This window comes from Sander vitreus, chromosome 4 (genome assembly GCF_031162955.1).
Source record: "Sander vitreus isolate 19-12246 chromosome 4, sanVit1, whole genome shotgun sequence".
Lineage (NCBI taxonomy): Eukaryota > Metazoa > Chordata > Actinopteri > Perciformes > Percidae > Sander > Sander vitreus.
In genome coordinates, this window is record NC_135858.1 from 6,741,918 (window position 1) to 6,814,006 (window position 72,089).

Genomic DNA, 72,089 nt, shown 5'->3' on the forward strand with positions numbered 1-72,089 from the left:
GTCAGTTTAAAAAATTTTCGCCAGATTTTGAGAGACTCTAGTCACGCTCATTCCGCTCCCCGTTTCCAGGTTAGCACTCTACCAATCAGATGGGTCATTTGAGTCCGACTGCCGGCAGTGTCCGCCCCGCCGATTATACATGTCAAATCGGCCAAAATAAAGGCCGACGGCCCCTCGGACGGACACACCGAACAGACTCGAGTCACTGACCTCGCCAGACTGTCCAACGGCCTATTATCGGCCTTGTGTGTCTCGGGCTTTAGACAACTCCAAATACTCCCAACACATGCTTTATTTAGAAGAGGTAGAAATAGAAAATGAGGCATTGTGGTTTAACGAGTAGTCTGTTTTGGAAATGTGTAGTGACCATAAACAGCTAGCTTAACATTAGCCCCCATGCATGCATGCAACGCTCCAAAAGTCCCGTCCTCACAGTGACGCTACGTGGTTTACACACCCTCCAACTCTAAACAGAATCAGGTAATTACTAAATGTAGGATTACCAGTGGGTAGTTTTAGCAAGCCACCCTGTGTCATGGTGATGGTTATCATGCGTCATTTTGATTGGCCTAACCAATAATTTTTGTCATGTTAACTACATGGTTAAAACTGCACCCGTTCCTTTAAATAGAACAGTCACATGATACAAATTTCAACTGCGGCCACGTGTTAAGGTCACATGTTATGGTCACGCATAAAACGGCCACCATGCTGCAGTAAATAGAACGGTCATATAGGTTGTTTTGGGAGTCATTGACAATAAACCTGTTCTGTCGTTTATGTATGGCAAGCTCCTTGTACGGTTGGTGACATGAGAAGAGGACCAGAGCAGGCTAGCCCCCGCCATCCTTTTTTTGCTGGTAACCCAAGGCATTCAGGTTGTGCTGTGGCTGTTTTCGTAGCTGGTACAACAATAAAGGCTTTGTGAAAATTAAATCACCTAGACGTAACAACAAATCTATTTACTAGTACTACCTGTGCCGTGACACCAGGAGTTGCTTATCACTCCACTTGCCCGTGAGGACTATCTGGCTATACTGCATGTTGTCCTCTTATATTCTCTCTTTCTCTACATCTGTCTTGTGCCCCCCCTCCCTTGGAGGCCACGCATTACGCCACTTAGCAGGCAGCCTGGTATCGACAGAAATGCCCAAACTATTTCTGTTTCCTTTTAGCAAAGCATCTCCACGCTCCTGAACCACCGTTACCCATCCTGTCCCAGTATGATGAGTTGGCCGGGTTTCACGCCTCTCCATTTTATAGTTGATGAATAGCTGCAGCAGATGGTTTCTTATCTTTGAAGATTCCAGTAAGACGAGCGTGATGAATCGCTTCAGGCCTTACGCATCCATTGGCCCTTTTACCATCCACATCACAGACGCCATCACGTTACCCCCTCCAGCACCAACAAAAAGGTGAAATGTGAATAATATGTAGTTGACTCCAATAGTACACCTATGAACCTACTGCTTTAACTTTTCACATACCAGCCCCAAAATCTTCAAACATGTCAGGATTGACACTTTCACTCCATCCCAGCTGTGTAAACGCCAATATAGTTGGTGTTAAAAAACATCTATACAAAAAAAAGACAAGGCTCATCTGGTGCACTCATTATCCTCTTTGCAATGCACTCTCATGACAGACCCACGTCCACTCTTCTCATCAGTCACAACTTCACACAGCAGCACACAGGAGAATGGGTGCGGGGTGAGTATGAAGTGTAGACCAGTTATGGTAGCAAAAGCTGTTAATGCTTTCCTTACTATGTGAATTCCTCGTAGGGCTCTCTGTTTCTCAGATTATAAATCAATCCATACCTGGGGAGAAACATCCCCTTTAGGATGGTGCCATGTGAAATGTCTGAGCCCTCAAGGAAAGAAATCAGTGTCTGAAAAGACTTTGCACACTTTCACTGCTCAGTGCCATACATTTATGACAGATATAACAATACAGTGAATGAATACAGTGATAGAACAAAAATGTGCATGCTCAGTAAGATTAAAAAAAAAACAATGACGGCACCCATTATGTATTATGCGATGATAAATATACTGTTATTTCGCTGTGACAACACAATGTAAATTAATACGAGCTATTATTGTTTAATGCAAAACACTAATGTGAAAAAGCAATTCTTTGCTTTTTTTAATGACATCGGTGAGACGCTGTCAGATGAACTACACTAAAACATTTGCTATCAGTGGGAAGAAACCTTACAAAACAAAAGGTAGAAATTTTATTAAAAAATGTGATTATAGATTACATTTTATTCAAGTTTATCCCATTTTGCTGGAGGAAACTGGTTTATGTTAATTAGGCTACTTTCACAAAGACAGCAACAAACTTCATCCACAATATACAAATATTTCTCATGAATCACCCTTTAACCTGAGCTTGGTATATTGGTCAACATTTTAACCTGGTGTTTGCCTGCTGCATTAGTAGTTATTTCTGTGCCAAGTCATCTAGAGCAGGTCATCTACCAAATAAATCACATTAAAAGACATGTCAACAGTCCCCTCAAAATAGACCGACAGAGTACCTGGTCCACATACCCTATCTGTCCAAGGAACATCAAAATGCAGGGTTGAGCATACTCGGGATAGCTGCAATTGTAGACCTCCTGTCACTTGTAAGCTTGTACTGAAGATATGTACAGGACACAGAAAACCTGAAATAAAATAGTGAAAATGAAATGGAAAGTCAATCTTATTATCAGGCGAGGAGTCCAATACTATCCATAAACTTGGGAATGAGATGTTTATATCAGTGCTATTGTACATCAATCAAACCATGCCAATTGAGAAACTTTATATGTATTTTACACATATTGTTGTGAAATTGATATATGATGTATTGGTAAATGCACATTTGATTAATATATATTTGACCAAGGTATACTTTGCTAAGAGGGTATTCTTTTTAAAGACATTTTACAGCTCCAAACAATTCTTAAGTGCCAAACTAATAAGATTTCAGGACAAAATTTAAAAAATTGGTTGTCCTCCATTACTCAGTTTGAATCACTAATGAAGTCATGTTTTAACAGGGTCTCATTTCTCAGATATTTCCCTTGCTTCTAAAAGCTGGAAGCCTCACCTGAAGGCTACTGAGCTCACTCACACACACATGGTGCAATGTGAAACCTTTGCCTATTCACCAGGAAAGGAACGAGAAACTGTGCCGCTAGAACTGCCTGCAGTGCTGCAGGTGTGAATATCTGTGTCCTCGCTACCGTGATTAATAGCAACGAAATCTGGGACTTCTCCCAACACCAAGCAATCACAATGGCTCTGACAAAGTCTATCAATACCGTCTGTCAGTGCCAGGGGAAAAAAAGTATTCATGCGGCCAGTTGGCTGACAGGACCACTGATTTATCACAGATGTGCATTTCTGAGACAACGGGCGAACATGACTTCAACATTTGGGAAGAATTGTGTGCTATCATGTGGCCATTATAGGGCATGCTCAAATAGTAAAAAGATCAGTCTAGATGCAAAAAACACAGAGGCATGCATGGGTGTGCCTGCACACGCAAGTATACACACCTAGTTAGCACACAATCATGAACACAGATTCTCAGACACACTTGCGCAAAATATCAAATTTTGCATACTCAGACATTGGTGAAAGGAGTACTTGGATCCTATACTTAAGTAAACTTGCATTGCCTTAATATAAAAATACCCCATTACAAGTAAATGTCCCATATTCAGCTTTTTACTTGAGTAAAAGTATCATCAGCAAAATTTTATATTCAAAGGTAAAATCATTCATTATTAGCTCTGTGGTAAATATGGTGCCAATTTGAACTACAGCATACACTGCTGGACAGTGGCAGAAGTGAACTAAATACATTTACTCAAGTACTATACTTAAGTACAATTTTATACATGTACTCGAGTTTGTCCATTTTATGCCACATCTACTCCTTTTGACAGTTGTAGTTTGTAGTTACTTTGCAGATTGAGATTATCAGTACAAAACATGAGAATATAATAAATAATGATGTATGATATAAATGAAAGTACCCAGCAATTACCCAGTATTACCAGCTGCAACATTGGTGATTCTTACACATTAATGCATCGCAACGCACGCACGCACGCACACACCTCTTTTTCTTAATAAAACGCGAACTAAGTACATTCAGAACTTCAGAATGTGGCAAACTGAACACTTGGTGTGCACATCAAATTAATTAGATGTTATATATACGTATATAATACATATATTTCATATTAGATGTTATATATACGTATATAATACATATATTTCATACACATATGAAATATATGTATTATATACGTATATATAACATCTAATTAATTTGATGTGCACACCAAATTATATATATATTTTAGGGCTGTCAATCGATTAAAAAATGTAATCTAATGAATTACATACTCTGTGATTAATTAATCGAAATTAATCGCATACATAATTAACGGTGCCTGAACTGATACTTTTTAAGAAAGTAGGGTACTAAACAACAGTTGGTGGCATTAAAGAACGGCTTGTTTATTGCTAAGGCCATATGGTCAAAATGAAATAATTTAATTTAGTAAATTGCTGTTGAACCATCAGATGGGAAAAGGACATTTACAATAACTGCAAATGCACCACGAGGCTGAAGTTTACCAGTTTCATTGAACGCACCATCTGTGTTGTTTTTCCGACGGCAGCTGCAGATTGTTACATCCCGGTGTTGAATCCTCTACAGTAAAACACAGTCACACTTTACACCGTTTAGCGTTAGCTGTCAGCATTTTAACCGTGTTTAATCCAGCTACTAGCTAGCGGTAGGCTAACGTTAGCTGCTGTCGAGTATAGTGTTAACTAGCGTCATGTGCAGCGGTGTTTGTGTTCAGAGCATCAGAGAGAAGCGCAGACATATCAGTGGCACCAGATTTCGGTAGCCAGGGTTGGCAGGAAGAAGATTTTACAAGTAAATGTTCCAATTAATAATCCAGGCAGAACATTCTCGTCTCCCTCCTTCATTTTACAGTCCAATGAACGGCTCCGGGTCAAACGTCAATATGGAATGGATTAATCAGCGTTATTTTTTTTAACGCGTTATTTGTTCTCAGATTAATTAATCGAAATTAACGCGTTATTTTGACAGCCCTTATATACATATATATACAAAACAGCTGATTAGTGTGGTTAAAATAATTTGTGGAGGCACACCTAACACTAGTTGCTTGCTCTCTCCTTCACATTTCCTGTGTTCATTGTATTTCCTCTCTGACTCTTTCTTTTACATGTAAATCTTGAGTCTTACTAACAAACACTTTAAACTGAATTGTTATAGCATTCACACCAATTATGTTATTATGGCTTGTTATAATGCGATTACAGAGCTTGATCCCAGTGATTTGTCTCTTTAAGAAGCAGTGAGAGTGAGAGGAGGTGGTGCGGTTTCACACCCCGGAGTGGGAAACATAGGCGGGGCCAGCAACCGCTGACTGACAGCCGCTCAAAGGCTCTCCAACTCCGCGTTGCACGGAGAACCCGTACCGACCAATGAGGTTATGATTTGACCCGCCCATCAAATCGTATCAGCCAATCGCGGCGAGCCATTAGGAGGACCCTGGACTCGCTGTTGTGCCTTCCAACGTGGGACTACTGGACGATCACCCAGAAAAAAAGGAAAAGTAACGCAAGAAAGGAAAAAACTCATGGTGGTGGTACACAGTCGGAAGGAGGGGGGACATTATTTTACTATTAATTGGATCGTCGAGATTTTGTGACCACAGACTGCACCTGATAAGCTGTCGGTTGAGCTATTCTGGAACGGACTGTGTGTATTTAAAAGTTGGATTTATTCGACTAACGTGAACATTACAGCGGCGAAGTGCTGGTGAGATTTGGACGTTATGCAGCGCACGGCTTGAGAGACCAACGCTGGAGTGTCCGGCACTATTGCTGCGGGTCTTAACTTATTTGCTACATCTTCAACTGTGTAGTGGACATTTTTATAACACCGTCAGAAGTCACCGTGCAACGGACGGTTTTGCTAAGTTTCAAACATTTTGGCAGCTGCTCCGTTGATCAACAGTTAATTTGAGAGCGATCCCAGGCGCACTGTGTCCTTTAACATTTTGATGTTGCATGTTTTCAAACATGTCTCCAAAACAGTTATCCTATCGAGAAAATTGTTGTTTTAGCCCTTTATGAACCCACTATTTCAACTTTAAGTTCAGGGCGATATACAAGTTCGCTGTAACATCCTTTTGCTGGTTTATCTGTGAATCACCTTCGATTTTTAGCCCGCGTCGGACACCAGTGGAGAAAGTTGGACTGGAACTTGTCTCCTAGCTACATGACTGTGACTGGGATGGAAAACGTTTTACCGCACCACAGTTGTTTATGCTAGCCTCTGTAGTACAAGAAGACAATTAATGTGCTATAAAAGGCATTCAGTCTCTCCAAAGCTACATTAATATTCCAGTTTGTGGGTACGAGAGAGCTCAGCGGCCGCGCTATTAATACTGGATACAAAATGGCGGCGTCCCTGGGACGTTTTGGATATCTTTCTTGTTGTGTTTTTTATTTAATTTTGTCGGTCGAACTATTTATCAGTTATGGATTGAGTTCAGACTTGCCGTGTGCCCAGAACTGTACCTGCAACGGTGATTCAGTGGACTGTAGTAACCTGGAGCTGACAGCTACGCCTCTGGACCTTCCAGTCCGGACTGTTTCCTTGTAAGTAAAGCGCTCAGTTGCCCTAACCTATTTATTGACCAGTCCTTAACGGGGTAACTATGTTTGTAAAGAAAACGAAAGTGCGTAATAGCATCGAAAATGTGTGTCAACGGTATAATGAATTAGCCGTTCGGCAGTGGACCCCTGTTGATACGGCTTTCTCTCAAAAGTATCTCGTCTGAGAAGATTTTAGCTAGTGTTTATGATTTCAGTTGCATAATTGGCTATCAAGTGTAACAGGGAGAGTGAGGCCAGCTCTCATGTGTATTACTGCTTCATAACAGCAACTTTGAGTACGTTTTACAAGTAAAATGAAACTTAAATCAACTTTCCAGTGGGGACACCCTGTTACCGTATTAAGGTCCCTGCACCCCTTCCTGGAAACTAATGGAACAACAAACCACCTGCACTGTTTGCTACATCACGTTGTAACGTGATTAGGGTTGTTTATGCAATGCATTTAAGTTTTCACATCATCTTCAACAGGCGAAATGGTTCCTTAATACATTATTCTAGTATACATTGTCTATGTCAACTTCTGTGATGACACTTTGCTTTTTTTTTTTTTTTAAACTTAGACTATCCGGCGTGTATTCTCATGCATTTACAGCAATGTTAATGCTAGTAGACATAATGGTGTAAAATGCCTTGTGTTCATGGGGCACATGGACATGTAGATAATAAAACAAAAATACCTCTGTATTGGGTCATTGGGCAAAATGATGCCGTTAGTTTGAAAACTCTTCTTGATGTGTCAGACTTTAATTGCCCCTTAAACAGTTCTCTTTTAAAATTCCTAATATAATTAATTTATTATATTAATGTGAAGTTACTTTACCTTAAAATTAGATTAATTTACAGACACATTAAAGGCCATGACTCATTGTCTTTTGCAGTCAGTAGATTTTGATATAATTCCTAGTTGGTAGATGATACTAGACGTGCATTTTAATGTGTCAAAATGTATTCACGTTTCCAGTGTTAGATTGAACACACGGTCCCCTCAGGGTGAGTAAACAAATAGACCCAAACATATCATGACAAATAAACCTCTTCTTCATTCAGTCAGATTTATGACAGGTATTGCCATAATTCCCGTTTCTGTGTTTCTAGCCATAGTTCACGAATTACATTTCTTGTAAATTAAGCATTGATTCCTCAGGATAAGACTGGCAACAGTTGAAATGCCATGTGCCAAGCTCATTTAGGAAATGAGCCAATTTGGGATATTTCTTTTATAGGAAATCCTCCAATGTCTGGGAAACTTCAGCACTTATCAAGCTGAATGACACAATTTATTTACAGACAACACAACTCTGTCCTCCCAATCAACATTTTGGCTCTCCCCTCAATGTAACCAATGTGAACCCTAAGTAAATCCTTAGTGACCATTGTGCATCATGTTACAACATCTGTGTGTGTGTGTGTGTGTGTGTGTGTGTATGTATGTGTGTATGTGTGTATGTGTGTGTGTGTGTGTGTGTTGCTGGGAACGTGGAGTTAAAGACCAAAGACTTCTCTGGCTCCCAGGTTCCAATGTTAGGCAGTTTATCTTCCCCTGGGAAGTAGGGAATGCAACTTTTAAAAAGTACTCTAAAAACATGAATAATGGCACTTGTGCCCGGGTAGCCTCCTTGCCCTGAAGCACCACTTAGCCAAATTCAAGTGCTTTATCATGCAAGTACACAGGCACACACTGCTCCTCCTGTCCTCATGGGGCACACACTGCTCCTCCTGTCCTCATGGACAAAGGACAACTACTTTGGGACAATTGTCCCATCTGAAACAGCTGCTCTAAACCTTTTTGGTCCTGTAAAGATAGGATCCTGTGTGAGCTCTGTCTCGATCCGAGTCTATTTCTGTTATCTCGGCCAAACCTTATCGGTCAAGATTTAAGGAACCGCAATCTTGTTGTTTTCAAAAGGCTTGTTTTATGACTTTATAATCTTTTAAAACACCTAGGTTGCATATTGCCACACTACTTGAGATAGTTGCATGATGTTGGCAGGTAACTCAAAGGGAACCAGCTCTGTTCCTCCGGGGTCTGTAAATGAGCCGGATTAGCAGATGATTACTGTAAACCAAAAAAGACAAGTATGGACAATTTCACTTGTGGCCCAGTGTGATCCCATTATAGGGTACCATACGCCAAGTCCTGTCCGCTTGAGTGAATGAAATTACTTTTTGTGTTGTGGGTTGAAAGTTATTCTAGTTTGTGAGTGCTTCCTTTGCACAAGAATGTGTGCGCTGCCTGTGGGTGTATGTTATTCTCAAATGAAAGGGTAACTAGCACGAAATGACAAGTTGATGTAGCAAGTTATAGTACAGTGCAAGAATCATAGCTTTATCCTGTCAACAGAGCAGTTTCAGTTTGCACAATGCTGTTTGCCCCAGGGAGGGAGCAGCAGCACCAGCAGTGGCGATAGGGAGGACAGTATTGGTGTGTGTCAGTAAGCACAAGTGACCTAGGCCAGCTTTCCTTCCTCTCTCTTCTACATAATGCCAATATAAGGCTCAAAAGAAAAATCTCAGTAACCTTAAACACCTGTAGGATTTGACTGGTAAACACGCATCTAAAACACGCGTGACTGCAGTTGTTAATCAACAAGAAACCCCCCGATTAGTTTTACATACTTACAGTCTATGTTCTGCTTTGCTGTCCGTAGAATTATGGTAGTTTAAGGAGAAAAGATAAATCCAGTTAAAAAAAAAAAATGATTTCCCACCCTTTTGTGTGGGTGAAGAAGGATTGCACTGTCATGTATTTACTGCAATTATCTTTAAACAGGCTCTTAAATTGGGATTACAGTAATGAACACAGCAGTGGTAGGCCTACCTCAGGACCTGCATTTATACAGCAGAGAAATAGTCCTCGTATCTCAGCATGTAGGAGCATTGCACAGCATTTAGGACTTTTGTGCAGGTGGAAAATGATTTTGCTCAAATATTCTGTGGAAATGGAAATATCAGAACAGAACAATACTTGGCACATCTATTAACATGAGACAGGTGTGTATGAGAGGGACAAGTAGGTTAAAAGTTGCAAAGTTACGTCTGTGATATAGCGGCTTTAAGCTTCTGCAGTCATTCATGTTTGTCAAACATATCCTTTACTGTTTTACATCAGTGCTTCTAACATTTAACAAACTGACCACCAGTCTCAGATGTCTGTCCATTGTTTGTGATTGATGAATAGCCTAATAACATTCAAAGCAAGTTTGCTCTCAAACAGTCACATATTCCCTTTTAGGAGTGGTGCCTTATCTTATTTGCAGCCAGGGTAATGTGTATAAGAAGCATTTTGCCCACAGTGCCACTGGCGTAATGGGATTTTGCAAGTAAATAAAAGCATGAACATTACTAATTTTGCTGGTGGAGATTACTGTGGTTGGATAGAGATAAAGCAGATACACAGGGTCTGTTTGCCAGTGTGTTTCCATTTTCTCTCATGCGAGATTGTAAAATCCTTTTTGTTTTTGATTGTTACAGGGTTGTTTTTATGGGGTTTGTCTTTATTTTCATTCATTAAAGTAGAGTCCTTGCATCACCAGCTTGCAGCCACTCTGGTGAAAAGCAAGAAGAAGGCTGATCTTGAATGGTCCACTTTGTAATCCAGCATTTCACAAGTGGTTTCCCAACGTGCTGCCCATAATGCATGGTGTACACCGAGCGTTCTTCCGCGACTCAACCCCAAGCTGTAGCCTTAAACCTCACAGTACAGCCTTATTGGTAAAAACAACCCCCAACAGTTGGTTTTGCCTTCTGCCCTTAGGAAATGGGTTTGTGTTGGTGGTTTCCTGACAGGGGCTGGGAACTCAGCTGGCTGGTTGTGGACCGGTCGGCAGAGGGGGGTGCTACAGATCACCTGGCCTGGGGAAATATGAGGGGAGGTGGGTGGACATTTTCCACCCACTGCATGGAACTGTTTTGTCAATGTCACCGTCTGCTGCTGCTGCCTTTGAGCTGGTTCCACTAGTTGGTGAAAGTCCTGTCAGTGGTCAAAAACCTCAACCACTGTCACACATGTTGCAACACACTGAGAAAACCCAAAGGAAATGAAATATTACAGGACTGTCTGCTTGAATGTCACATATTATCAGACACAACTCCTTTATTTTTTTAAGGTACTGTTTTACTTGATTACTATTAATAAACATGCAAAATTAATTTGCCACAGTAGGAATATGCTTGCCCTTGGTACAGTATTTATATAATGGCCATTTCTACTGTTTGTACACTTGAACTTGATAGAAGGCCTAATGTATGAACACTAAACTGAGTGCAGAAATACTTCAGGTGAACATTTCAGCAGTTGGGGCAGAGATGCAGCAGCACTCTGCAGGGCCGAGCCCCTTGTGGCTTCTAGGGCATTGCTCGCTACGCAGCCTTGTAATCCTGTGGTATTGGGAGTAATTATACCAACTTTGTTTATTGTCACTGTTTTCCTAGCCTTGTGACTCGCATGTCCTCTTGTGCATTTTTCAAAGTCAAACTCGAGCACTTGGAAGGGTTTAGGATGATATTATCATTGGCACAGATTTTTATCAACTGCTTTTTACTTTTTCCTCCTTTATCAGTGTGTTTGGTGTTAAGCTGGATAGTAAAAGTACAGGGAGTTGTTATATGGAAGTTTAAAGCTAGCGGCAGTCTAATTTTTTTTATTGTAAATGATCCTCCAACCGATTGAGATGATTCATGCACAACATTAGCTGTGAACAAATTAGGAAGGAACAGCTATCGTTGAGCCCCTACTCTAGTAACAGCAGATACAGTCTGACATTAACATGAAGATATGGAGTGAGCTCATGGCCTCGCACTGGCTTTAATGACAATCAAACAGCTGCTGCCACAAGTCATTCTACAGGAATCCAGTCAGCAGAATAGATGGCCCTTTTGTGAAGACACTTTAGGGCGCCAAGTTTTTTTTTTTCCACCTTTTCCTCTCCCCCGAAGTCGGTGTCTACAAAGTGGGCTTGATCGATGAATCATCTGTGGATTCTCTACATCTGGTAAGCGTTTGGAAATCTGGAGAAGATGTTAGAAAAAAAAGCGTGACTTGGACAGAGAGGGAGAGGTACTGTGCAAGCTTCTCCCCAGAAAACAGGCAGTCCTTCGAAAAAAGAGTGGAGCTTTGAGTGCTAAGTTGGGCCAAACATTTTTTAGTCTCTGTACTTTCTGATACTGTAGAAAGGAAAGGAGCATCAGAGCTCCACTGTCTAGACACCCACATGTAGCCTACTTAGAATCCACTATTTAGATACTTATTTCACCACTGGCTGGAGTGTAATTATTGCTGAATTTTGCTCTGCTAGTATAATAAACAATAAGAAGGGAACAAATTGATTAATGATTCTGTCTTTTTCTTTGCTTTGAAGTTGAGAACATAAGGTCAGCTGTCTGCACAGTACTAAAACAATAGCCCCACTAAAGAGAAGTATTTATGTTATCCTTTTAGATTAATTAGGGACACTCATTTCCTTTTACTCATAATGAAGTAACAAATTACATTGTTATCATGCCAGAATCCAGTTTTAAATGCAGGTGTGTGTGTGTGGGTGTGTAGACAATGTGTGCACATGCATGTATGCAGAGTGGACAGCATAAGTGTTGCTGTGCTTCTCATCTGGAGTGTCCAGGTTGGCATCGTTGGGCCCGGCCGTGGGTTCATGCAGTGGCTTGGGCTTGAGCAGACCCTTTTCCCAACCTCCTCCCTGTTTGTTTGGAGTGCCTCGCTCCTTCCACTGCATCAGCCCCAAACCAGCAGCGTGAAGAATGGCGGTGCACATGGCCCCAAGATGTGGCCCGCCTTCCTGCCTCGGAAAACTTCAGAAACTGAGTCACACTCCTAGCCTCACTGATTTCAAAGGCTGGGGCAACTCCTTTGTTGAATTGTGTGTGTGTGTGTGTGTGTGTGTGTGTGTGTGTGTGTGTGGGGGGGCTCACATTTATCATTTTTTATTATTGCAAATCTTGTTTGTCAGCTTATGCTTTTAACCTTGTCAAAGTTGATAAGATATTGTTCTGCCGGTTTCCTTCCTTTGTTTGAATGGTGTTTAAAATGCTGGCCTGGAGCTGGTGTTGGCTTTGCTTACACTCTCACTGCAGTTGCCCGGCTATAAACTGGCCCTTAATCACAGGAAGAGTGCCGTGTGTGTATGTGTGTGTGTGTGTGTCTGGCCCGCTGACACTCAGGTTATTATTTGACTAGTTTTATGATGCTCTGAAATCGACCACATTAAAGGGCCTTTGTCTCCCAGCTAGTCTACAGAAGGCTCATCACTGACATCACTTCACACTTTCAGCGATCAAAGTTCACACTGTTTTTATCTATGGTAGAAATGGTAAAGATAATGATGATGTATCTATGTATGTGCAAATCCCTGCACCCCCACCACCACCATATCTCCTCTCTCCCACACACACACACTGTGTGCTGACTTACAAGCATAGTGTCATATGCTATGACATCACTCCTGTACTCCCAGCTTTCCTTTACTCCCACAGCACCCATAACAGCTATTTTTTAAAGCTTTTTAATGAGTTTTATATGTCAGATCAGCTACATGGTCCAGCAATGACGGTCTACTGCAGGCGCTGAGCCCTATTTTTCTTCCTCAGACAGTTTGCTGAGTCAGGCGAGCCTTTTATGAGTCGTCTTTTGAATCCCTTCCAGGCAGGCTCAGATTAGAGCTAATGATTCAGATTGCTTATGTATCCTTCCGGTAGTTCGCTGATTGTTGATTGATTTTTGTTAAGCCTATAAAAAGATAAATGCCCTTCAAAAGTTACTAGGGTCACACAAGTAGTAGCATTTGTTAGACTGACTTTAGCATTTGTCTTTTTTTGTGGTATTATTGTGCTGCAGCCTTGCATTTAACATTTCTGCTGTGCTCCACAGAGACGCTTTTTCTTCTTGATATTTTACAGTCTTTCGGTGTTTGTGGTTATTGTGTGTGTGTGTGTGTGGGGGGGGGGTTCGGGTTGTGGTGGCTGGGTGGGGTTGGAAGGTGGGAGTGTAACTGCACCTATTTATTTTAGACCAGCCCTCTTTCCAGCTGCCCTCTTGTTTCCTGTCACTCCACTTCTGCTGACACAAAAGAGGTTATGGTCACTCAGTGATGGCCAGCAGGAACACAGTTGAAATGATGGCTAGTGCGGTTTAGAACAGACAGTAGGCTAAATGTTATTTCATGGGGCCTGTTTTTTTTTTTCAATGTGAATATTTGTAATATAAGCAGTTTTTACTTGAATATGATGACTTCTGAAGAACTTTGTGCTGAATGGAGGCTGGAGTGTGCCACCAGAATAGTCATAGAATGTCTCTGTGGCTAGTAATGATTTTTTGAATGATTGATGATAAATGGCTTGTAAAACAACTGTTAGTGCAAGAGTAATAACATTATCGTTAATTTTTGATTATTCTGTTTAATTGTCTTTTTAGACCGTGAATAATCTAATCTAAGATTTTAAAATGAATATACAAAATTCTCACATGGCTGCAGTGCACCAGTCAGAACAGCTTGTATTCAGTGAGAAAGTAAGTATTTGGCTCAACACGCAGCCTTGAATTATCACACACTTTCTTTGGTTAAGTACCTGGCAAAGAGATCTTTTGATTTTGATCCTGCTGACTAATGTCAAACAGTCCTGCCCCTTTGTACAAACTAGTTGTACCATACAATGGAATGCTGTGTTTGAAGCGTTTAGCCAAACTGCTTTGTGGTGTTTGCTGTGGCTAATCACAGCGACTGTTCCCATCTTAACTATATCCTTTTCTGGCTGGTTTAATCATAAAGGTTGTTGTGCCATCGCTGGTTTGTTCTCTGCACCTACTGTCGAGTTTGACAAGTTATTTGAAAGATTCTCATTCTTCTCAGTATGTTTGTTTCTGCTGATGCTGGTCACAACATCTTTCAAAGTCAAAAACTCTAATGACTTCAAGGCTTCTTCCAGAAACAGCATGATTGTAAGAGGTTACTTTCTGGAAAGCATTAACCACACATAGCACTGAAGTCCCTCCCCCAAACCCTCCTTCCATGGGGGGGGGGGGGGGAGGAAGGGAAACCGGCGTTATCACCAGCTTCATACAGTAGGTGTGAAAATCCTGTGATACTTATCTTATCTGATAGGCAAGAAAACATATCTGGCGGAGAATGAGAGGGAGAGAAAAAGGCTCTGTTGCGTAAACACCACGTGTACCAAAACTAAAGAGAGATGCTTGCATGCTCATACAAAGGACCAGTTTTGTTTGTTGCTGTGGCCTTTAGCACCAGTACGGCAGGTTTGGCTCTCAGACGTGACTTGCTTTCTTTCCTTAGTCATCCCTTTGTTCTGTTTTCCCTATTTCCTCCACCTTAAAATGCTAAAAAAGAAAGAAGCTATTTGAAGGTGGTGTCCTGGATACATCTTTATTTGCCTGTAATGCAAGGTTCACTACTAGTAAACTCTCTTGACCGGTTTTGTGCCAGAAGCAGGTTGATAAAAACTACTGATTGCTCTTCCAGATGACAGCGCTCTCCCAAGTTAATCTTGTCTGAGCTGTGTGTGTGTGTGTGTGTGTGTGTGTGTGTGTGAGAATATACGTATCTCCAGGCAGAGGCGGCCCATAGGAAAGCTGTGTGATTTTTCACTTACAAGGTAATTGCCTCCTGTTGCAGGGGACGACAATTTAGTGATCTGGGCCGTGATGGGAGGTGCCTCAGTAAATGATCATAACATAGACGCACATGCACACCTTCCTGTCAGGGCTGTGTCTGGAGGGCAGACACATGCTCTGCTATTATCCCGTCACACACACACACACACACACGCACGGGGCGGGAGAAAGATTCCGGGAGGGAGACTGTCATTATCTGCAATCAAGCACAGAAGACAAGAAAGGGAAATCTGTCAAGTGAGATTGAGATTGATAGGCATAAATAGTATTAAGAAGTGGAGTGTGTATGATGTTAGACAATCAGTCTTTGCTGTAGTGTTGACCCAGCCTCCTCACATTTGCTTTCTTAATATCCATTCCTACTTTGTCTAAACTAAACAGCGTCTGCCACAGAGTTCAGCCCCTAAACCCCCCACAACGGTCTTTTAAGGCCAATGGTGGGACAAGAGGGTGAGGAATGTGTTGCATCAGGTGAAAGTGTCCCCAGTGTCTGGGAACAAGCAGCCATCTCTCGGCAGGCTTGTGAAACATTCCTGGGCTGTCTCTCACGTCTGGACAGAGGGATAGAGGGACGGAGGGGTGGGAGGCAGACGGCACAGAGCTGTGGGCTCTCTTTGTCTGGTCTGGCCTGGCCTAACCCCACCACAAAAACACAAACGGTACTCTCACTGCAGCCTCCTCTCTGCCAACAGGCAGGCTGCATGCCAGCCAGGCAGAAGGTGCATGTGACAGAGATAGCACTTCTTTATGCGTGAAATGAAGTTGATTCATATGGCGTCGAAAGCTCAATCTGAAATGCAGATGTGTGTTAGTTGCACACACATAATCCCTCCTTCTCACTCACTCTCTGTCGGTGGTAATGCTATATCACTAGACAAATCACTCTGTAATAACCCTCTGTAAAAGTCAAGTGCCTGCCAGCTATTAAATACAGCCTAAAGTGCAAATTGACTGTTGCAGATGAATGGCCTGTGGGTTTTGTTTGGAAAGTGAGCCAGGAGAGTAAGACACACTCTGTATCGATAGTATTGATCTGGCCCTCCTTGAAGGCCATCTGAATGGATGTACTGCAATGTTTTCAGGCATACTTAATATTGACGGATGAAGCTGTTGGGAGAAATAATTGTTGTGATTGATCAGGATCGTTATTTGAACTACTGAAAATTGCCTATGACAATAAAGCTATGAAAAATATTGTTGCACTGCTGATATTTAGATTTTTTATTTTTCTCCCTTGTGTGCTGTTAGACATATAAGGATTCAAACTACTTTTTTAAAAATGTACATCTTCTTTTCTTTTTCCAGGAATCTTGGCCACAACAAGTTCACCGACATCAATGTTGAAGCTTTTGAGAACCTTCCCAACTTGAAAGAGCTGTAAGTAGTCACTGACAGATAGAGTTGGGTTGATTTTTGGTTTTACCGGTGTACAAGCTTAAACAAGTGTGAAACCAGCAAATTAAAAAGTAGACTATGTCAGCACAGTACTGTTACCTTCAGTGTAATGAAGCTTCATTTCCTCTAACTGGAAGCTTAGCTCACTAAACTTTTTAAGAAGCTTGTTGAAAATATGATTTATATTGAGGCAGTCGACAGTGACTACCTGAACACTTTCTAATGGACTTCCCTAGATGTGTGTATGGCCCTGTTAAGAGTCTCTTTTTTTCTTTGTTGTGCGTGTTTAAAATGTTAAACTCTAGATAATTTTGTATTTAATTTTAATCCATAAGTGTCAGTTGCAATACATTTGTATTAATGACTAAATTCTGACTAACGTCCATGGTTGCCACTCTACTTCCTAGTAGCATCCTCGTATGCGTTTCTTTGAACTAAGTCCAATTGTGAATAAAGTGGTGGTTTTCTATATTAAGCCTCCCCTCCACCACCCGATACTGTGGCCAACGCTGGCCTTGTAAATATTTTATATGGTGAGGAGAGGGCTTGGCTCTGTGTCACTCAGCGCCAGTACACAAGACACATACACACACATACACAAGCTAACTGTTGATACACACAGTGGTGACATCTTTGGCAGGCTGGCCGGCCAGTCATACGCTCCTCGACATCTGTTTTACTCCCATGTTATTTTTGGTTTTTAAAGGATGACTTGCTACCTGCTCTGCGGCAGACGTGACAAGTCGTGTTTGAAATCTTTTGATTTATATTAAGTTTGATTGACTTTAAGCCTCATGTGATGGAGCATGTGACACAGCCCAGACGACACTGTGGCATCTCAGCTAGCATGTACATTTTGTATAGAAATTACAGGTACAACTTCAAAGATATTGGGTGTAGATTTAGTTTGGTGCAGCTATTTTTAAACTTACATTGAAGATTTAAAATAAGAATTAAAATTTTTGTTTATTTTTACCAGTAAGACTGGTGCTCCTAATTCTTTCACTTTGGAAGTGTCTACTACTTGGTAAAATGCCTCTGTTAAATCCTCTAATCTCATAACAAAATATTCTCGTCTTTCTTCAGGGCACAGTTTTGTTCTCTAACCCACTAACTACTATGTGTGTTTTGTCATTTTCAGGCGGCTGGACCACAATGAGCTGACCTCCATACCAGATTTAGGACAGGCTGCTTCCAAGATTGTATCTCTCTACCTGTGAGTACTGCCCCATTCACTGCTTAAATATAGTGCCAGAATGATCTGGCTCTCCATTAACTGTATTCTGAGGTCATTGGCCTCTTTGAAATGCTCCTGAAATAGTCTCCTGACATCTGTGGAGGATGCATATGCCTTTGCATCTCAGAAGTAATACTGCGTTTATGTGACGTTGGCGATGAAATCTATTGCGTTAAACTATATTTAAAAAAAAAACCTCTCCACTTGAGCTCTTTTTGCGTAAATGTGGAGCTCTGTCTTGAGCAATTAGTATGTGGTCAAGTAACTGACTAGTCTTATTGGCTGGCCATGTGGTCCTGTCTACAGTGAGTGGTGCTGGCTGCTTGGGAGTGTCAGCTCGTATATAGTTCCAACTTGGTTGCTCCGAGTTGTGAAACTGTGCCGGTGGGAACTGCCTGCACAGGCATCCAACTGGAGATTTACTGCCCTATTTGGGTAGGGCGCGTGTGCGCTTGTGTATATCTCGGTAGTCCATCAACAGTCTCATTTTTACACTGTTGAGGGAAACTCATGGCAAGAGAAATGTAGTTTGGTAACTTTATTCAAGTTGTCAGTAAATGCAACCTCTGAGGGAAATACACAGAAATGTATCATGTGAAATATTATGATTATGGTGGTGCGCCGCTGCAGAATGAATATAGGGGAAACACTGCAGGTGAAGTTCATATATAAACTAATAATAAAGTACTGCTACTTAAATGGTTAACACCATACTTACACCAGCCAGGCCTCACTATTTGTACGCTTTTATTGAAGTCTTCTTATCTCAGCGCCAACAATTGTTTGTGTTACTATGATGCTCAACAATATCTAAAGGTATGCGAGGCACACAAAACAAACAGTACCTTATTACTAAGGTTACACCAAAATCAGCCTAAGATGAAAAAAAATCAAAGACTAAAGCTGTTATGAAAGCTTATTAAAATTCTTATAACAAGATAGATGGCAGTGCTTCTTGGTTTCAGCTTCTATACAAACACACACACACACACACACACACACAATCGTGACAGTGTTCCGCCCGTATCATCTGTTGGGCGGACTGTTGTTTTCCAGCGTGCCATAGTTTGTTCCCCTTGTGTGACCAGGGAACATTCTTACATCTCATTCAAGCTGAAACAAGAAAGTCAATCCCCCCTAAGCTAGTCTAGAGCTAACCGTTAGCTTCACTTTGTGTATATGCTTTCACACCGTGCTAGCATTCCGGCTGACGGCCTGGTGGTAAAGTATGCAGCTGTGGATCCTGTAATATTGGTCATGATCATATCATGTTCGGTGCTGATCTTTGTTTGAGTCACACCTCTCCATATGTGTCATCTGCCTGCTTCTCAGAATCACGATGCACTAATGTGGTCAGAAAATTTCTGTAAGCTGTGGACAGTTAGTAAGGGAGAATTTGAGGTTTGATTAAGCAACTCTGACATCTGTCTGTTTCCAAAAGTGTGAACTATTGTTATTGTGTGTTATTAGGTTTTCTATCAGTCTAAATCTGTAGGGTTTAGCACAAACTCCTGTTCAATTTGCTTGTGATACAAAACAGACTGGAGCAAGTTCACCTTTACTTAAACAAACTGTGCAGAGTCGCAGCCCCTGCAAATAATTGGGGTGTCTTTTTTTGGCCTGACTTGAAGCCTGTTGCTAGGGAAAGGCCTGTAGGCCTGATGGGAGTGGAGGCTGGAGGGAGGGTCGGATCTTTACAAAGCCACACAGCTGAAGTGAAGGCCCGCTGAAGCAATTGCAGCTGCAGCTGTCCATCACATGGCTAACAGTAAAATGGGTGACAGTGAGAAGGGGAGGGAGGGAGGAAGGGATGGGGGATGCGAATAGTGTCAGATCAGGCTGACATCACCACATGTTGAAAGAGGAATGGTCAAGGAGAAGTTGTGGCGAACGCAGTAGGAGGGTACAGAGAGGCAAAGCAAGGAAAAAAAAGGGAAGCAAGAGGTGAGCTCTTGCTCATGGGTTATTCCCAAAAGTAAATCCAATGCACTCTGCCTCCCTTGCCAACTATCAAGCACTCTGGAGTGAGAGAGTTTCTGTGTATGTGCCCTGTGTATGGTAGAGGTAACAGTATAGACTGCAGGGCAGTGTTACTGTGCCATTGGTTGAGAACGTCTGGAATGTCATCTGACTACAAGTTTGTGTGAGACAAAGGTTTGGCGCACACACACACACACACACACACACACACACACACACACACACACACACAGAGCAAATGGACTGAGAATCTATCTTCAGCCCTTCATAACAGTAGACTCAAAAAGTCTAAGAGCCCATTTAATGCGATAGGGCTGCTCGATTATGGAATCGATTATGGGGGGGGGGATTATTTGCACTTCATTCTATAAAGCATCATATATCTTACAATTACATTCCAGGAAATATGTTAATGATCTTTCTCTCACAGGAAGAGTCTTTGGATCAGAATAAAATCTTTTGCTAGTGTAAGTCGGTTCAGCTTTCCAGATATCGCACATAACAATTCCAGATACATAACACAATGTGCATCTCACATTTTCACTCACTATGACCACAATAAAGTCGCCGTCAGTGGGCTTATTTGCTAGCTATCCTCCGCTATGGAAAGATCCAGCACATAGATGGTACCTTAGAATAACCGGACGTGAAACCGGTGATTTAACGTCACTGCTCATTTTACATACAGTTCAACACAAAATGTTGAGGGAACATTACTATGTTTTTCTATTTGGTTTTGAGCTGTATTCATCCCCACTAACCTGGAACAGGTTTTAAACATTAAATAAATACAGCGTGTTGAGGGAATACAACGTATCCTTCAGTGGGGAGTCAAAGGTAGAGCGACCACAGGGTTAGCTAACGTTAGCGTCTTGTCTCATCTGGGGTATGATAAACCGTAAATTCATCAAAGTCAGTGCCCATAACGTTATTTTCCAAGCGACTGTAGCTTTCATATTTCACACGGTTTTCATGGTAAATCAGCCGCCGAGGCTTTTGGCGCTGTTTGTCACTCTGCCTGAGGAGAAAATGCTGTACTCACGTCATCATGACTTTGCGAGTGACGACGTCCTGTCACTGTTCCAGGTGCTCACCTTCAAAGGGGAGAGAGGTTGACTGTTCGCTTGAGTTCAGGGGAGCAGACAGCTCTCCAGAGTCGTGTAATTACGACTTCATGACATTTTTTATAAATACTAAAGGAGTGGCGACAATCACTCCTTCAGCGGCGGACCGAATATATATAACGGAAACACTGCATACTTTTTAAAATAATCTTTTTTTCTCAATTACTTTGTTTTTGTTATAGTTAGGAGACAAAATCGTAATCATGATTAACATTTGATTAATTGCACTGCCCAAATATGCGGTTGCTACTGTCTGACTGTCTCGGAGTGTTTGAGTTTGAGGTTTGCGCTGTCTGATGTAACTGACAAAGTGAATTGTGTTTGTAGACACACATTAAATAGCTAATGTAAACAGCACGTTTCCAGGATTTCTGGCTTTCTAAATGTTCAGTTAAGTTCCAGTTCCTGCGGTGTCGGGCAATCTAGGTACTTGAGAAAGTACAAATATTTATAGTATATTTTTGGTATTAAGTTATGCCATTATCCTACCCTGCCACTCGCTGGACAGAATAAAGCAGCATGCCAGTAGTTACACACAGTATTTATCATATTGGGAGGTGGAGAGAGCAATGGTTTGTCAGCAGAAACACAAAAACAGGCAACAGATAAACAGTTTTGGTTGTAAAGACATTTTACATGTAAACATTTATTGGAAATGTGTTACAAACAAACCTTTTTTAGTAATTATATTTAATACTACTTGAAGATTTTATGTCAATTCAGCAGCTGTCAATATTCGTGATGATTAAGATTTTGCCAAGAGAATCATCAGACTGTAATCGTTACCAGCACAAGGCTATTTGGAGTTATCTGATTCAGAATCTTTGAAAGCTGCACTTACAAAGAAGTTGATGACTTACTCCTGTGGGAGTTCAATATACAAAATTATAAATAGGCACAGTAATCTTGAAATAAATAAGGAATGGGTGGACTAAGAAAGGATAGGTGAGTTTTTTTTCCTTTTTTTCTTTCTCTTCTCTTTAATCTCTTGCTTGGTTGAAAAAAGGTGACTTGTCTTTAACCTTTTTTCCGCTTCCTGCAGCTTTCATCCCCTTCCTTTTACTGGCATGTCTGGCAGTTGATAGCTGCCACTTTTATGGAATTCATTAGGCACAGATAAACCTGACTGTATGGTTGTAGTGCTGCGGTTTAAACCTCTCTTTGGTCCAATGACTTTCACTTGATTTAGATGTCCATCAACCAATCACAACAGATGCATCTTATCAAAAACATTGTTTAAATAAAAATAAAAAAGTCACCTGATCACGTAGAAGCTCCTCAGGAACCAACCAAAGACCATATGCCAGGCTCCCACAGTCTCACAATGCTGTTGTCGAGCCCAGTGGCATCCCACAGACTCCCAGAATGTCATAGCAGGATGGTAAAAAAAAAAGAAGCAACAAAAAAAGTTTTAAAAACACAGTGTCAAAGTGACAGCAGAGCAGCACAAACTTTCCCATTGTGCTCATCGGCTGCCCAGTCAACATCAAAGCGGTCCTTTAAAACAGCTTGGGATAGAAATCATATGGCCCGCTGGATGATCTGATTTTAAAATAATTCTCCTTTTGTCCCAACCGCCAGCTTCAAACGTAAGGGACGGGCCAAACAATCGCCCCCAGAGATGACACTGGAAACGGTAGAATGGGCTTGCTAGTGTAAACCGCTGATGCACTTTCCATACATCAAAAGAAATGTCAAAATGAGCCAAGCTCATGATAATCAGATGGTCAATGGGGCAGGGTAATGAGATTTGGAATTAAGTGGAATCAAGGCAAAGGACATCAAAGGGAACAAGAAATGTCACTGGGCGTATGATAATGAGTTTTTATAAACGCTACTATTGTGTGTATGTATGGACTTCAAACACTTAGAGCGTGGGGCTTTATCTGTCTCTCACATGCAGCTGGCCTCTTACTCTGGTGGTGGGGGGAGAGGAGAGGGAATTTGATTTCAGTGCTGGAAGGAGAACAGGGCGAGAGAACGAGTGCGAGAAGTCAACCTCTCCCACCAGTTTGAGACTGATCTGTTTTTCCCATCAAAGGTCACCAGCTGTTGACCCCACCTCACCCCTTCATTCTCCCCCTCCCTTTCGCCTCCCCCATTCTTTTACTCCCTCCTTTGCTCATGCTCACTGTAGCCACTGTCTGTTGCTCCGTCCCATGTGTGTCTGTTATTTGTGTGTGTGTGTGTGTGTGTGTGTGTGTGTGTGTGTGTGTTTGCCCAAGCATGCTTGCATGGCTCATCCTTAACCATTTCTACCACTGTTTATTCAGGTGGGCCACTGTGGTGTGACCCCTCCTCCTTTCAGACACCAATAAATATCTGTGTGTGTGTGTGTGTGTGTGTGTGTGTGTGTGTGTGTGTGTGTGTGTGTGTGTGTGTTTGTGAGTGAGTGAGTGCGTGTGTGCGTGCGCGCATGCATGTGTCCTATCTGCTGGCTGAAGGCTAGAAAGGAAGGAGGGACTGACCTTGTTTTGACGAGTTGGACTGGTGGGACACCTGCTTTCTCGTGATCTTTCTGTCAAACACACTCATATATACACAACTTTAAAAGTTTTAAGCTTTTAAATAACAAGGAAGCTGAGTCTTTTGTCGTTTTTCCCCCCCAAATGCTGTAAAACTCTCCATAGGTCAGTTGAATTGATCTTTCAATATCTACTGCCAACTAAAGTCACTGAGGGACAAATAGTAAATGTTGGACAAGTGATTAACTGCCCAACCTCTGAGAAGACTGGTGTTACAATACCTGCATCTTGTGTAAATTACTTGACTTGGGGTAGTCCGTGCAGATCATCAGATTTGGGCAAAATGGATCCCAAGCTTGTCCGCTCCATGTTGGAAAATGGGGCTTAGTCCTTGGAGTAAAAGACAATTCGGTAGACTCGGTGAGATTTTAGGGTGCAATTGCAGCATTGTTGTATTGTTGCATTTTTCATTTGGTTCAGTTTGCGTTCACACTGCACTTTGTCAAGCGCACCATTGTAAACAAATATCACACGATGGCCGCTGGTCTATCGGACAGAATATCTGAGTGAAACTCGCCGACACCAAATGTATAACGTTTTTTTCTGTCTTTCTTTTTTCTTTAGTGTTTCTAATATTTGAGAAGAAGGCAAACTATGAGTAGCTGACAAGATAGCGATTGAAGGAAAGGGCGGCCCTGATGAGAGATAGATGATGATGTGTTGTCACACATAGTATCAACCTTAAAACATATATAACACAGTTTTTTGGTTCACTTCCTATATTTGGGTCGGATTGCATTCTCACCTAGAGTGAACCAAACTCTGGTGCACTTGGAAGCGAACCGAGAACCCCGTTTTTAAGCGGACCGCACCAGAGTTCGAATGAGCTTTCACACCGCCCCAAACGAACCGGACTTTACGACGAAACGCGCTAGGGTTCGGTTAAAACGGACCAAACAGCTCAGGTGTGAGAGCAACCTAAAATACCCTGGTAAGACTTTAAAAACCTTGCATAAAAAAAGAACACCTCCATAAAATGTAATGTAGCTTCCACTTGAAATAACCCCTAGCGCATGTATCTATAGCTGGTGTCATGAGTGGGTCTGCTTTCTTAGTGCTTTAATAATTTGTTATATACCAAATAAAGGTACTTTATTTTATCTTTCCCTTCCCTTGTCTCACACTCTCGTTATTTTTTTCCGACCAGTCGGGTACATAAATGTGATATCAAATTACATTTTAATTCCCATCCCTAGTTAGCACCCAGGCATGTGTCAAATGTGTCCACCAGCAAAGGCTTTCATGTACGCTCGGATTACACTGGCTTTCAGACTCCTAACTTGCTCACACATATGGACTGGTCTTTGTCTTCTGTGCCTGCTTTGCATATTATATATCTGCTGTATACATGTGTCTGTGTTTTTGTTTGCAGTATAGAAGGGCTGTGTTTTTTTTTTTTGTGTGTGCTTTTGTGCGTGTGTGAGTGTGTGTCTATCACTTTGGCTTTCAAGCAGTGTTTCCCACTGTCCTCTTCTCCTCCACATTCTAGGGCAATGACAGAGCAGTGCCTTTTACGTTCTCGTTTGTTTTTCTTTCTCTTCTTCGCTGTGTGGAATTGTGTTCTGGTCCCCAAAAAACCCCCACCACAGATGTAGAGGAGGACAGGAGACTCCTTAACAGGGCCAAAATAACAGCCAAAAAATGCATAGATAAATAAATAAGAGCTTCTGGCTCTCCCAGGCTAACTAGGTCTGACAAAACAGAGCTGGGGCGTCTTGATGTAACACTGCCTTGTGTGGAGACACCTTTAAACATTGAACTAGAAAGGGTGATATGCTATTTCTCCTCTCTGGGTACAGGTGAAGCAACGGCCATGCTTTTGGATTTTACTGCAAAAGGAGTGTTCATAATTTGTTATGTTGCATCTTTTGAAAATTGTTTAAGTTTTACTTCTCTGTTATCTACTCAGTAGTTCCCACTCCTTTGTCCTTGGGCCAGAACGTCTTGAAAAATCACACAGCCATCTCCCCATTATACCACACACGGAAGTACTCCGAAATCCCCCTTCAAGTGCCTCTGGTTGATCGCCCCAGAACCCATCTATCTAATAGATTATGCGTCTAAGCTCTGCGGAGAAGCACAGGTGTCCTTGGAATTGTTTAAAGAAGGCCAGCCTCTGTTGGGAAGCTCTTAAAGTACACATTTTGTGGTAGATGAAGAGCACTTTGTTCTGTGTGCTCTGCTGTCTTTGTGCCTGAGAGTAGATTGGAGTCTTTTGTGGAGTCTTTTGTGGGTGATGAGAAAAGGACACTGAAGTGGATGAAGAAGGATAATTTATTTCAAGAAGGTGATATGGATACTTCGTAGGGTTGAGATGTAGGTCTGTGAGTAGGATTTTTCAGCCACACCTAATGTCTTTTTATGTGTTTTTTTATTTTCCAGACATCATAATAAACTCCGCAGTATAGACGGCAGGCGGACCAGAGAGCTGGCTTCTGTGGAAACCCTGGACCTGAGCAATAATGGCATCACTGAGCTCCGAGGGCAATGCTTTCCCGCAGGCCTCCAAATCAGAGACTTGTAAGTACAATCTCTGAGTGCTGTGGTCCACAACACACCGATCTTTAAAAAACAGTAGGTACCTAAATAAATGTGCTGTTTCTGTATTCAGGTACCTGAGCAACAACAAGATCAGCATGTTGGAGCTCGGAGCTCTGGACCATCTGGGCTCGACTCTACAGGTCCTGAGACTGAGTCGAAACCGAATCAGCCAGATCCCTGTGAGAGCCTTCCAGCTCCCAAAGCTCACCCAGCTGTGAGTACCACTGGATTTCATCATTTTAACAACATAGCTAGTGTGCTGACAGGGTTGTGTTTTGATTTGTCAGAACAGTTTGACTTGCAAAAACAATATGTTTTTGACCTTCGTGTTTAGGCTGAAAATGAATGAGACATTACAGAAACAAAAAGAGAAATTAAGAGTGAGGAGGAATTGTTGTGTGTGTTCATCGAGCTCTGTGTGTTTAACATTTGGAACGCTATTAGTGTGAGCTATACCTCTAGGGGCGGATAAGGTCTGACTAGGTAAACACCGGAGTCCTATTATCGGTGATTTATTGTCTTCATCCATATCCCCAAAGTGGTTCGTTCATTCCCCACACCGTGCTCCATTATCTTCCAACTGCCCTCATAGCATCTTAACAGTGAAGTCAACCTATTTGTAGCTCAACGCCTCCATTCTGGAGAATGAAGAGACTTGCCTAATGGGAGTCTTCCCCCACTGTGACACTGTACTTACACATGCTAGTGGAGATGCACATTAGACACAAAAGAACCCGTGTGGATGTTTATCTTTACCAACCAAGCCTTCTCTCTCTCTCTCTCTCACACACACACACACACACACACACACACACACACACACACACACACACACACACACACACACACCCTGAATGTACAGATTCACTGTTACATTTACAGATGTCTCAGGCCTCACATGCAAAATAAAAAGCACTGTGGTGTTTAACATCTTATACCTCCCTTTAGTATCACTGTAATTTCGTAGGGTCATAACTTGACCCTTGTTTGCAAGCTAAAGCCTGTGGGTATACTGTGCTGGCGTCGTGCCACAGGTGAAAAGGACACCACTAAGGAATGCCTGTTAAGCTGGGGGTTTGTTAACTACAAAATGCTCCAACTGAAGCGTGCAGGCTACAGGATTCGTTGGTTTTGACTTCAGTGTGATGGATGCTAATAGAATGAGGGCAAAACATTCCTCAGTCAAAAGGGGAAAAAAGTAGATTTCCTGCTTTGAAATGTGGAGAATATTTTGACAGAATTTACAAAGTATGATTACTGCAAGTGCCTCACTGATTTTCTCCCATGATCAGTCGCTACATTTGTTTTGTTTGTCTGTCCACACTGCAGTGAGTTGAACAGGAACCGTATTCGTCAGGTAGAGGGTCTGACCTTCCAGGGTCTGTCCAGTCTGGAGGTACTCAAGCTTCAAAGAAACAGCATCAACAAACTGACTGACGGGGCCTTCTGGGATCTGGCCAAGATGAAAGTCCTGTATGTAAAAAAACTGGAACAGTATCAAAAACACATTTACATAAAATTACAAATTTGCCAATTATTATACATTATGTGACTGATTTGTTCTTTTGCACAAAACACTCCACATCAGAATCATAAAACATATATCTGTTTAGTATCTGAAACTTACCATCTGATTGATGGAGTTTAGGTGCACCACCTGATATTTGCACCAGTTACTGACTATTACTGCAATACTCACCTACTAAACCTTAAAGGAATAGGATATTTTTGTACTTACTGGAACTTGCCCCCTATCACAACCATCACACCTTTTCCTGTTGACATGCAATTTTGTACATATTACTTCAATTACATGCAAAATAACACAGCAATGGCCACAAATTGCATTGCAATTTTTCAGAAATTATGCTTCAAATTTAGTCATTTCAGGGCACAACATTTACAACCAAACTCTTGAGACATCCAGTAAATAATTGTGTCAAGATCTTTATCTTAATTCGTACTTCCTGATTATACTGATTTTGCTCGTTTTTGTCACTTGCAGTCATCTGGACTACAACAGCCTGACAGAGGTAAACAGTGGCTCCCTGTACGGCCTGACATCCCTTCAGCAGTTATTCCTCAGTAACAACTCTATAGCCCGCATCAACCCTGATGGATGGAAGTTCTGCCAGAAGCTGAGGGAACTGTGAGTACTAGCATTTAAGTTAACTCTTGTGCCAATAGTCCTCTTGCAAATACTTTCAGTAGGGAGTGGTTAGAGTTTCTAAACCTGGAATTATAACTGCAGTTGAAGAGAGTTGGAGTCAACAAAGAGCATAACTTCAATTAAAAAAAAATAAAAGTCGTATATTTAAAACTAACACTAACTGCAGAGTGAAATTTTTTGCGTACCGTCTGTCGCTGAGAATCTAAACCCCTTGTCCTATAGCCTAAGAATTCAACACTCCCACCCCCGACCATATCATCCATCTCCCTTCCTTAGGGTTAAATGACAATGTGATTTAACACTCAATACTCTACTCTATTCTCAGAATAAGCCTGTTTATCCTATAATTAGAGTCGGGCTCAACAGCACTCAAGTCCTTCGACAAGCATTTTTGTACTCAGTTCTGAAGCGCAGGGGTTTGGCAAACTGACGTGTAATCCTCTACCGGTTGTGTTGTGGTAATTCCGCTGAAGGATCGCCTTCATGGCCTTTGACTACCGAATGAGGAGTTATTATCTGAGAGTCTTTCCTGTTCCGCTGACATGACATCGTATTTCTGCTGTAAAGTGCTTTGCTCAGCTGAGGCGTTGCTAACTGCGAGGTAGCCTGGGGGATCTGTGGCGCCTCTGTTTGTTTACGTGTAACAGTCAGATGGGATAAAGAGGTAGATGGTGTTCATGTTAGTTTTCTCTGTGTATGTCAATGCCGTTTCCTGTGTTCACGTCTATGAATGACAGATTGCTCCCAGCGCCATCCCTGTATCATCCTCCAGGTGCTGCACCAGTTAGCGGTTATATGATTTTTTATTATCGAGAGTTATGATAACCCCCACGACTGATAGAAGAGAGTGACTCGTCTTTATGAAGAGCCTGTTATTGCATTCCCAATTGGCCAGGCTGAGCGGGTCCTCAGGGAGAATCTCAGCACACATGACTGGTCAAGCAAACCTGAGGCCTGGCTACAGACAGGCAGCAGGAGAAATGAAATGCACAATACTGCCTTTGACTGCTGTTTGAAAGACACCATTATGGGATTTATTATCATTTATAATCAGGATTTATCAAGATGTATTGCATGCATACAATGAAACATTTTGAAAGCTGTTTTGAGGCTTCATTGTCACACTTCATTGTTTTCCACCTAAATTAACTTGTACCAAAATAGTCTATAATAAGTCTTGTTTCTTGCAGTATTTTTCTCCCAATTCCTAAAACAAGTGAAACTGCTTGGAGATTCATGTACTGTTGCAATCCAGTTTGGATTTCCTCCAGCCTTGTAAAAAAAACGGAGATTTGATGGCTAGATATGAAAATAAGTTACATTTTGAGGGCTGCAGCACACATGAGTGACCGTATATTCCCCTGGGGTTTACCACATGCTCAAGTAGGCTTATAAATGGAGCTTGTAGAACTTATGTAAAGTTCCAACCAAGAATTTCTCTTCTTCCCTGTCAAAAAGACCTCAGTTGATCTCTAAGGTCTGCTAAGCCCATTCTCTGTTAACATGTTGTGGTAAGGAAAAAGGCAAAATGGAAAAAGACATCACAGACTGGCAAATAGACATTGAATCAGCCATGAAATTTAAGTATAATGATGTCGCGAGTTGCCTCAGCATTCTGCCAACCTGTCATCTCCTTCCAGACCTCACACAGAAAATTTCTCTCTCTTGCCCCTTTTTTTCCTCTCTTTCTCTCCGTCTCTGTGTCTGCCTCTGTCCTCTTTTCTGTCTGTCTTGCACTGTTTCTCTCTCCAGGAATCTGTCGTACAACAACTTGACTCGTCTGGATGAAGGCAGTCTGGCTGTGCTAGGGGATCTCCACACCCTCCGTCTGGGCCACAACTCCATCAGCCACATCACCGAGGGAGCCTTCAGAGGCCTCAAGGCCGTACGCATCTTGTAAGTACAGCACCGCCACCGCCCCCCCCCCCAACCCAAACTGCCATTACCAAGCCCCCCAAAAAACACTCATTGTGGTTTTGCCACTGCTGACCATAAGGCTAGACTAGACAGGCTGATTAAGAAGGCCAGCTCTGTTCTTGGTTGCCCCCTTGACGCCGTGGAGGTTGTGGGAGGATAGTGGCTAAATTATCCTCCATGATGGACGACTCCTCCCACCCCATGCAGGACACTCTGTCAGCACTGAACAGCTCCTTCATTGACAGGCTGCTGCACCCGCGCTGCATCACGGAGAGATACCGCAGGTCTTTCCTGCCTGCTGCTGTCAGACTCTACAATCAGCACTGCTCCCAGTAGACCACATGGACAAAACACACACACACCAGGGCCAACATACAATAAAACATGTTACTGTGCAGTTACTGTAAATACATTTTACCAATTTCTATTTAATATTTACTTTCTTTAATTATATTTATTACTGTGTGTTAACGTGTGTCTCCTATTTTTCCACTTTTCCTCTTATCCCTTGTTGCTGCAACAGTGTGAATTTCCCCATTGTGGGATTAATTAAGGATTTTTTTTTGAATCTTTAGGATGTGCTTGGGAGCAGTGAAAGCTGAGATGTTTAATATTGGTTTTGCCTTCGTGATATTTGATATTTTGGCTTACGTAGTCCCTTCAATTGACTTCCAAAAGCAGGAGTTCTTTACTTTTCAAGACAGGTTTGCTCTCATTTGCAGTCATTAGTTGTTTTTACTTTACCGAGGCAATCATGCCGCACTGTTCTCGTGGTTTCTGTGGCAACTCCTTATTTTTCTTTTCCCCCTTTGTCTGGTTTTGTTTTGGATTTTAGTTTTCTCTTGAACACTGGTTCCCAACAAACTTGGATCTAAAAGTGTTCTGGGTTGCCCCCCTCCCTCGAGATCCTCTTCCCCCCCCCGCTTTTAGAAGCCATGAATAAGGTTTCTTTTCCCGCTGATCCACCTTTTGCACAAAAAGCCCAAACAGGCCAAATGAAAGAAAAGAAGGGAACGAAAGGGAGAAAGTCAGGGGATAAATCCAGGAGAAAGACTTGGGGGTCTTGGTTTCTAACCAAGGTCCTCTTGGCTGTGCCTCTTCCCAGTGAGAGAGCCAGAGGGGAGAGTTGTGCCAGAGCTCGCTAGACAAGCTCTCTCTCACAGCGGGGGACAAGCCAAGGCACATAAGGCCTCTCTGCTGGCACGTTGGGTGCTCGATAACAAGCTACAGAGGGAAACAGAGGGTGGGATAGGGAGCTGAGTTGTGACTGCCATATCTCAGCCCCTTTCTCATGTTTTCCTTTCTTGTCTTTAATTGCTCACTTTGTTTCTTTTGGCTTTACCCCTTTAAAGTATACTTAATACCCATGTCCTCCCCTCTGCTATCCTAAGTGTGTTCTGTCATCTCCTCATGTTATCCCCCAATACACACACTATCTCTGTCTTGAGTTTTGCATGATCTTTTCTCTCCTCTTGTATCACTCCTGCACTCTGTGTCTTTGAGGCAGGCCTAATCTAATCAGTGGAGGGGAGGACAGGCATAGGCTGGGCCCTGAAAAGGAGCCAGGGGAGCTTTAATTGGGCCTGCGCTGCTGGCCATGCTGGCATGGGGCTGGAGCCTGCATCGGGGTGTGAAAGCTCCAAACAAGCCAGCCTGCCCTCTAATTCTGCCACGGGGGTCGCTGGCTCATCGGGGCCCCCTTCTTCATGCCCAGTGTCCCTGCTCTACAGCCCCCACCACTGGCCTTGCTTTAACAAGGCAACGGCCATTCACATCCAGCCAGCCAGAAAGAGTAGGAAATTGGCAGCCCCTGTACAGTCCAACTAAGACAGCGGCCAATGGAGACTGAAATGAACCAGAGGGGGATAAGAGATGCTTGAAAAGCAAAGGGAGGAGGAGTGGGGGCTATTGTGGAGATGTTGGAGGGTGTGGCTGACCATCAACCTCAAAGGCCTTTCTCAAGTTTGAAAGAAAGTTTTTTTTAACGGTTCAGAGGAGTCTGACCTTCGACTCTGTTGTTTTTCTTTTCGATAACCATGCAGAGGGGTGGAGTGGTGGCTCCTCTGCAGCGATGACTTCACCTATAGAGGTAGTTCTTTAGACCTTGCGAATGAAGTGCATTCAACTAATGTTTGGAAACCCCCAAACGCTCTAAAAGAAGCTCTTTTCTCTTTTCTGTCTTTTCATTCAATCTAGTTCGTATTTGCCCTGCCATGGTTTCTATTCTTATAAAGACTCTTGGCTTGAGTTTTGGCTGTGCCATACCTGCCGCCATCGGACAAACGGAACCAACTGTTTGGCCTTTCACAAGGCATTGTGTTCCCGCCAATCTCTCAATGCCATCATGAATTATACATGCGTTTCCCTGTGCTGATTTGTGCCACCGCACACGTACTTGCATGCACACTCCTTCTCCACCCCTCTAAGGAAAGAATGCGCTTGGTTGGCAGAGCAGAGCGGCGGAGGGGCTCTTAAGGCCAGGTGCAGAGAGGGGAGGATGGTGTGGGGAGGGAGTGAGGGCGAAGGGATAACCCGTGACTTCCAGACCAGCCTCTGCCAGGGCTGTGAAACGCTTCAGTGCTGGCAGACCCTGTCCCTGTTCTCCTCCTTCCTTCCCTCCCTCCTTCCATCTTTCTTATCCCCCTCTTTTCTCTCATTCTCCACAGGGAGCTGGACCATAATGACATCTCTGGCACAATAGAGGACACCAACGGGGCCTTCTCTGGATTGGACAGCCTCAACAAGCTGTGAGTGTCTCCCCTCGTTCTTTCTTTTATTTCACAACACCCCCCCTTTGCTATTAACCCCTTCTTTCTATCCCTCTGTCCTGCCCTGCCACTGATTCTTGGATTCTCTCTGCTGACCTTCAAAAAAAGAGACACAGAAGTGAGCTTTCTCATTTTTCTTACATCCAAAAGTTTCCCCCCGAATACTGACTCACCCTTCATTGCCAGCTAAGTTTAACTAGATCAATTTAAAGCTGCAGAGTTTGAGTTATGTCTCCTCATGACCCCACACTTCACTTGGTAGGGAAGTGCTTGCACTGAGCGATGACTTATAGGGACGCTCTTCCTTTTTTACCAGGCTTGTTCATGAAACATTGAAGGCATTTTTTTTTTACGCCTGTGGAAGCTCAGTCCAGTTTCTATCCAGTTCAATCTGGCTTTCATCTCATGATTTCATTTTTTTCACTGTAGCTTTATGGCCAAACTGGGTTCTCTTTGCTGCTAATGGTTCAAGAAGCAGACAGTTAATCATTTTTAAAATCTTTTTTTCTTCACAATTACTCATTGATGTTTTCGTCAAGGCAGCTATTAAAAAGTTCAATGTCAAGAGTTGGCAAGTTGAGAAATCACAGCGGACAAAGGGTTTTTGGCATTGAGCGGCAATCATCAACCTGCAGGATGAAAAGATGATGTCCAGCCAAGATGGTTCCCAGTGTGAGCCCCGCTGAAAGAGAAAGAAAGGGAGAAAGAACTTTTCTTTGAGCTGGCAGGGGTTCGCTCCCCAATAGGCTTATTCCTATTTCTCCTCCATGCCTCCGCTCCTCTCATCCTCTCTTACCCAGTCCCTGTTGTTAGGAACTTAGAGAGGGTAAAATTGAGGGCTGCATTCAGTCATCAACATCAAACGCCTCACACGCCCTGCCCTCTGACCCGGCCCCTTTTGTCGCGGCGTTGGCGGAAGCAGCCTGCTGCATCCCAACTCTGGCAAAGCAAGCCATGGGAAAAAGAGATTCAGAAAAGAGAAAGAACGGGTGAGACATCAAAGTGTTCACCACATACACTGGGTTTCCTTAAAGCAGCTTGTGAATGCCGCCACATGGGAGGGAAGTGGTCTAAGCCAAGAAAAAAATGATGAGTAGATCTGGCATTTTATTCTGTTTGTATTTGTTTTGAGAGCCAAATCCAAATCCTTTAAAAGAAAAGTTGCAAAGTAGCGCTCATATCATCCCTTGTGACGAGGCAGCCGTTTGTGTGTACATGTGGATGAGTTCGAACACCGGGGTCTTCATTGTGAACCAGCCAGCCGTGTCTCCTCTTCCTGTGAAGTAAAGGCTACAACAGGAGAGGAGCGAGGGAGGGGAGGGGGCAGTGGGGAGAGGGGGGAAGAAGAGATTACGACCCCAAATCAGAGGGAACAGCAACTCACTTATTGGCTCAAACCAGGCCTGACCGCATAGACACACCACTCACATGGTTGCACGTATGTTCTACACACACACACACACACACACACACACACACACACACACACACACACACACACACACACACACACACAAACACACAGCCCCACCCAGTCATTGCTATTGAATTCTAATAAACATAAAAGTGGTCTTTGAAGAGCCCAGGTGCCCCAACCCCCCCACCCACCCACCCACCCAAACTCCAACCTCATCCAGTCTCCCTTACCCTTCCTCCTGGCTAATCTCCACACAGTTCAAATTTCCAATACCTCAATCCCCTCACTCTTATCAGATTCAGCCTCACTAATTGTGCTTCTCTCCCTCTCTTGCTCTCTCTTTTCACCTCCCTCTTCTCACCCCCTTCTTCCCCTCTTCACTCTCTCTTCATCTACTGACACCCTTCATGTTTGGAAACGGCAGGACTCTGTTTGGAAACAAGATCAAATCGGTGGCCAAGAAAGCCTTCTCTGGCCTAGAGACCCTGGAACACCTGTGAGTATTCCACAAGGCTTGGCTGCTCCTTGTCCCGGGACAAGGGGAGGGGGGGAGAGAGAGAGAGAGAGAGAGAGAGGGGGGGGGGATTGCCAAAAGTAGCTGGCAGAGAGCAGGCTGCTAGCAATTTAATAGCGTCTTTGTAAAAGGAGAAGACAGAGGCTTTTGCAAGTGCCCAGCTGCTTCTCTCTCGTTAGCCTAGCACAATCTCAACTTTGGCCTTTTTTTCCTGCCTCTGCGCAGGAACAAAGTTATTGAGCATATGGTGAGCTCTGCAGAAGAAATGGAATTCCTATAAGCTCTTTCACAGGCCTCTGTCAAATATGGGCAGGGAGGGACGGAAAACTGTGGCATGTAGCACACTCAGACATACAGGCCTTAATATTTCCACCTTTGTTAAACGTCAGACCTTTGCTAATGAAAGCCTGCGTGTGTGTGGCCGCTGTAATGTGTATACAGTTGATGAGACGTGTAATGTCCCAACAGGAACTTGGGAGAGAATGCTATTCGTTCCATCCAGCCCGATGCTTTTAGTAAAATGAAGAACCTCAAAACCCTGTGAGTTCCAATGATGCATTTACACAAATACACATCATTTATGTGCACAACTCCACACATGCAGAAGCAGCCAGCACCTCGAATGGGATTGAAACTCACTCTCAGTGCTTTTGGCATCCGCACACACTATCAGAAACACATATTTAGTTACAGGTGCAATAGATGTGATATATACCACATGTACTTACTCCTCTCCTCTACAGTTTCATTCAGAGCGACAGCTTCCTGTGCGACTGCCAGCTTCACTGGCTGCCTGACTGGTTGGTGACACGTGGTCTGCAGGCTGGTGTCAATGCCACCTGTGCCCACCCGGAGAGCCTTAAAGGCACCAGCATCTTCCAGGCTCCGTCCAACAGCTTTGTGTGTGGTGAGTTATGTGTGTGCTTAATCTGTGTTTATGTGGGCGAGTGTGTTGTGCGCAAGAGGCGTTCAAGGCACAGATGGGCCACACTGACATCTTGGCGCTGTTCTGTTATTTACATAGTTGCACATATTTGTTTGTGTGGTGTTTTTGTTTTGCTTTGCATTTGAACTGAGACATCCTAATGGCTCCTTATGTGTTTTATTGGCTCTTTTTACATCCATTTATGCATAGCAAGCAGACCTCTACTGAGAGGCATTTGTGATGTTTGACATTGCAGGGTTTTCCTTGCCATTATGAGGTTCAGGCGCAGCACCCAAGTCGTTTGCCGAATGAATGCAGCTAAACTTTTCTATTAATTGAAGTTTGTCCCCAGTTGACTTCTTTAGCAAGTTTTGTCTTTAAGCTTTTTGAGTGTACTTTATTTATTATCTGCTCTAGCTTTTTCAACGTTTTAGACACAGATATGGTAATAATAATGGTCCAAAATTATGTGAAATTTGCTTTTTTTAATTTGTAAAACTTAACATTTTCTTGAGGGAGGACCACTACACACCCCCCTCAAATATGTGCACCTAAGTCTATTACAAACCCAGGGAAAACCCTGGACTGTGATTTAGGCTTCCAACTCAATTTGTCTTTTCTTTTTTATCTCGTCCCTCTGATAACTGTCCTCACTCCCTTGGCCCTTTCTTACTTTCTTTCTTCCTTCCACTTCTGCCTTTCTATCTCTCCACCCTCAGACGACCTTCCAAAGCCCCAAATCACCGTGCAACCAGAAACTTTGGTGACAGTCCTTGGTAGCGACGTGCGTCTCACCTGCACGGCCGCGAGCAGCAGCTCCTCCCCGATGACCTTTGCGTGGCGTAAGGACCAGGAGCTGCTTCGCCAGGCCGAGACGGAGAACTACGCCCACGTGCACACTCAACACCAAGACACAACATCTGATGTGCCAGGTGCAGGTGGAGGTGTGATGGAGTACACCACTATCCTGCACCTGCGGCGTGTCACTTTCGCCCACGAGGGCCGTTACCAGTGCATCATCACCAACCACTTTGGCTCCACCTACTCCAGCAAGGCCCGTCTCATTGTCAACGGTAGGTTTGTTCTTTCAAAAGGTTAAAGACATTTTGGGCTGAAGTTGTCTACCAGAAGCTCAGTAAAGGACTAATTCATTCACCTCTGTTGATATGGACTATAATATCATTATCGAAGGTGACTAAGAGTTGGGCCACTGTAGTTGTAAAAAGTATGTTGGCAATTCAAACGTGAGGGGGAAAATAGAGGAATAGAAGTGGTCCAGTGTCATGCTAAGACAAGATAGACAGAAAAAAAACACTCCAATATCTCTGTTAATATGTGTGTGATTACATCATTTCCACCAAATAAAATGCCTGTTTATGTTAAACTTATCTGAGTTTCAATTGTCCCGGCTGACAGCGGAGCGATTGAGATTAGTGGCCATGCCAAGTTCTTCTCTTTCACTTGAATAAAGTCTTCTCTCTCTCGCTCGGCCTCCGTCTCTCCCAGGATGGTATTCGGAACAAATTGATTTATCTGCATGTCAGCGCTAACAGGGGGCCATCTATTCCGCGCTCTGTCACTCTGCTTTTCTGTAAGTGGAGAGTATTTATCTTGGGTTTCCTGCCCAAGTCTGCGTCAGACCTCTAGCTGCTTCTTTACTTTGTGGTGTAATGGCAGAATTATTTTTTGCCTGTTGTCTTGGCACGTACATGCATGTAACAGTTACCTGTAGTGGTTATATTTGTGAGCTTGTGTCCAGAAGTTTACTGGTTCGAATTCCGGCACCATCTGTGAAAGCGTGGGTAGAAGAACTGAGTGTGTAATGCTCTGTAATCCTAAACATCTGCATCACTATGAATTGAGGGAATTGCTTTAAAAACAAACAAAAAACAGACATTCGACAGTCGATTTCCCCATAATACATAAAGGTTAACAATGTTGATGCTGTTTTGCACAGACTTTACAAATGTAAATGGTGTCTTTTCTGTCCACAGTTCTCCCATCCTTCGTGAAGACTCCCAGAGACAGCACCATCAGGACGGGCCACACAGCGAGGTTGGAGTGCGCCGCAGAGGGCCACCCGGCACCGCAGATTGCCTGGCAGAAGGACGGCGGCACGGATTTCCCCGCTGCCCGGGAGCGCCGAATGCACGTCATGCCCGATGATGACGTGTTCTTCATCATGGACGTCAAGCCGGAGGACATGGGCGTGTACAGCTGCACTGCCAAAAACACAGCGGGCACCACCTCTGCCAACGCCACCCTCACCGTGCTGGGTAAGAGCTGCACGTTCCTGTGATAAGCCTTCATTGTAGTTTAATCGAGCTAATATATTTGACTTGTGGTCAGTGTTACCCAGTGTTGATCATTTTCCCACATCCGAAAAAATGAGTACTTGTAAATAGCTTGGCGGTCAGTTGGGAATTGGTCAGTTTGAGGCCGTAGAATGAGAGGCTTTATATTTTTATTTTCTCGGCAGCTGTGGCCTTGCTGCAGGTCAATGGCCAAAGGCCACAGTCGGGGGTCAAAGGGGGGATGGTGGGGAAGCAAGGGGGACTCACAGAGGGGTTGTTTGTTAGGCATTCCCACCCCCCCCTTCTTCTCTCTCGGTGGGAGGAACAGTCATGGCTGCTTCACTGCAGGCCTCAGTGCTCCCAGTTTATTGGCTGTTTTACACTGTTAAATCAAACAAAACAGAGCTGCTCTCCTATAACATCTCAGGACATAGATCATCTTTGTCCTTTGTCTTTGGACTGAGCAAAGCAGTCCCTTGTTGAACGGAGGGGGGGGGGGCTTTGCTCACATAGTTGCAAGTCATAATTTCCCCCTAAAGAGCTCAGAAGCAACAGTTTCTATATTTAATGTGGTTAGACTAGTATTGTAGTGACATCTGTGCATATTGTGCGACTTGTGAGAGACTTGTTAGACTTCATAGCAGTTCAAGCTAAGTGCTAATCCACTCAACAATGTAAAACATTGAAGCAAGCGACCATGCCTCTAGACTGAATCTGTGATGTTTAGGTTTGAGAGGCGGAGGGGAAGGAGAGGGGCGGGTGGCTGCAGTCAAGGGGCCCCTGTCTGCAAAAAGAGTGGCGGGGGAGAAAAATGGGAGCCAAAGAAGAACTGGAATGGTGGAGTCAGTGTGTGGGGGAAGGTAGGCAAGTGGAATTTAGAGAAAAGAAAGAGGGGTGAGGGTAGCAGAGAGGGGGGGGGGATTGATGGAGAGGGAGAAAGTATTGATAGAAGAGAGAGGGGCGACTGAAGTGGGCTAAGTGAGATCTCTTAATCTGTGTATGTCCCACTGTGAGGGGAAGTGCTCAGTCTTGAGAGGAGAGGCCTACCTTAACACACACATTCGGTTCAATGTGCTCCATTCAGCACAATGTGAAGTTGCCGGGGAAACACCGAAAACATTGTTCTGAAGAGGATCCTGTCCCGAGAGAAATCTTGTCTGTGTGCTGTAATTAAAATGTGTGATCAAGTGAACTGATTTCATAATCTGTAAGCATTACAGATATGACCTCAGATGTATAAATAGGGATGTCAGATGAGACTGTCATCATGAGATAAGCTTTCCGTGGTTGGATATCAAACTCGGAACATCACACGTTGTGCTCAGCCTATCCAGCTGACTCAGCAGTCTGTCATCAATACTGTGAAAAAGCAGAGCTAAAGCAGAAGCCTAAAACGATGATGCCATAGAATAACAATAGAATAGAAATCCCTGACCAAATGTTTGACGAGAAACATATCACTCTAGAAACACCCCACCTGGTCCAGGACCTGGAGGACCGCAGCGTGGTGGTCGGCGACACAGTGGCCCTGCAGTGCAAGGCCCTGGGCAGCCCGCCGCCCCGCATCACCTGGCTGCGCAACGACCAGCCGTTGCGCCCCTCCGACAGACACCACTTCACCCCAGGGAACCAGCTGCTGGTCATCGGCTCGGCTTCGTTGGAGGACGCTGGTCGCTACACCTGCCTCATGTCCAACACCCTGGGCACAGAGCGCGCTCACAGCCAGCTGGTGGTGACTAAGCGCCGCAGCCCCTGCACACCGGTGGGGCCAAGCACGGTCACTATAGGGATCATAGTCATCGCTGTGGTGACGAGTATTGTGGTGACGTCGCTGGTGTGGGTTTGCATCATCTACCAGACGAGGAAGAAGAGCGAGGAGTGCAGTGTCACCAACACAGGTGAACTTTGATCTATTCTGTCAAATTATCATGGGTAAAAATAATTAGCTTTTTTTAAATCAACTAATTATTTTAGCTTTATAGTGTCACGGTGTCCACAGCCCTGGTTGTAATGTCCTGTTTTCGGCTCTTTCATTTCTCCCAGATGAGACGATAGTTCCTCCAGACGTACCCAGCTACCTGTCCTCCCAGGGCACGCTGTCCGAGCGACAGGATGTGTGTATACGCGTTGAGGCCGGCGGTGGCCCTCAGCCCAACGGACACATCGTAGACACCACAGGTACGTGAAAGTTCAGACTCTGCTCGGTCGGCCAAATGTTTCCGCTGCCTAACAGTTTCTCCGTGAGCAAAGTTGGTGTTTTGCATAACGCTGTCTCTGAAGACCTGCACAGCATCAGAACTAATTACTGCAGACACCCTAACCACAGTGTTGACATACAGTTGTTGATTGTCTGTCTCCAAATCATTTTATTTTCTCTTTCCCTGCCTGCCTGCAGGTTTCAACGGTGCAGTAGTGTGTACAGATTGTATGGAGAACGGCAGCAGCTACTCCAAAGATTCCGACTACCTGACACACGGGTTTGGCCATGCTGGATGCATGGAGTACCAACAACACTCTGTTCCCCCACCTTACTCTCACTGTCATCCAGGGGAGCTGTATGACGCAGGGCCACACTCCACCCCGTTCTGCAACGGGACACCCAACGGCATCCGAAAGGACATTCAAGGATCCATGTTTCCAAAAAACCACAATACATTACAGCTGGACCAACATGATAGAACAGGTAAGGTGTAGTGAGTTTAAATGTACTTTGAATGCTTAAAGGAAAGTTTGTAGCCTTCAGGACCTGCACTACGACTGCTAACAAATGGCAACAGCCTAATCACACGTAGACAAAATCAGTTAGGTAATTCATCCAGTAGGCTTTATAAAGCTGTTTTTCTAGGAATATCATTTATATCAGGTGATACCATGAGAAACTACTAGGAATTAAGGAACCCTTGTCAAGGCAAATTCCTTTGAATGTGACTGTTGATGGATTGGCTCCTACCAGAATTTGACAGTGTATCATAGTTGCACGCCCAGAGCCCCTTAGGATATCTCTCTGAAAACACTGCAAAGAAGCACTGAGTTGTGACTGCTGCCAAACTCCTGCAGTTGCACGTCTGGGCCTGCTCTGGGATTCAGCCTCTTAAACGAGGAGTAACACCAGTGGAATTGGCCTCCAAATACCAATTCTCACCACCACATGTCAAAGCAGCCCTATGCACACATTCCACTGCCTCTATATCCTAAAGCTGAATGCATATTTGTCTATATACATGCCGCGTCACTGACTTTTCTCTTTTCTCCCTCCTCCACCTTCTCTTCTTTGTTGGTCAGCGAGCAGAGGGGGACAAACGCCGGTGTGCTCCCCATCACAGGAGGACTCTTTCCACAAGCCGGTGAAGCTGGCCGGCGTGACGGGCAACAGCCGCCTCGAAAGTGACTGTGAGACTGAGCTCAGGCAGACTCTGCTGTCCAATGGACACACCCTCAGAGCCTCTCAGAATGAGAGCGCCCCCCTAAGGAGAGCCAGCGACTAGCAGGCGCTTCATCCAGCCCAAAAGTGGACTTTTATTTTTTGCACTGGGAAATAAACTGCTACCTCATATCGAGGCGATTGATCCTGAGCCTCCTGGATCTGGACTGAAAGGGAGCACCAGGATGTGAAAAGGCAGGGGGCATCCGGAGTTTGAAGGTGGAGCTTGTGTGGGTGGCGTCCCATCTGAGCGTATCAGCTGTATATAGTTAAAAACCTTCCTTTGGGAGGTGACCAATAAAAATTCTAGCTCCAAAAAATGTGACTTGCATTTGAAGCATGTAAATGTAGGGTATCTTGTACAGTATATGTATGTGCAGGGAGAAAAAAGAGAAATATACCTTTGGACATTTGACTGTACATAAGAGTTTTCTTATATTATATATTATATAACTTTTACAAAAGAGTATTTGAATTTATGTGCATGACAAAGAAAGGAGTGATGGTATTTTTTTTTTTATTCAAAAAAACAGCCTTTTTCAGCTTTTACCAACATTCAGCTGCGGTGCCTTAATGCATGATCAAAGAAAACTCAGCATATATAGAGCGACTTTTTGTGAGAGATACTGGTACACTCTTTATAACAAACAAAACAAACACTTGATTGCACTTGAATGTTTTTTGACAAATGCTGCCAACCATGGCCTTACAGACACACCGTTCACATTCATTGTTATTGTATGAAGGAAGAGCTTTGATGTAAATTATTTCGGTACGTCGGATGGTTCAAGCTGGGATATTTGTGGGCGGTCAGTTAAAGCACTTTTTGTATTTACGTCCTAAACAAGCAGATTGTGTACATGATATCTGCCAATAGGAATGCAGGAACCTCCTCTATGTGAGGAGACATTCCACTTATTTTGACACAGTAAAGTCAACAGTACATACTGTACCATTAAGGCTCCTCCACCTGTTTCACAATACTACAAGTTACTGCAAAGCTGCTCTGATGTAGTTGGGGAAAAATATTCTTCTCTGATTCTGATTAGTTTATTTATCCAAGAAACTCTGGCACACGTTCACAACCAATTGTGGTCAAACAGCTGTTTTATAAGCTGTAAAAAGTCAGCAATGATCTCTCAGTTATGGACACGTACAATGTGTTCTTGGACACAGCTATGTGCACTCGAGCACTGACATTTAATTGGCTGAATGCTTAAATGTACCACTCTTATGCTATGAATTTAGGGAAAGCTGGAGAATCAGGGAGAATGTTTTATTGTGCTACTGCTGTAATGTGCCTCAACATCCACCGTTAAACGGCCAGTATTCTGCCTCTGTCACATCACCACAGTGTAACAATAACTTTCTCATCATCACTACAGTTGAGTAACGTTTGAGGTGACTAAAGGTTCATGCTGTGAACAGTCAGGAGGCTTGTGGAATGACGTGCTCTAACCAAACTTGGAGGATTAATGCAGTCAGACGCTCCCCGGACTGTCACAATCCCTGGATACACTGGGTCAGAATTCAGTCAAAGTAGTTACGTTGTCTAATGTATGCATGCGTTTCGCCAGTAAGCCCTTGTCTGAACTGTGTTCTGTTGCCAGTGGCCTTATCAAGGTAAACTGGAGGACACACTCCTCTGGTTACACCTGATAGCACCTATCCAAGATGATATTACCAGAAAGACCAATCAAAGATCACTGCTGGAAAACTAATCCCAGTGTAGCAGGTAAAATGGACAAGAGGGAGAGAGATGCAGTTCATGTATGGAGTAATTTATTGAAACAAACCGTTCGAAACCGTTGTACCAATGTCAAAGCTAAAACCGCAAAGTGTCTAACATGGCATTGACGTGTCTAATAAAAATCACATTTTGCTATTATTGCAAGTGTTTTGCCTGTTTTCTTTCCTGTATGAACAGAACGAACGGATTGACAATGGAATCACAGCTGACAACAGCTGAGTTAGCATTTAGCGCTGCTCACATGTCACAGTGGTTATGGAGAAGCCATCAATTCAGAGAGCACGCCCCAAGACATGAAATCCAGAGACCTTGATCTTCAAAGCAGTGAAGTAGCGTGTACCTGGACCACAAAAACACACACACACACACTAACACAAAAACATGCACACACACACACACAGACACACGGAATGTGTGCTGTCTCCCTGAAGCTCCAAAGACAGCAGGCATATTTTTTCCTTCTGCGGGCTGTTTAAAATATTTGCTATTGAGTCAGGGCTGACTGAGGGTCAGTGGCTGGCCAGAATGTGCATTCCAGATGGATGTCTGTCACCGGATGATTGACATGCTACTGGCCGTGGCCTCCACCAATCACACGCCGACCATTGTTGTCCTCCAGCCTAGTGACAAGCAGCATGACAAACACTCCCACCTGTGAGGCCATCCATCTTCTGACAGGATTTACCAAGTCCTCAGTTTTACCTCCGTACGGACTGTAATGACAACATTGAGCTAATTCACAGAATACAAGATGGGAAAACACTGATCCTATGGCTAACTGTTCCTGCATATGTTGTTAAATAATCCTTCAATCAGGCATAAAGGAGTGAGTTGGTAATATGGTAATAAGTTATCATGGATAGCTGGGTGCTCTTATTTTGCCAAAAAAAACAAAAAAGAACACGACTGGAGAGTGGAAAACATCTTGTACAATTGGCTGGTGCAGAACTAGGCATCTTTTTACTGCGCCTACACAGGAGAACACGTATCTTTAACACATCAACCATTAAATGAATCCCACAGAAGCATATCATTTCCTAATATGAAGGCCAGTTGAAATTACATCTGTAGTTCATGTTGTATCATCATACCTACTGATATTTAAATGGTCTGTTTAGACAAATCACAAAAAAAAAAAAAAAAAAAACTTGATCTAGTCATGCAGATGATTTTGGTTTCAGGCCTCAGTAGCTGATTTCTCAGAAACTTGGCAATTCCAAACCACCTGCACGGCTACAGTACTGTAGATACCAATGAGACTAAGTGCGAAAATATGCTCATTGAGTGAACTGACCCCTCTATTATGCTAGCTCATATTAGCGGTGCTTTTTAGTGCCAACCCTTCTCTTAAAGGAAGCTGAGCATATAAACTGAAGCAGGGGGAAACAGCTACCCTGGCTCCTCTGAATCAACTTACTAAGCAACACGTTAAATCTTGTTTGTTTAATCCGTACACAAGTTGTAAAATCAAAGTTGTTTATGGGTGGTCGCGTATTGGTCTATTTTTTGGCCGGGGGAAGTTATATCCTGAAGTCTCCACGTTGATGACAAGACTCAAGAAAGTCACTGCCTGTTAAATAATGAGCTTTAGAGGGCGCTGGTAGATGGATTTTGTTACAGTTGGACAGCGCCAGACTATGTGTTTCCCCCTGCTTCCAGTCTTTATGCTAAGCTAAGCTAAAAGGATTTTGTCTGTAGCTTCATATTTGCCATACAGACGTGAGAGTAGTGGTATCAATCTTCTTGTCTAACTACTACTGAAGAAAATAATGAAATAAGTCTTTGCAGTGAACACCTACTATAAGTACCTTCGTTATTACATGGCTACTTACTAAATTAATCATTTGACACAAAATCTTGATTAAAAATGGTTTTATTGATTTAGAAACAGTCCTCCAGTCTTTGATAAGAACTGCGTCCATAGCACGCCGCTGCTATGAATGAATAACAGATCGTAGAATGCCCTTATTGACCAATCAGAATCGAGTATTCAACGAAGTCGTGTAATAAAGCTCTTTATAACACCATTGCTCTGTTGAATACCAAAAGTTTTTTTTTTTTGTCAAGCTAACTTTGATAAGTCTGCACTTTCACAGGCTTGAGATTAAGAAGTCACTTCTCACAGACTCTTCGACAACAGTGCCAATGCCAAATCATCCAATCAAGCTAAATACCTAATAAAAATATATTTCACAATAAACACATGATACATATAGCCCAAACTGAAACACAAAAACTGGTGCAGGACACTTGAGGCTTCTAATAAAACTAAAGCCTTGTTAAATTAACAAAGTGCTCTACTATTGTAGGCATCTTAAGTATAAAATGAAAGCTCTTGCAGGTGGATGAGCTCAGTTGTGCTCCAGTGGGAATGTAACAATGGTGAGATATTACCGAGTCTCTCCCCCGATGGGTCTTTAACACAGGTGGCCTGGCTTAGCAGAGAGAACAATATGGATAAAACACTAAAATGATCATCAAACCACGTAGAGGGAGCTTTACAGGACAGCCTACAGGGGAACAAATGACCAAACCTCAACTCCAAGAGGTCAGTCAGTCTACCTTAACTCATTGATTCTCTCTGACTCACTCACACACACACACACACACACACACACACACACACACACACACATACACACTGCTTTCAAGTACTTTATACAAGACTGTTGAAAAGTAAAGATGCTTCATTGCTAGCTTTGTGTGACAGGGGTTGGCTCCACTTCACCAAACCGCTGGTGCTGTTACAGAAGTTCTGGGCACTGATGAGCAGGAATGCAGCACCCCAGGCAATGCGATCAGGCCAGTGGACGGGCAACAGGTGTTCCTTGCTTCTCGGGGCCCAGCAGCATGGAGGCGCAGGGAGCCTCCAAGGGACGAGGGTGCTTCTTCCAGAGATGCTTCCCCTTGCTGCTAATCCACCAGGGCTCAGGACACAGCACAGTCACAGAGGACGAGCTGCTACAGCAAAGAGCGGCGGACCTTCTCGTAGGCTCCCAGGAAGATGAAACCACCCACACTGATGAAGGTTATCCTCGGTATGCTGCCCGCAAACAGACTGCAGAAAAAGAAGAAGAAAGAGCGATACATGCTATAAATTCTGAAATACAAATTCAAGCAAATCAGCATCTAATGGATACTTCATTTTTGCTGAATTACTTCTGATCATCATCATTGTAAAAATGGTCCTCCCATACCACAACCAAGGACAACACCGTGGTGAATCTGAACACTTTCATTTCATGTCTACAGCTGTAGACAAAACACACACACACACACACACACACACGGGAAATAAAATCTCAATTGATTTGGATGATTTCAGCGGATGAAGATGGATGGATGGATGGATTTCAATTTATTACAATCATTAGAAATTAAATACATTAATAAAGAACAGACTGCGTGATACGCAGGCTTATGCTTGTTATCACTGGATGAAATGATATGATGACGTAAGATCTAAAAGTGATGTTACTGCTATACAATAAAGAGCTGTTATAGTTGTATATTTGTATTTGACTTATAATTTACACACTGACCAATGCATATGTCAAATGATATATATTCAGAGCAGTGCAAATGTGAGTGATAAATGCTGAGGTAGTTGTAATTTTACAGTTTTAGTCAAATCACATTATCTATGTTTTATCATTTCATTTCACTGTTCATACACTATATAGATGGGAGAAACAATAACATTTTATTCTGATTGAAACTAAAGATTATTAGTGATTTAAGAATAACAAACTGTGTTTATTCCATATAGAAAGCATAGCCTCTTGTGGCTTGTAGCTTCATTTATGACTAGTTTGAACTAGTTTGACTAGGTCCTTGCTAGGTCCTTCCTAAGCAAAAGCCACTGAGAAAAATATGTGTCTATGCTGACAAATATTTGTTTGCTGGACACTAAAAGTATTATATTTTGCATAAAATGTTTGGAATGTATTAGGTTTGCCACATGCACGCACCTGAACCTGAACCTTTATCAGGTATCACTCCACTGATCGACAGTACCTGTGAGTGATTTACGGCGCCTTTGTGGAAGCAGCGCCTCATGTTCGGGTGCAGAGGGTCCATGGGAGAGGGACTGTATGCTTGTACGGCCCTGTTGGCGGCGCCACTTTACAGAGAGCGAGAGGGGCTTAGTTACAGCGATTGACGCCCAAGAAGAAGCTGTTGACGTTGCGGGGGTCAAAGGATGTGATGAGCCATGAGAGAGCACCAGTCTCCCAAGAACCATCCCCCTCTCCCACCCTCCCTGCTACACGCAGCTGTTTTTGGGATTAGGCTTCAAGCTCCCACCCTGAGGCCTCCCTGGAGCTCTTATCCATCCCTTCTTACTCTCTCTCTGTGCATGACTGATGGCCGGATGACATCCACACATGTCCCTCTGCTGCCCATCCATCCATTTCTCTCTGTCTCTCTGTCCAGCGACGGCCCCCTCAGCTGGCTCAGTTGTTCGGGGATTTCTCCTCCATCTCCTTTTCTTGCTGCGTCATCCACTTCTCAGACATGTGCTCACTTCGTACCGTCTGTGCGCCTGCCTTCTCCTGTCTCTCTCTCCTTTTATTTTCCCCCCCGTTTCTCTCTGCCTGTCTCTCCCTCGCCGTATTTGCCTACCAACACCTTCGGTCTGCCAATACGCCCCCACACTCACATGGTCTGTTCCCATCCGAGCCAGATGTAATGGATAAAGAGGATTGTGTGTTCGTGGATGAGTGCCTGTGCGTGTGTGTGAAGAGAAACGTCTACACACGCAAAATGTCTGCCTGCATTCATCATCTGCGTGTGTGTGTGTGTGTGTGTGTGTTAGTACTTGTGTTTCTGTCCATTTTAATTTTTAGAAAAACTTTTGAAATATCACAAAAGCGGAAATTGTAAGGGACTGTTCGTTATTTATTTCAGGGGCCACCGGAGGAGTTTTGGGATCTTTAGTCCAAATAGACCTGACCCTCCCTTCACCAGCAATACATTTTGGATGAGCCTCCAAAATTATATGGAAAAAAGGGATGACCATTCCCAACAATTTATTGACGCCTTCTGTACTGGTTTGCGCTTGGCAAAGATGTACAGATAGACATTGTTTTTTTTACAGCCATGACACACGTGCCTAAACCTCTACATTCTCATCTTACGCATCACACTCCTGTTATGGTGTGGTGACCATATCAGTAGATTTACTCACTAACATTGTTGTGGAGCTACATGGATAAATATGCACCAAACAAGCCACTTTGAAATGTTGCTGTTCTCACGAATACAAAATTGGATGACCCTCCCCTCAACAAAGAATAAAAAGACATGACCCTCCCCTATTTTCCTCCAGTGGTCCATTCCATAAATACCGAACGGTCCCTAAAGAAGCTTCTTGAACAGGCCCATGCACAAATACAAGGACCCTGAAACTGAAGCAGCTAAATGGTATTTAGCTATCATTCATTTTATTATATACAACCATGTTTCTTCCAAGGGGGTAAGCGAGCATCCGCAAAGTGTAGCTCCTATGGAGACATTTTGATGCTAACAAGCCATCACCTGCCGTTAGCATTCCATTGACTGCCATTCATTTTGGCGTCACTTTGACAGCAAATAACTTTACATCTGAAGCGTTTAAAGACTTTATTTGTCCATTGTTTATATCTACAGAAACACAACAATGTATAAAAGGCGCCATTACCTTGTATCTCACGTTATGGCTCTGTAGCAGGCGTTTTTGTAAAAATAGGCTAACGATTGTGTCATAACCACGCAGCTTTCTGTCGCATATTAGACAAATTACCGTATAGTCAGGAGAAGCTCCAGTTTCGACTTACATTAGCTGTTTAAGTTTAATTACTAATGTTAACTAGCATTTTAGTTAGCAATAATTAGCCTGTGCTTATGTTATCTCCTTACATATACCTACGCTCTCCGTCTCTGCAAGATTGGGAATGGTTGAGATTTCTCTTGGCACAGCTACCAGAAGACTTACAACTTTCAGACAGGTTGCTCACGTCACATCTACATCGTCAAGCTCAGTTTGAGGCTGCGCAGTAACGCTCAGCCATCACGGGAAAAGTGCTTCGAATATCCTTCACTGGTCTCCGTGGAAGTCTACGCCGTCGCTGTGTCCATTTTACTGTCTATGGTTTCTTCATACTGCCTTTTATTATTTGTTGTGTGAAGAGATTATACCACTTGCAGAGCCAAATGGACCAAAGAGATCCAGTTTGCTACTTTTACTGTCTGGGTTTCTGGAGTTTGATCAATGCTAGGGACTAAAAGTCAAGATATCTTGGCCTCTGCTGCTTCAATTTGAACCATTCTACCTTTAATCTGTCATTCTCGAGTCTCCCAACGTGTGTGGAAGTGCAACAATAAATCACTGGAGTACCCCTTTAAGAATAATGAATCACTCATGATAGAACATGCATTCCAGGATTATGGATAGTGACAGTCGTTGCAAAAGGTCTTTTTAATCACATTTTGGCATCTTGGATTGATCTTGGCTTCAATGCATTACACGCATGATCTTTTCCGATGATGCATTTCATTTTCTTCTGACAATCAAGAAAGAAGTTGACATTGCTCCAGAAAAAAAGCTAGTAAGTAGACCTTGAGTTAAGGTTTTGACACTTATAGTGGGGCAAAAAAGTATTTAGTCAGCCACCAATTGTGCAAGTTCTCCCACTTAAAAAGATGAGAGAGGCCTGTAATTTTCATCATAGGTACACTTCAACTATGAGAGACAAAATGAGAAAAAAAATCCAGAAAATCACATTGTAGGATTTTTAATGAATTTATTTGCAAATTCCTCGGGAAAATAAGTATTTGGTCAGCTACAAACAAGCAAGATTTCTGGCTCTCACAGACCTGTAACTTCTTCTTTAAGAGGCTCCTCTGTCCTCTACTCGTTACCTGTATTAATGGCACCTGTTTGAACTTGTTATCAGTATAAAAGACACCTGTCCACAACCTCAAACAGTCACACTCCAAACTCCACTATGGCCAAGACCAAAGAGCTGTCAAAGGACACCAGAAACAAAATTGTAGACCTGCACCAGGCTGGGAAGACTGAATTTGCAATAGTTAAGCAGCTTGGTGTGAAGAAATCAACTGTGGGAACAATTATAAGAAAATGGAAGACATACAAGACCACTAATAATCTCCCTCGATCCGGGGCTCCACGCAAGATTTCACCCCGTGGGGTCAAAATGATCACAAGAACAGTGAGCAAAAATCCCAGAACCACACGGGGGGACCTAGTGAATGACCTGCAGAGAGCTGGGACCAAAGTAACAAAGGCTACCATCAGTAACACACTATACCGCCAGGGACTCAAATCCTGCAGTGCCAGACGTGTCCACCTGCTTAAGCCAGTACATGTCCAGACCCGTCTGGAGTTTGCTAGAGAGCATTTGGATGATCCAGAAGAGGATTGGGAGAATGTCATATGGTCAGATGAAACCAAAATAGAACTTTTTGGTAAAAACTCAACTCATCGTGTTTGGAGGGGAAAGAATTCTGAGTTGCATCCAAAGAACACCATACCTACTGTGAAGCATGGGGGTGGAAACATCATGCTTTGGGGCTGTTTTTCTGCAAAGGGACCAGGACGACTGATCTGTGTAAAGGAACAAATTAATGGGGCAATGTATTGTGAGATTTTGAGTGAAAACCTCCTTCCATCAGCAAGGGCATTGAAGATGAAACGTGGCTGGGTCTTTTAGCATGACAATGATCCCAAACACACCGCCCGGGCAACGAAGGAGTGGCTTTGTAAGAAGCATTTCAAGGTCCTGGTGCAGCCTAGCCAGTCACCAGATCTCAACCCCATAGAAAATCTTTGGAGGGAGCTGAAAGTCCGTGTTGACCAGCGACAGCCCCAAAACATCACTGCTCTAGAGGATATCTGCATGGAGGAATGGGCCAAAATACCAGCAACAGTGTGTGAAAACCTTGTTAAGACTTACAGAAAACATTTGACCTCTGTCATTGCCAACAAAGGGTATATAACAAAGTATTGAGATGAACTTTTGTTATTGACCAAATACTTATTTTCCACCATAATTTGCCAATAATTTCATTAAAAATCCTACAATGTGATTTTCTGGATTTTTTTTTCTAATTTTGTCTCTCATAGTTGAAGTGTACCTATGTACCTATGATGCCTCTCTCATCTTTTTAAGTGGGAGAACTTGCACAATTGGTGGCTGACTAAATACTTTTTTGCCCCACTGTAAGTGCAGTTTTTACTGTATATTTAAGATTTGGGTCGTAGACAGACTCACTGCTTCCCTTTTGTGAAAGGCAAAGCTGTACAAGGTGCCAAGCATGTCAGGGATCTCTCAGCCATCCCAACTATTCGCACAACTCCAAGTTTCAGAATGCCCCAGCCCGGATTGGGTGTTTTTAAAATACACGTCCAACGGTTAGCTGTGTGTGAGACACAAAGAGTGTGTATGTGTGAGAGAGAGATTCCCAAGTGTGTTTGTGTAAGCACGGACTGGTGTAAAGGCTCCAAATGAATGCGGAGACATTAGTCAGAGGTTGTGGTCATGCCCTTCAGCGTGCTCTTTCCATCTTAACACAGCTTTCCATCACCATCTGCTGAAACATAAGCCACAGGCCCACTGCAGGAAAGTACTTAGCACAATAATAGTACATATCCAAAGCTAAATCAATCCAATGACAAAAGAAACAAAAGCAAAGAGACAAAAAAAACTTGTACACTCAGCAGCTGGACAGCAAAACAATGACAAAGTAGACACAACAAGTCATATTGTGACATTGACATATTCCACTCTATCTTCTCATGTGAAGCCACCAGTGTGAGGAACAAACTAATTTTGAACTCAGCGATCTTGTTTTGTCTCAGCTCTTGACTACTGTTACATTTCCTGTCTGGGATCAGGCCCACCTGTGGACTCAGAGCTCAAATATTCCCCCCAGCTCCCGCGGGTGCCCTGACTCACTCTGACATCATAGCCTGGCCATCCACTGAGAGCTGTCATCCACCTATTGTCGGCCAATCATCTCTCCTGAGGAATCAGACTAAATATAGTTTTTAAGGCATGACAGGAGAGTGCAGAAAGAAACAGTGTTGAACCTTAAAGTGCTCATATTATGCTCATTTTCAGGTTCATAATTGTATTTAGAGGTTGTACCAGAATAGATTTATGTGGTTTAATTTTCAGAAAACACCATATATTTGTTGTACTGCACATTGCTGCAGCTCCTCTTTTCACCCTGTGTCCTGAGCTCTCTGTTTTAGCTACAGAGTGAGACATCTCACTTCTGTTCCAGCTTTGTTGGGAATCGCACATGCGCAGTAAGTACTGCTAGCTAGTCTGAGGGCGTGCCACGCTAGCAGCTAGGCGAGCATTATACCGTGTGTTACAAAGTGACGCACGTTCGTCTCTGAAGTAAAGGCTGGACTACAATAGAGCTGTTTGGAGCCGTTGGTGAACAGCGTTTTCTCTGGAAGATGGTAAGTCCCTTTGGGGTGGACTTTGGGCTTTTTCACTTTGTAAACCTATAACGTGCACAAAAAGATATAGAACACAATAAAGGAAAGGGAAAAAGCCAAAAAGCATAATATGAGCACTTTAAACAAAATGTCTTGACTACAGTTTAGACAAATGCTGGTGCTCTTGAAGAAGAGAAGGGTGGACATCTTCAAATGTACGTGGGAGCAAATTTCTGGCACTTGTGTAAGAGCAGGAATAATGCTGAGGTCATGATAAATAGCCTTTATTAGTTAGGTGACTTTTTCCAACCCGTTCTCATTCCGAAAAAAGGCGTCTTTCAGCGTGTTTGTGTAACGCACCGGGGAGAGCAGCAGTTCGATAGGATTTAACGAGTAGTATGTAAGGGCGAATTTCCATGTAAGGAGGTTGGTTGGGGTGGTGGATGGGTCAAACACAGGACTTTCACCCAGGAGAGCGGAGTTTGCGTCACGCTTGTCACGCTTGCTATAGTCGTTTTTTTCTTTCCTCCCGCGTGTCACGGAACCGTAAGCCCACCCACGACCTTTTTCTTAACATAACTGCGTCAAAAGGGACGGCAATAGTCCCGACCAAGCGCGTTTACTTATAGCGCTAAAGGAGACTTTTAGCGTCAATAAGAACGACAAAGGCACCTGACCAAGCGTCCTTATTTTACGAGAAGAGTGTGAGAACGTGTTGCTTTTTCATAGGATCAATTCAGTTTGATGTTTTACACATTCCTTCAGTAGGGGGTGGGTCTACTTAATTTTCTGGGACAAAAGGTGGATAATCAAAAGTCAAGTCAAAAACACAGATGTTACAGCACTTTCCCTAAAAACCCAAATGTCTCCGCCCAAACACCACACACACAGTGAAGGACACAGACTTTAGCAAACGGGAACAATGCACATCTTTGCCAGCAATACACCCTTATAAGTCTAGTATTTCTCTATATTTTCCCCTTTGTCCAAAGTGGACTCAACTTAATTTCTTAATGTGAATAACAAAGACTCCTCATGCCCAAAAAGTATGATTCAAGTTTAGTGCAATATTCCAGAGCCTCTGCTTTGTTGTGTGTATGCAGTACATACAATGTCATTTGTTTACTTTTCCTGCATTTTGGTTTACATGAAGCACAAAGCAGACACAGCCCGGAGGACATGTTGCTTATTAGTCTTTGTTTTGACATCATTCCTGTTGCAGTTGGGTTACTGGGGGAGGCTGGTGTGAGCTCCATTGCTCTCTACTAACCCGGGGTCTCTGGGGCATGGCGCACACATGGAAGCACTTTAGAGCTTCACTACACTGCAATTGGGCCTATTACCATAATTACAGCTTTAAAGCCCCAGCAATTTGTATCAGGCATGCACCAGCGCAACCACCAGGCCTTTGGCCCTGCGGAGCAACAGCCCCCCTTATACTTTCTACACACTCTCCTTTGTCTCTGCATTTCGTTCTCTCCACTCATTCTCTTAGTTGCTCTCTTTCTTCTCATTCTCTACCTTCTCTGGTTACATCAATATCAGAGGAGAAAAGGATTGTTCAGGACTTCGTCATATTGTAGAGCTTATGGTGCATGCTCTCTGGGTTGCACAACATGAGTGAGTTTTACAGCTGGCCCCAGAGGATAGTGTGAGGAGATAGAGACGGATGGAGAGAGAAACACATCAAAGGTTACTGTGAGGTGCAGAGGTGGGGGACTGGCATCAAACAGCTCTCCTGTACATTACCACTTGGTTACTGTTGCAGCTGGGAGAGTGGGATTTAGGCTTTTCCATAAGGGCCTGCTGACTATCACCTCATTGAGATCGTGTGGTAGTCTCAAACATGATCTTTATTAAAATTGAAGGCTGGCTTATTACTGATGCCTGAAAGCAGTTTGTAGGGAATCACCCTTGGCTCATTTTAAACACAAAGCTGAAATGTAATTTGTCTTTGATTAGATTCCAGCTCTGCAGCATACACAAACAATAACACAGGGGTTTGTGTTTGCAAGTGTTTGTGAGACAGAGAGAAGGAGAGAGATGTCCCACTGGTGTTTGGCCAAGTCCCAAACCAAATCTGTTTTGAGCATTAAGCAGAGGTGCATCCTAACTAAATGATGGCGGCTTGTACACAAGCTAGCCTATTATTCACCGCAGCTGAGGGTTTGTTTTAGTGCTGGCAGCCCTCTGTGGCCCCATTAGACCTGGCCTTTTGTGGGATGCGCATCATAAACACATCAAAACACTCAAATAAACCCTTCCACTTGGCCCCTGTAACACCTTAATCAATAGGACGGTACATCAAGTGGGCAGGAAAAGCTTTTATATATCTAATTTTTCAGCTCAGCTGTAAATTCACGTCCCCCAGAGTAGCGACTCTATCATCCAACTTGATTACGTGAGGGAACAGGCCGAGTTAAATCAAATCATATAAAATAAAAGGTTTTTTAAATGGGCTGGGATAAAAACGGTTTGTGTAGAGGCTTTACAGTTTAAAAAAATAAATAAATCACTATCGCCATTGAACATTTCTCTAACATTGAGACACACACTCACCCTGAAAGGCCTCGGCTCTTCCACACATCATAGAGCACCAGCGGGATGTTGCCGTTCGCTGTGGTAGACCCGGCCTAGAGAGAGAGAGAGAGAGAGAGAGAGAGAGAGAGAGAGAGAGAGAGAGAGAGAGGTGTGATGACGGATGGATTGTCTCCTTCATTTCCTGCTCCTCCAGCAGACACCCTGTTTAGTCTTCCTCAGCTGGGCTTCCTTCAACCCCCCTCCCTCTTTTTATTCCTCCTCTCCCTCCGTTTCTTCTCATGGACAGCTGTGTCAGCGAAGGTGACACCTCCAACACCCACCCAGGCACCTGCTCGGCAACACACCCAGCCATTTGCCCACCCAAAAAACACACTCAACAAGTTCTCTTCGTCTCCCGCCAGGCCTGTCAGTCTAGAACTTTTATTTACACAATACGGCTTAGCCGGCCAGAGAGTTTTTAATCCATCACTGTGGAGTGCCAGAGGGGTATGAGACCTGCAGGATAGGGCCAGTTGGGGTTAAGTGAGGGGTGGGTGGTGGCAGACCAGAGGAGAGAGAAACAGAAAGAGGCAGTGGAGGAGAGGAGCGGAGAGGAGAGGAGAGGAGAGGAGACAGTCGAGTGTGTGTATGTAGGTGTGTGCACGCCAATCTAAGCTACAGCTCACTGAGCATGCAGGAAACAGTTTGTGGCGTCTGCTGTAAATTGTGACACCCAGAACTGCTGGAAAGAGAGGAAGATTCCCACATTTCATTCATGTGAGGAGGGAAAAAACACCCCTATTCCTTATGTATGGAGTCAGGTGGCTGAGAAATGACTCTCCTCTCCTCTGACAAGTTTTCTTTTCTTTTACCGCTGTGGAATGGTGGAAGGAGGGAAAGGGTGTCCAAAACACATACAACACACACACACACACACACACACACACACACACACACACACACACACACACACACACACACACACACACTCTCTCTTTCTGCTTATGTTGGCTTGCTGCTTTGTTATCCGAGTTTCTTACAATCTTGAGGAAGGAGTAAAGAAAATGTGCTCCGTGCTGACCTTCTCCACGTTCTCCAACGTCTACACTGATTCATACAACGAAATGAATGACAGTGATGACTGTTCAACAAGGTGTTAAGACCATACCAGCCTGACATTGGCTCCTGTGTTTGCCACAGTTGGTTGCAGTGGAGGGTAGCGAACATGACATTGATGGCAGCAGTGTGGTGCACTGGCAGGAAAACATGCCAGCCTGAGAAGAAGGGCAGTGTTGTACAGTAGCAGCGTAGGAGGCGTGCAGCAGCAGCGTGGTGTGCCAGGCATGTTGCCAGTGCTGCAGCCAGGGTGGTGCAGGTCCTGCCCGGGAGGGGATTTAAATGTCCAGCTGTGTCCTGGACAACTGCCTGTTTCGGCCTCGTCCGCGCCAGACTGCCTACTGTACAACACCACTCTTTCATTCTGCCGGCCATAGAAAAGAAAAAACCTTCTCCTCCGCTGTGTGACAAGTTCCAACACCCACATTTCCTCCCCTTCGTCCAATCCAAACCGTCGATACATACTCATCAACACCAGCCCTGCTCTCTCTCTGTCTCTGTTTCACTCTCCTGCCTGGACTTGTCATCCTTTGCTGCTGTGGGATTTTGTAGAACTAAACTAAACTTAGGTCTGACAGGGGTTAAAAAAATGACATGTTACCTTTTAAGGTGAGGCACTACAGCTGGAAAGGAATTTTTTTTGAACTTGCATAAGTTCATTTTGAGATGCAATATGCTGCTTTAATATCTTTTGGGCCTCATAATGTACACAAAGCACACTTTTAATTTTATTTTTTAGAACATTGTTTTATTTATTTTTTTATTATTTCCTCTATTTTTCAACAACAAAAAAGCCAAAGATATGCTTCAGCTTTCAGCTTCTCAGTTGTGAGGATTTGCTGATTTTTTTCTGTCATATATGATAGTAAACTCAATATTTTGGGATTTTACACTGTTTAGACTGACATTTGAAGACGTCACCTTGGGCTTCAGGAAATTGTGACGGTTGTGATGTTTCAATATTCTGTGACATTTTAGATCAATCATTAATTGAGATAATAATCAACAGATCAAAAATTATCAAAAATGAAAAAATAGGTTGTTGCAGCCATAATTGTTATACCAGCCATGTCAAATAAGGACGTTTTCACAGCTGTCATCGAGTATCAGATTCCCATTTTTTCCCCTGTAATACTTTTTAACTTGAAAAAAATTAATATGACCACCAAATATGGCATGCTGCTTTTGTTCATAACAAAAGAGAAAACAAGGGATGTTTAATGTTGCTGATGTTTTGTCATGTCTATTTAGTATATTGTTATGTTTAAACATGCAGGACTGTAGATAATTAAATTAACAAAATAACAATAAAATCCTTACAAACTACTGACGTATTTCACGGAAGTAAATAGGAAAATGCACTGGATTTTAAAAACAGAAACTACAGGTTTGATGGCAGTAACAGTTTGAAATGTATAAGTGCATCATCCTGGCTTTTATTTTTCTGAAAACCTAGTGAATACATAGTGCTGGGGTGTTATCAGCTGTCTTTCCACCATCAAAATAGAGGCTGTTCCAATCCAGTGTTTCTTCCAGTTTACCTGTGGTGCCTTAAGTGAATCAAAAACCTGGCCTTATAAAGTTATAACCGAACCTTGCTGCTCAGGCCAAGTCCGTTGCTGGTGGTAAATTACAGCAGCTGCATTTCAAATAATGTTTACAGGAAGCTTTTGTACCGTGCTGTTCCACCTACAGCCAACGGCTTCTCACAAGAGATCAAGACTGTCTGAGTGTTTTGTTAATTCCAGTATCTCATTAGTTAGGATGGGGGGGTGGTGAGGAATGGAACACTGTGTCTTCTCCTAGGACAGTCTGTGTGTGTGTGTGTGTGTGTGTGTGTGTGTGTGTGTGAGAGAGAGAGAGAGAGATTGTGGGGGGGCTGATTGGGAGTTACTCTGAACTCACTACCCTTTACACACACGCACACGCACGCACACACACACACACACAGACACACACACACACAGGACATAGTGAGGGAATCCAGACATACAGTAAGAGTGAGCCAGAAGTGAAAGAGGAGGAGAGAGGGAGGAAGAGGAGGGACACCACACACACACACACACACACACACACACACACAGATAGATAGAAAGAGAGAGAAAGAGAGGGGGGGGGGGGCTGTTTGAAAGGATGGACAGAATAGAAGAGTTAACAGGAGGGACACTGGCCTTCTGGTTCACCTCTCAGTGACAAGCAGCCTTGAGATGGAAATTCCTTTGGAGCAGCAACAAGTTCTCACTCTAACACTAACCATGCACCCAAACATGTCTTCCCGACAATGTCCATAGTCCAGATCAGATGATATATGTGTGTATGTCTCACTACTGTCCCGGTGCTACCTCGGTCTGCTCTGTCCAGTGTGCGGACACTGTTGAAATGTGCTCAGGGTGCAGGCCTGCTCAGCTCTCTGCCTGCAAGGCATCACCTGACAGCAGTGTTTAAAAGTCGCTGCCAGAGGAGGTGGTGCGCTCTGTGTGTGTTTGAGTGTGTATACCTTTGCAAGCATGATTCTGGTCTTCGCCACGTCAAGAGGAGTGGTAACAAATGCAGCTACTGCACCTACAAAAGACACACACACATTTAGCAAAGTGCAAACATAACAGGCCCTCTCTCTGCTCTCAGAAGAGTCTTTAAATATTGAAAATAATACCCATAAAAAGACCAATTACTTAACCACAGATACAGTAACATATTAATTCAGCAATAAATTGTGGAACTCTTGGCCCTCCGCTCCATTAAGTTCATAAAAATGATAATATTCCCCATCCGAGACATTCCCTGTTATTTGACCACAAAAAACAGACACACTTCTATTCCCACCGCCCCCCTCCTACTGCCTCAACCAAGCCACACCTTCCACTGAGCTACACACACAAACTGCCTTTTCCAACACACTCAAGCACAGACATACACACACACCCAGCTGTACACACAAGCATGAAAAAAAGACACATTTGGATACATTCAAACACATTTACACAAATGTCACTCTCTCACACACACACACACACACACACACACACACACACACAAATGTAGAGAAGTTCCCTCCATCCTTCCAAGTTGGAAGCTGGATGGGCGGCATGATCCAGAGGTGTCCCCACTGAGCTGCAATTTGTGTTTAAGTGAGAAACTGTGTGTGTGTGTGTGTGTTTGTGTGTCACTCCGCCACAAACATAGCAACTGCTCTCGGTAAATATGTCCATATGGGCCACCAAGGAGCGATGTGACTGTAAGTGAGCTGAGGGTACAGGAAAGCATTAGGAACAGTGTGGCGTAACACACCGTTACTTTTTACTAGTTAATGCTGGCTGATGAAAAGATTTAAGGATTTAAGTTATTTTTTTCCCTACTTGGGTGGATACAACTCAAACTTCAGCAAGGATAAAAACATACAGCCTGTACTGTAGGCTGTTTTGTAATGTTGAGCAGTAAAAGGACGCATTATCCCAACAAATCTTACACACGGAGGAGCGCTGAATTGAAGGATCTAAATTTGGTTGGAAGAACCATGTAATGTGATGAAGGTTGGACATAAATCAGACAGTGATGTAATCTCAGCTCGGGCTAGGCTGTTTTTTGTAGGCAGTTTAAATGGGGTCAAGTCTGTCATAAGTCAATGCAGGGTATTAGTGGAGATATTTGGGATGATTAAAGGCGCCCGTGTGAGCATTTCCAGTGTCAAGCAGAGTATGTCTGAGTGAAAGAGAGAGTGTGAAGCGCGTTGTAAGGGGAAGTGACTGAAACTTGAGGATCCCTCTTGGACAGTAGCTCTGTCGCTGAGGGACGTGAACTTGATTCCTACCCTGGACCTAGATACCACCCTGCCTGTCATTTTCCCTATATATCCCAATTAACAAATCAGTCATTATACTGCATACTGTATGTAGGCTGTCTGATTGCATTGAGCTGAATATTTTAATACTACACATCTGAAGATAGTTGTATTTAATTATTTAAAGTTACTGCATTATCATTAAGAGTTTAAGTTTCACTCACTTTACAAAAGCTCCAACCCATGTAATGTGAGAATAAATACCTTGTCTGATAACTCAAAACGTGTTTTTAGGACTCTACTCAAATTGACATTGACATGCTCTGTTCCTTATCTCATACTGTTTAAGTCTTTTACGTCTTTTTTCCTCTGCATGTCTCAGTCTGCCACCCACTCATCCACATCTCCTGTCTCCTCTTTCCCCTATTCTATTCTGATTTCTTTCTCTCGTGGAATGAGTCCATGTGGGGTGGCGTAGGGCCACGTCTAAGCTCCTTGGGGTGCTGTTTCTTCCTCCCCTCTACTCTCCTTCACCTCCATCTCCATCACCATTGGAGAAGCTAACCTCAGTGTTCATGTCCTGTCTGGCGTGTTGCAGTGTTGTAAGAGTTATTGACTGAAGTCGTCCAACAACTGCTCCACGGACCGGTCTGCGGAAATGTTCTTCTGAAAATATGTATTTTGATTGTGGTTCTGCCTTTTCATCGCAAAAAAGGTGAAGACTGAGTGGAAAGATAGATGATTGGACACATTTTTTTATTCAGAGCTACAATACTGGGGGTAGGCCTACATTCTATGTTTCTACATGTCCCTGGATTTATATTATTCTCTCTGGTTACAGCGATACTGTACAGTACACTAAATGTATTAAGTGTTTTCTATTTTTTCTTTTTCTTTTCTTCTTAAAAGGAACAAGCACTTCCGCACTTTCTTGTAAACTGTCCAAACAAAATGCATTACCAATAAAAGTTTTCATGGATTTGTAATCGTGACACATTGTCCTTATCCTTGATAAGGGTGACACTTGGCTTTGACCTTTGTCTTTGGTTTGTGAGACCTTTGCTCCAATTCAACATTTTAAACAATGACAATCACTGAATCTCTTTGACTCGAGCTCCCAGCCCCTTCCTAGCATTATCATGTTGTACAGTCTGACGTAATTCTCTCTAGTTGTTGTCGTTTCCTTTCTCTTGTTCATCTTGTTTTTTTTGTCCACTTCCCTTCCCCTCTTTCACTCCTTCCGTGCACTTTTCTCTCTCCCTCTCTTTTAAACCACTTCAGGCCCCAGTGCTCAGGAGGTCGCACAGCTGCAGGGGCCCATACCCAGGAACCGGCCCCTCTCATCCCTGCTCTCTCCTCCCTCCGTTGTCTGTCTCTCCCCTGATACTCATCCTGGCTAAGACAGGACAATAAAAGTCTGCTATGGTATGATTTCTTTTATTGGCTAAAGGGCTTGAGAACTATAAGAATAAGAGCTTTCTGAGACAACAATACAGAAGCACTGTGTTGAGTCCTTTCTAATTTAGCACTGCAACTGAGCAGCGTTAAAAAGAGGCTGTAATTGTCTGTTTTGATTTCCCTTTATCCATTCTTTTCTACTTCATTCTCTTTTCTGCTTTGATCTGCTGTGCAGGTGAGGATGCAATTTGCCAGCTGAGCTCACCTTTGAGGAATCTTACAAGAATGTGGCTTTGGGTAAACTTGTCCTGCCCTCGTGGCCATCTATCCACCTATCCATCACGCCTTCCATCCATCGATTTAGCCATCCATCCATCCCTCCCTCCCTTCTTTCTTCCGCCCCCTCTTTCCCCCCTCCCTCTCCGCTTCTTTCCCAAAGCAGCAAATAATCCCCTGCACCTGCAAAAGCTCCGCACACTGCAGCCTGCCAAGAGTAGAGCGTGTGACCTTGCCTCCATGACCACAGTGTCTGGGAGAAAGAGAGAGAAATGTTGAGAGAGAAAGAGAGTGTTGTCGATAGAGAAGGATGATGAAAGAGCGAGAAAGAGGGAGGGAAACAAAGAGAGAGAGGATTGCAGTTAGTGATCAGACACATTGAAAACACATTGTGAACCTTGGTCTGCTCAGGGGTCCAGGCTCGCGGCTGGGAACCAGGCTGCCCTGCTATTTTTGTGTTGCCTCGTCTCCCCAGCGGTCATGCTACTTGTTTCCCAAGAACTGGGACGGGACAAGATAGGAGGCATGAGAATATGCTGCAGCGCTCCCACTCCATCACCTTTACACATTTTGTCCAGATGCCATCATGGTGAAGTACAGTAGGTCATCACATGCACATATCAACACATTCTTTCATTGGTTAACATATACAGTTGTGTTCAGAATAATAGCAGTGTGTTTAAAAAAGTGAATAATACTCAAAATCCTTAGAATAGCTTTTAATTCCATAATATCAATGCATTGGGAACACTGCACATTCAATTCCAAATCAAAAATGACCAAAATTGATCAAGTTTGTGTTATACCTTTACAGAAAGTGAAGAAAAAGGAATATTAGGCTGTTCAAAAAAATAACAGTATTAGCATTTTTCTTTACAAACTCAAACATTTACTGTATAAACTGAAAAATGTCTCAAGAGTTTGCTTTACTTTGAATCACTGCACTAATATTTAGTTGCATAACCATTATTTCTGACAACTGCTTCACATCTGTGTTGCATGGAGTCGACCAACTTCTGGCACCTGTGAACAGGTATTCCAGTCCAGGACCATTGAACTACATTCCTCTGCATTACTGGGTTTTGCCTCAGAAACGGCATTTTTGATGTCACCCCACAAGTTTTCTATGGGATTGAGGTCTGGGGATTGGGCTGGCCACTCCATAACATAAATCTTGTTCATCTGGAACCAAGACTTAGCTCGCTTACTGGTGCGTTTTGGGTCACTGTCTTGTTGAAAGACCCATTTCAAAGGCATTTCCCTCTTCACCATAAGGCAACATGACCTCTTCAAGTATTTTGATGTATTAAAACTGATCCATGATCCCTGGTATGCGATAAATAGGCCCAACACCACAGTATGAGAAACATCCCCATAACATGATTTTTGCACTACCATGCTTTACTGTCTTCACAGTGTACTGTGGCTTGAATACAGTGCATGGGGGTCGTCGGACAAACTGTCTGCGGCCCCTAGACCCAAAAAGAACAATTTTGCTCTCATCAGTCCACAGAATGTTGCCCCATTTCTCTTTTGGCCAGTCAATGTGTCCTTTGGCAAACTTCAACCCATTCAGTACATGTCTTTTTTTCAGCAATGGGACTTTGCGGGGGCTTCTAGCTGATAGCTTTGCTTCACATAGCCTTCTTCTGATCATAACAGTACTCACAGGTAACTTTAAGTCTTCTTTGATTGTCCTGGAGCTGATCATTGTTTGAGCCTTTGCCATTTTGGCTATTCTTCGATCCATTCGAATGGTAGTTGACCCTTTTTTCCCACGTCGTTCAGGCTTTGGATGCCATTTCAAGGCATTTGAAATCATTCTGGCTGAGCAGCCTATAATTTTCTGCACTTCTTTATATGTTTTCCCCTCTCCAATCAACTTTTTAATCAAAGTCCGCTGTTCCTCAGAGCAATGTCTGGAATGACACATTTTGCTGAGTATTTCAGTGTGAAATGCGCTATAACCAGCATGCACAACATTTGCTTCCTTCCTCCCTTAAATATGGGCCATAATTGACACCTGTTTCTTCACAGAATCAATCGCCTCACTAATTGAACACAACACTGCTATTATTTTGAACATGCCCCTTTCAATTACAGATTCATTCTATATTATATGACTAGAATATGTAGAAATATCACTTCTACCAAAAAATGTGATTTATGAGGTTAGTGATGTTGGACTGCTATTATTTTTAACACAACTGTATGTAGTGAAGAACTAAAATACACATATTAGTAGAGTTGTATAAATATACGCTATACACAAAGGGTCTCAAATTACATTGGGGCCACTGGTCAGATTGTTCTGTCCAAGTGGAACCACTTGGACACCCCACAAAAAAAAGTTGCAAGTTGCAAAACTGCAACTACATACTGTACACTCGTAAGCTGAGCAACTGGCATCTACTTCTTCTTTCTCTCGTACATAGTATACTGTTTTGCATGTTTAGTAGTGTAATGATGCTTGAGATTGTATTCCCGGAGAACAGCAGCTAGAAGTGGCAACAAATTAAATATAAAATAATTAGCTGTCCACACCTCTTGAAACTGTCTTTGTGTGTCTGAAAACGTCACAGGACAGCTTGCCCAAATGCAACCGGCTACTGAGTAAAACCACCTGATGTTTTTGTTTGAGAATGAACTCTTTGTCTCTCTTTCTCCCCTGACTAGCTTCAGCAAAGCGATGAGGAGACTGACTATGCAAGGTTAGTCGTCGTATAAAATCCATGTGGACAGCTGGGCTGCCTCGGGCACTGCAAGGTATGATTACTTCTCAGGGAGAGCAATTGAGCAACAGCATGGAGCGATTACTAATATTTTCTTTGTCCATTCCCCCCCTGCAAGTTGAATCGGCTGCATGTTATCTCATTCTCCTCCGATCTCACACACACATGTGGAAATCACAAACACCACGTGTGCGTGCACAACACATGCAAACACAAACACGTAAATACACAGAGAGTTGTTAGACAGAAAGGAGAAGAACTGGCAGAGAGCGTGTACGAGCTCAGGATATTTCATGTGTATTCAATTAGAGGGCAGATTAAAAAGGAGATTTTGTTTTCCACATCAAAGGCCTCGCGCTGGGGGATTCCTCGCTGTCTCTCTCCCTCTCTGAGTCTCTCCATCCCGTCCTCTTTGTTTCATGAATAAATAATAGGTAGTAAACCTGGGAAAACAAACTTTTTGACCTTTGAACCCCTCGTGTCAGGGTCAGAGTTTGCACCTGGACGACTTCCCACAGGAAAGAGTTGGTAGGTCTGCGTGCATGTCAGTACATCACGTATGTGCAGGGAGACAACATTTGTAAGTGCATCTCATTGGTTTGATTTAAGTTCCCATCATGCCTTTGACGCATAATTCCTTGAATTTTCTGTGGCTCTTTCTTGGTGTTCAATAACCTAAAAGTGTTACACCCTCTTGTTTTGCTGATGTTTTTTAAGGTCAGAACAGATGGGGTCTTACTCTACTAAGCTGGTGGGGGAAAAAAACTAAGTGAAAACCACAACATTGTGGAATGAATGGGTGAAAGAACAGTGAGAGTTATTCACATGGATAAGGAAGTCTGGTGTGAAAAAAATAAATCTCTGTGTAGTGACCAATGTGTAAAATCATTTCATATTGTGTGACTTGTCTGATGAATTTTTATAACTCCCAGAAATTTCCTGCCTGGAATTTGCCTCTCCATGATATCCCAGAAATTCAAGGGCGAGTTGAACTTAATGCACTCTACAAAAAGAATTGTCTGCTTACTCCTCTTCCAACAGGCCTATCGCAGTTGGTTGGTTTTCTCCCTTTTCCTCTTTCTGATTCTCTCAGTCACAGCTGTGCTGGCTCGGTGTGAAATAAAAAGAAAAAAGTCCATAACTCAGCACATTACTATCCCACAAAGCAGATGGGAGATCTTGCCACACACATGTACTCACTCTCAAATTCCTACACTATGCATTTTTTTTTTTTTTTTTAACTAAATAATGTTATTCTTGATTGTAAAAGCCTCTGAACATCTTGGTGGTCACTCTAAAAAGAATGGCAGTAAAAATCTGTTTGGTTGCAAGAAGTTGTTTTTTCTTCGCCCTCTTCGACTAGTCAGCTAGTCTCTGCCATTGTAACTGAGGAAATGCCTCCTTAGCTATTCAGAGCACCATGTTAAGAGGATACATATAGGGAGGGCTGGGAGTAGGGAGCCAATAGATGGAAAAGAGGACAAGGAGATAGAGGAGAAGAGAGGTCCAGATTCCAGTAGTTCAGCTCTCCGCCAACGGACGTGTCCAGATGGCCTGGAGAGAGAGGGCCTTTGACTGAAGGACAAAGAGACACTTGTGAACGACAAAATCCAACTCTTGCAAATGCACAGACACACACATACATATACACGCACAGCTGCAAAGTGTATTGTTCGTCTTAGCTGGCCGTTAGCTCCTAACATTGATGGAATGTTTGACTGTCCGCCTCTCGCGCCCTTGAGACATGATGTCACTCCTCCAAAACGCCGTCTTCTCAAAGAGAAACAGCGTTTTATGTGTTCAGGGCCACACAATGAAAAGAGAGCGAGGGCAGGGAGAGAGAAGGGAGCAAAAAAGAGACAGATATGGCGGACCGGATATTCTCGTGATAAATTGAAGGCCAGTTTGATGGTAGTCGTGACAACCCATTAAAGCGGAGCGTAAAGTCCCATTTTCGCCTTCCACAGGGGGTTAGGGAATGCAGAGGGTGAGCCCGCTGTAAATGTGTCCGAGCGTAATCACACTATTATAACTTTACTACGGATTTATAACTGAGAATAATTACTGTAAATGATAGTGTTTAGGAAGAGGGGGGGATAAAACAGATGGATAATAAAGTCAGTTAGACAAACATTTATGGAAAGATCTGATACATACTTTTAAATATTCCCAAAGTGGAAACTGCACCAGCGAGAACGGGATCTGAAAAACAAGGAGACAGAGTTTTAATCATCAGCATTATCTCAGCATTACTTTTTTATTACTTTTCTGGAAGTTCAGGTTTCATCTTTAACCTCCAATCTCCTGTACTTGTCATTCCTGCCATCTCTCTCTCGTCTGACTGCTCCCTTGTTCCTTCTCACTGCTGATGATTAATGAATGAGACGGCCTGTGGTCTGGCAGTCCTGAATGGATAGCTGGATGGTTGGATGGATGGATAGATGGAGCAAACTTGGAAAGAGGAATAGAGGGAGGGCTCTAAAGTGATGGTTGGGGTGCGAGTGTTGCCACTGGAAACACTACAGTAAATCGGCTCAGGCAGGAAGTTACAGCGGGAGGAAACTGACGGCAGTGCCAAGGCAAGGGGCAAATGACAGTCAGACCACACACACACACACACACACACACACACACACACACAGGAATGGGCATACTTTATAAAAACCGATAGCTACAGAATGACAAACAAAAACACAAATTCACACAGACACATGTTGTATTCACTTTGAGGGAGACACACACACACACACACACACACACGTATCCTGTCATCTTGCGCTGCACGAATGGCAGAGCAGGACAGGAAGGAAGAGAGGGAACAAAAACAAAAACCAAAGAGAGAAATAAATAAAGTGACACTGAGTTGTGTCATCAGTCTTTGATCACAGCAACAAGAGGATCAGTCATTCATCCATCTGTGCCAGCTCCTCCAACATGTTCCATCAGACTATGTTAGAAGTTAAAGCTTGACTAAATCCAACTTTGAGTCAGCTGGAGCACAAAGACAATATATGAACTGTGCTTATGCTCTTACTGAGCTTATTAAGCACTTACTCCAACTGAACTGACCTCATATAAACACTCTGAAGTGGATTAACTTAAAGGGTATGTGCTGCATCTGCTCTCTGAGAGCTCAATATAAAACTATTAAGATCTTTACAATGACGAAGTTTGAATAAAAACCCTTTTAAAAACAAAAGTAAAGACGTAAAGCTGTCAAAACGGATGCAAATTCTACTTAGCACAGCAAATAACGATGAACTGATAAAAGCCCTGACGTCCAATTGTATTAAAAGTAATTATGACAAATATATATATATATATATATTTTTATTGTATTATTAAGCCTAATACGGCAAGAAAAGATATTTTTAAAAAGTGACACGTCATGTAAACAGCATAATACCTTTAGCAACTATTTAAATGGTCTGACATGTACTTATATATTTATCATACTTGTAAACAACTTATACCGGGAATCTCGGAATTGAAAAAAATCAGTTTTATTTTATTCATGTTTTTTTTGGTACATCCCAATCATCCAATCATTTGATTATTGCTTGATAAAGCGGGCCTGGTACTTCATGCCCATCTAGTCCACCGGGCATACAGCAGCAAATTCTCTCTGAGATTATCTAAAAACTGTATTTGATGTCGGGCTGCTATCCAGCCCCTAAAAATGGAGTGTTATACCATGAGGAGTGTGTACACCTCTATTTTCCAACTGCGGCGAGATGAGAGAGCTTTCAAAAAGGAATTAAAGTGCACCTGTCTTTTATTACCACCTCGACAAATTCTGCTTTTTTCCAGGCCAGGAAGAGAGGGAGAGACAGAGAGAACAGAAGGGGGTGTTGGGTAATAGCCACTATTACTAAATGTGAGCAGAACATATTGTACTGTAAGTCAAAGTACATTGAAAGTGAAACATAAGTGAACCTATAATATAATCATTTCCCATTTATACTTAACCATTTGTCTCACAACTGAGTAACTTTAATCTTTGTAGTAGTAGATACTGTTATACATCAACTTGAAATGTTAGCTGACAGAAATAGCTAAAAGAAAGGCCACACAATAATTTCAAAAGAATACAAAGTAATGTGCACAAAAGTAATTGGTGGACTTTTTTGAACCACTGTAACAAGTATAGAGAGATAGAGAAGGATGATTGGTTCTGCAGAGGATCTGGAAAGACTGATCCACCAATGATTTATTACTTGGTTTGACACCCTTGGAACACTGAACGTGTTGGCAGAGATGGAATGCCTAAAAACCACATGTGGCCTGATTAAAAAATGATAAGCAATTTCTAGTTAAGGGAGAGCTGCATGCACACGCACACACACACACACACACACACACACACACACACGCACACGCACACGCACACGCACACGCACACACTTGAAACAAGTATGAACTTGACAAATGGCAGAATCCAACTGTGTGTTTGTTTATTTGAGTTATAAAATCAAAAATACAGGGTGGAGGACTATGTTAGCTAATCACTGTAGTGTTATTTTCTCCAGTTCTAATTGCTTTCCACTCATCTCACATCAACTAGCTCTGACCTGCTAATGCAATACTTTAGCCTGATATTGGAGTAGTGATTGAAGGCGATGACAGACATAATAAATCTCTCAGCTGAATGAGAAATGAAGACAGGTAGAGACAGAAAGACAAGTGGTGAAGAAAGAGGATCGGACAAGTAATCCATCTCTCCCTCCTTCTCTTTTTCCTTTCTTAAAAGGTGCTTTAAGCGATGTTGGGTGATGTCACTTCTTGTTGACGTTCAAAGTATTGTCAAACAAAACAGAGGCTAGCTAGCCCCTCCTTCCTCCTCATCCCGTCCACCCCCGCCAACCCCAACTCCTTCTTGTCGGTTATTGGCTGGAACGCTGTTCGTTATGTTTCGTGGTGCAGGTTGGCACAGTTTGTTTTTGTTGCCGTTTGTAGAGCCTGGGCTGGACAGAGACCACGTTTTTTTTTACAGTGTGTTCAGGGGACAGGCAGCTAGCGGATAGTGAGGCGATGTTTGCTGTATGTGACAAAAAATGTCGTAGCCTAAAAAATGCGTGACATTGCTTAGAGCAGTAGTTCCCAACCTTTTTTGCTTGGCGCCCCCCCTACTTATGTCTAAGAAAAGCTGAGCCCCCCCCTCCGAAACCGAAGTTGAGGTAACTCTCGAGATACAGCCTTACTTTCTTTTTTGATACGGAGGAGTTATCAGCACTTTTACATTTCTCTGCCATGTTTCGTTCATAAAATAGTGATGCCGTGGAAAAACGAGGATGATAGCAGCTAGCAGCTGACCTGATGACAGCAAGGGTCCCAGGTTAAGAGGTCTACTAAGTAGCCTGCCTACAATTTTAAGCGAGAACAAAAAGATATAGTTTTTATACATTATATATTCTAGTGTATTATCATAATTTGTTTAACATGTGCAAATATTTTTTTTTTTACCTCAACCTCAAACCAGATATAGACTTGCGCAACCCCTCTGATCTTTTCCGCCCCCCTGAGGGGTCCCCGGACCCCAGGTTGGGAACCACTGGCTTAGAGCACCTTTAAACCAGTGCATCGTCCCACTGTGAACATCCCAATCAAAAACCACATGAAAGACAGAACAGTTTTTCATAACCTTGCTGCTCCTGTAGTTTTGAGTAAAGAAATATTATTTAAAAATAAGGTGAAAACCTTTTCAGTAATCTTTACAGTTCAAGGTGAATCTCTATGGCCTGCTAATGACTTTTAGCAATACCCCTCAGAGCTGCTTTTATTTTGAAATTCCATCTACCAATTTATTCATAACGGGTTATTGATTAAATTGTCTGAGGTGTTTGTTATTTGACTTATTTTTTTCCAATTGGTTGTTGCAACCCGTGGCTAAAGATGTTCTTGTTTCATATTGTAAGTGCTTTGTGAAATAATTTGTACAACATTGAAACACAGCATGTTTCAATTACATTTTAGGGTCAACTATCAAGAACATATCATATACATTGTGACATTTTAACCATGACAATCTGTACAATTAAATCAATATGAAGGTCAGTAAATAGTGGGCAAACCATCACTGAGCTTCCATAAAAAAAAAACCTTGCATGGGCGCCCGGATAGCTCATTTGGTAGAGCATGCGCCCATATGTGGAGGTTTGCTCCTCGACGCAGCGGGCCCGGGTTTGGCTCCAACCTGCGGCCCTTTGCTGCATGTCATTCTCCCTCTCTCTCCCCTTTCATGTCTTCAGCTGTCCTGTCAAAATAAAGGCCGAAAATGGCCCAAAAAAAAAAATCTTTAAAAAAGAAAAAGAAAAGCTTGCATCATGAAGTTCCACTGTTATCCTGTGCAGATTGTGACTGGGCGAGTTAGGGGCTCACTATATTGCCTGAGGACACTGTGTGGGACCACTTGGTTGTTACTGGCTGGAGGTCCTGAACTTGAAGTCAAAAGGGGACATTTTCTCTAACCAGTAGGCACACTGCTTGGTTTTCATATTCTAGGGTTATGGTTAGTTACAAAGAGGTCTCACACAAGGGTTGAGGGCACATTCAGACCTCAGCAATGCCATGGTAGACTAGCACACAGCCACGCAGACAGCCATGGTCGTGAAACGCTAAGCTAGCATGAAGGCAGCCAGGCAGCATAAAATCCACATTGCTCAATACTGCTAACTGCTGACTGTCTGATTCCCCTGCCTAGTATAATGCCTCAGTTACCATGGCCTATTCAGTGCCATGAAGCCAAGCCAAACATGCTACGCGTGCTTGTGGATGATGGCCACTCAATCCAGGGTCGTTGCAATGTGAACCCTAAAAAACAGACGGGACTACATAAAGTAACTCCCAGTCAAAAACGATGGAAAAGAGATGTCTGTTAGCATCAAATCACAATCAAACCATCAGAATGTTTACTTGCAAGCAAATAACTGAATATTTGTCTTTACTTGTTTCAGTATATCATCTCAGAGACTAATAGTGTAGCTTTGTTGCTGTAAATGTGCTAAATTATCAGTTAGCGGAGGTAATCACTACTCTGAAGAAAGAGCAGTAGTGATGTTTAGGTCTACTGAAAACAACCTCTGCCTGCCAAAGCTTTAGTAGCACACTCAAATCCAGCTTGAGCCAATTAGTACACTTACTTCCATGGCTATGTGAGGAGTAACCAAATCATAACGATAACCATGGAGACGAACATACCCAGTGCCATTAACATGTTGTTGAGGTCTGCAAACATGACCTATCACTTGACATAAAAATCTTGACACAAAAAACACACACTCAAGTAACAGAGGTATAGGTTATCATTTCTGGAGCTATGGAATAGGGACATTTTAAATTGCAAAAATGTAAACATAGTGGATTTTTTCAGCCATGCCAGCAGCTCAACAATTAGATAGATTGGCATGGAATTTTGTTCACATATTCGTGGTCCTCAGAGGATGAAGTCTGCTGACTTTGGTGAATCCCCTGA

General features: G+C 43.1%; 2 protein-coding genes across 2 annotated transcripts in view; one reads left to right on the forward strand and one right to left on the reverse strand.

The window, feature by feature from the left end:
- Positions 1–5,537: 5,537 nt before the first annotated feature.
- On the forward strand, positions 5,538–43,486 carry lrig1 (leucine-rich repeats and immunoglobulin-like domains 1). Its single transcript, XM_078247919.1, has 18 exons — positions 5,538–6,713; positions 16,675–16,746; positions 17,906–17,980; positions 26,013–26,150; positions 26,242–26,385; positions 27,501–27,644; positions 28,177–28,320; positions 30,094–30,237; positions 32,925–33,005; positions 34,868–34,939; positions 35,426–35,497; positions 35,701–35,864; positions 36,602–36,955; positions 37,877–38,158; positions 39,643–40,074; positions 40,220–40,354; positions 40,572–40,859; positions 41,459–43,486. Exons 1-18 carry the CDS (start codon positions 6,511–6,513, stop codon positions 41,659–41,661), a joined length of 3,147 nt encoding a protein of 1,048 aa, XP_078104045.1. The 5' UTR covers positions 5,538–6,510; the 3' UTR covers positions 41,662–43,486.
- A 1,716-nt stretch (positions 43,487–45,202) lies between these two features.
- Positions 45,203–72,089, reverse strand: part of slc25a26 (solute carrier family 25 member 26) — a 61,813-nt gene continuing 34,926 nt past the window's right edge. Inside the window, exons 6-10 of the mRNA XM_078247920.1 lie at positions 66,776–66,820; positions 62,070–62,139; positions 58,932–58,996; positions 55,358–55,431; positions 45,203–46,405 (exon numbers count right to left, since the gene is read on the reverse strand). Coding sequence (XP_078104046.1) covers positions 46,309–46,405; positions 55,358–55,431; positions 58,932–58,996; positions 62,070–62,139; positions 66,776–66,820 — 351 coding nt within the window. The 3' untranslated portion in view covers positions 45,203–46,308. The remainder of the gene's footprint in view (positions 46,406–55,357; positions 55,432–58,931; positions 58,997–62,069; positions 62,140–66,775; positions 66,821–72,089) is intronic.

Excerpts from the sequence above, each read along its gene's own strand:
- lrig1 (XM_078247919.1), top strand. The coding sequence starts at position 6,511 with ATGGCGGCGTCCCTGGGACGTTTTGGATATCTTTCTTGTTGTGTTTTT. Across the intron at positions 6,714-16,674 it reads CCAGTCCGGACTGTTTCCTT|GAATCTTGGCCACAACAAGT; the intron begins GTAAGTAAAGCG and ends TTCTTTTTCCAG. Across the intron at positions 16,747-17,905 it reads CTTCCCAACTTGAAAGAGCT|GCGGCTGGACCACAATGAGC; the intron begins GTAAGTAGTCAC and ends TGTCATTTTCAG.